The 72,089-nt window shown below is 39.6% G+C and overlaps 1 long non-coding RNA gene across 1 annotated transcript; it reads left to right on the top strand.

Moving 5' to 3' along the window:
- The first annotated feature begins 43,690 nt into the window (after nucleotides 1-43,690).
- On the top strand, nucleotides 43,691-44,712 carry LOC127527245 (uncharacterized). The gene is made up of 3 exons (XR_007934548.1): nucleotides 43,691-44,397; nucleotides 44,459-44,527; nucleotides 44,616-44,712. It is a non-coding gene; the product is annotated as an uncharacterized LOC127527245 (long non-coding RNA).
- Nucleotides 44,713-72,089: the final 27,377 nt, after the last annotated feature.

The raw sequence follows: 72,089 nt of genomic DNA, 5'->3' as shown, positions 1-72,089 counted from the left end.
ATGTCAATGTAGGCTCTGCGTTTTGCAGATGTTGATGGTGAGAAGTCGGGGAAAATACGAATAAGATTATTTTCGAATATAATCTCTTGCTTGTGTCTGAGAAGTGCCATCACATCAAGCTTACATCGTAGTCGCTCGACGCGGACAATAAAAGACCTAGGTTTAAAGGTGCTTGGTCTGTTTGTACGATAAGCCGCTGCTATCTCAATGTCGAGTTTAAAGTCATCTCCAATTATTTTAGACAGTAATTCTACTGCAAATTTCACTGGGCTTGAGCTTGAGCTTTCTCGTTTCTCAGGTATACCCTCAATTCTTATATTATTTCTTCTGCACCCATCCTCCAGGGCTGCAAGTCTGTCTCCAAGTTTTTTGCATTCAGAATTCACAGCTGTGGCTTTTTCATCGGCGTTAGACGCCAGTTGTTCCGCTGTTTCAACTCAAGCCGTGAGTCCCTGCTTAACGTCTTCCAGCTGATCTGAAACGTCATTAATCTGGTCGGTAAGCATTTTCAGTTCGGATTTAGTTTCTTCAATGTGTTCCACTAATTTCTCCAACATGCCTTTAAAGTTCACGTCAAAACGTTTAAATAGACGCGTTTCCTTATCTTTGTTATCCTTCTTAAGCTCGTTCTTGAGCTTCTTAAGATCATTCTTGTTATCTTTCTTAAGCTCATTTATGGCCGTAACCATGGCAGTGGCCAGTGTAGCGATCATCTCTTTCAGTTCGGACAGTTCGCTTCGGCTTTCGTGCTCCGCGAGTGGAAATGCAGCTCCTGTTACAGCAGGTGCTGCAGGCTCGTGATGAGTAGATGGGAGCACATCCTGCAGGGCCTTTTCTAGTCTCGAATGATCCTCAGAAATCGGCGATCCATCGCAACCTGTATCACTTGCACCTTCGCTCCCATTTTCACTCTCGACTGGAGACGATACAATGGAGCGGGGTCCCAGGAAATCTGCGCATTCGTCTGCCTGTTCCAGGTCAGTCTCCGTGAGGCCAAACCTTGCACTCAAGCCGGAAGTCTGTCCAGACTTTGATGCAGCTTTATGTTTCTTTTCCGGTTCTTTCTGACTTTTCTTCTTGTTACTCATGCTTGTATATTGTAGTGGAAGTTCCTTGGTCGGGTTAAATACAGGATACCTCTAAATAATATGAAATACATGGGAAAATAAAGCCGCTGCTAGCGGAGCTCTGCTTCAGACGTCCATCTCCTATAAACGGACGAGACCAATTAAAACTAAAAAATGACATTAAAAACTCAGAATCAATGTCTCCATGATGGGACAGTTAACTTTGTGAGCTGGAATGTTAAAGGCCTGAATCACGAATTAAAGAGAAAGAAAGTATGCTCTCACCTAACAGGCTTAAACGCTAAAATAGTATTTTTACAGGAGACCCACTTACTAACCAAGGATCAGTTCAGACTACAAAAAGACTGGACTGGCGAAATGTTCCATTCTAGCTTTATAAAGAAAACTAGAGGGGTGGGAATTCTCATACATAGAACAGTTCCATTTGTAGCATCAGATGTAGTATCGGACCCTGAAGGGAGATATGTGATGGTCATGGGCAACTTATATAACAGTAAAATGATTTTGATAAATGTTTATGCACCCAATGTTGATGATAAGGAATTCATGCAAAATCTATTTGCATCCATTCCCAATGTGAACACTCATAAAATTATAATGGCTGGGGACTTGAATTGTGTTTTAAATCCACTCTTAGATAGGACTCCTGTGACAGGGGGGACGACATCTAATACTGCAAAGATAATTACACAGTTTTTAAATGATCACAACTTATCAGACCCCTGGAGGTTTCTTAACCCAAACTCAAGAACATATTCGTTCTACTCACCAGTGCATTATAGCTACTCAAGAATTGATTATTTTTTAATAGATAATAATTTCCTGCCTGCAATTAAATCATACAAATACGACACAATTGTTATCTCTGACCATGCCCCTCTAGTCTTGGAGCTAAAATCATTAAGCCCCTCACACTCACCTCGCAGATGGCGTCTTAACCCTCTTTTATTGGCAGACGAGAACTGCACAGAATTTATATCCAAACAAATCAGCTTCTTCCTAGAGACAAACACGTCCACAGAAGTTTCTGCAGGAACACTCTGGGAAACTCTAAAGGCCTTCTTAAGAGGACAGATTATTTCATATCTTTCCCACAGAAATAAATTAGAAACCAAGAAAGTGTCAGAGCTAAGAAGTGAAATTACTAGAATAGATGAAGAACAAGCCAGGCGTCCAAATGAAGTTCTCCACAGGAAAAGGCAGGCCCTGCATACAGAACTTAACATCTTAACAACTAAAGAAACTGAACAACTTATTTATAAGTCTAGACAGCATTACTATGAACACGGAGAAAAAGCTAATAAGCTTTTAGCTCAACAAATTCACAAACAAGAAGTTCACAATGCAATACCAGTAACCACCAACAAGAATGGAGATGAAATCATTGACCATAATAATATAATGCACACATTTAGAGATTATTAAAAGTCTTTATATTCTACTGAGCCCAAAGAAGACAACACACAATCTAATGCATTTCTGGATACATCACAGATACCACAAATAGATGCTTTAAGTGCTGAGGAACTGGATGAACCTCTTAACGCTAACAGAATTACTAGATGCTATAAAGTCACTACAAAGCGGGAAATCATCAGGCCCTGATGGTTACCCCGTAGAATTTTATAAGAAATTCTCCACTCAGCTAGCTCCCCTCTTATTGGCAACATTTACAGAAGCTAGAGACAACCAAATACTACCTCAAACATTTCGACAAGCATTAATCACCGTCTTTCCTAAACAAAATAAGGACTTGTTACAATGTGCATCATACAGACCAATTTCACTCCTGAATAATGATGTTAAGATACTCTCAAAAATCCTAGCTAGAAGGATGGAGAAAGTGCTGCCCTCGGTAATATCACAAGATCAAACTGGATTTATTAAAGGCCGACACCTATCTTCAAATCTCCGACTCTTGTTTAATGTTATATATTCACCAGCAAAATCAAACACCCCAGAGATATTACTATCATTAGACGCAGAAAAAGCATTTGATATGATTGAATGGAATTACCTTTTCACTGCATTGGAGAAATTTGGGTTTGGCCCGAATATTTGTGCATGGATCAAACTACTGTATACCAATCCAGAAGCTTCAGTTTGTATTAATAACATTTGCTCAGACTACTTTAAAGTAGAACGTGGTACCAGACAAGGATGTCCCTTGTCGCCACTGTTGTTTGCAATCACTATTGAACCACTGGCGGTTCACTGCCGAAATTCTTATCAGATAAAGGGGATTGTCAGAGAAGGACTGGAACAGAAAATTTCTCTATATGCAGATGATATGGTCTTATATATATCAGACCCAGAAAACACTGTCCCTGCTGTTTTAACAGCACGAACAGAATTTCAAAAGATATCTGGTCTTAGAATATATCTGAATAAAAGTATACTCTTTCCAGTGAATTCACAAGCATATAATATTAGATTAGACACCCTACCTTTTACCATAGCAGATCAATTTAAATACCTAGGGGTAAATATCACAAGTAAACATAAAGCTCTTTATCAACAAAATTTTGGCGTCTGTATGGAAAAAATTAAGCAAGACTTGCATAGATGGTCAACCCTTCATCTCACTCTAGCCGGAAGAATTAACATTGTTAAGATGAATATCCTTCCTAAACTTCTCTTTTTATTTCAAAACATTCCAATATATATCAATAAATCGTTTTTTAAACAGTTAGATTCAACAATAACCTCATTCATTTGGAACTCAAAACACCCACGTATCTGAAGAGCGACCCTACAAAGACCTCAGGCAGAAGGTGGCATGGCTTTACCTAATTTTCAGTTTTATTACTGGGCAGCAAACATACAAGCCATAAAAACCTGGAACACAAATAAATGAACATACACAGGCTTGGTCCGCAATAGAAGTAAAATCCTGTAGTACTTCTTTATATTCCCTGCTCTGCTCTCCAATAAATGAAAGTTATCGCAAATATACTAGTAACCCAATTGTGCTTTACTCACTCAGAATATGGAACCAAATTAGAAAGCATTTTATCAGTGGCACCTCTGCAAGAGAACCACCTCTTTCAACCTTCGCAAGTATATCCAGTTTTTAATACCTGGAAAAGTTTTGGGATTAAAATGCTCAGAGATCTTTATATAGACAACATATTTACATCTTTTGAACAATTACGTTCAAAATTCAACCTCCCAGCTACACATTTCTTTTACTATCTTCAAATTAGAAATTTTGTTAAACAGAAATTGCCCAATTTCCCCCACCTTGCACCCTCCACAATGCTGGAAAAAATACTGCTCAATTTCGAGGAAATAAACACTATTTCCGCAATATATAAAATCTTATTAGAGTCCCTACCTTTCAAAGATCCAAGAGAACATTGCGAAGAAGATCTCTTAATCAATATATCAGAAAAGGAGTGGAAGGTAGCAAAGCAGAGGATTCACTCGAGTTCTATATGCGCAAAGCATAGAATTATTCAACTAAAAATTATATATCGAGCTCATCTGTCTCGCTTAAAACTGTCCAAAATGTTTCCAGGGCAGGATCCAACCTGCGAACGCTGCAACCAAGCTCCTGCCTCACTGGGTCACATGTTCCAGGCCTGCACCAAACTAACATCATTTTGGACAAAAATTTTTAAGTGCCTTTCAGACAGCCTTGGTATCACAATCCCTCCTAACCCATTAACAGCTGTGTTCAGTGTTCTTCCAGATGGACTTGAATTGGAGAAGGACAAGCAAACGTTGATTGCATTCACTACACTTTTGGCACGCAGACTTATTTTGTTAAATTGGAAGAATCCTAATTCTCCTCTTATATGTCAGTGGGAAACCGATGTTTTATATTATTTGAAATTGGAAAAAATCTAATTCTCAGTTAGAGGATCTGTACAAAATTTTTTGAAAATCTGGCAGGATTTAATCAATGTTATTTTAGAATAAGAGAAATAACTATTACCGCATTTAACTCCCTTCTCCATCTCTTATTTACATATATATTTACTTCTCCCTTTCCTTTGTTTAATGTTGCCTTATTAAAAAGCCTTAAGCAATTTTCCTTTAGCTAAGCTCTCCTTCTCAGGGGTGGGGTTTGATTTGTCTTCAATTTTGTTGGGTTATAAATTGATCTGTTTGTATGGAATGATTACAATGAAAATTAATAAAATAAAAATATCAAAAGATCCAAAAATTAAGAGTCAAAATAACAAGGGTCAAACCCAGAGAGACAGTACAAAAATGACAATGCCAATACACTGAACCAAAAGAATTATTAGACAGAAGGAACACATAGAAAATCTCAAAGCCCTTTGACAATTCACACTAATACTGGCAAAGGTTTTTTTTAAATCTATAATACAATCAGATAGTATTTTATACTGTTGCAACAGTGACATCACACTTTACGATTTCTTGTTGTCTCAAGGTAGCAACTATGCTAGCGACAGTAAACACTCAATACTAGAAAATGAGAACATGCGAAGACCTAAAAATAATTAGGTTCCTTAAAACTTTTCCACAACAATTAAGTAAACTTATATAGCAAGGAAAAAAAGAACTAAGAAATTCATATTGCATTTAACGTATTTAAATTCAAAAGTGACAAAAATCATGACACTTTTGTTTTATTGAAATATTAGTTTCTTTATTACATAATTCTGTGTTTCATTGAAGTTGAATCTTTTGATTTGATGTAATAAATCAAATTAATAAAGCCTTGAAGGGAGGGTTCTGTAGTTCTTTTGTGTTCTGGTTTTGAATTCATGACATGGTGAGACATGATTAAATTTCTGCCAACAGTTGATTTTAGCTTTTTTAGAGGGAACTGATTAATTTGGAAATACTACATCAAATGCAGAACCAGAAATTCTATACTGACCGTCCACAACTACATTATTCATTTTAATTTAGTGTTGAATAGTTAGAACTTTTGAAAGAGCATCAGCTATAATCTGTAAATCAATCTGCAAACTTTTGAGATTCTCCTTTAATTCTTTAAGTCTATCATGGTCTTCAAAGTAATTAATATTACCCAGAATCACTGACACAGAACTCAACTTCCACTGAATCTCCACAACCATTTGAAATAACACAAAAACATCATTAATTGATTTCAATCTCTTTATAATCCTTGAACATTTACATTATGCTAATTGAGACAGCTGTTGATGATCTACTCTGCCTTGCCAATTACACATTGTGGTTTTTGGTTTGGCTGAAGTATTCTGTTAAAAATTGCCTCTCATGGGCCACCAACGTTTAGATTACAGTGACATCCTAACCACAAGAGACAATCGTTATCATACTCATCCAGTTAATCGCAAGTAATAGTTAAAATTAGTACATTCTATTTACAGAAAGGTCTTATCAAGATAATGAGAAGAAGTAGATGCTATGAAATAAATATCCAAGGGAATTAATAGAGATCAATAAATAAAATCATCCTATGGGGAAAGTGACAATAAAACAAATTGTTAATACTTTAATACTGAAAACTCAGAAACAAATGTTAATTGAACTGTAGCCTAAACATTTCAACTAACCTACAAGCTAATCCAGATTGCTAAACAAGACATCCATCCATCCATCCATTATCCAACCAGCTGATCCTAACTACAGGCTCATGGGGGTCTGCTGGAGCCAATCCCAGCCAACATAGGGCGCAAGGCAGGAAACAAACCCCGGGCAGGGCACCAGCCCACCACAGGACTAAACAAGGCAATACCATGAAACATTTCAAAAACTGAAAAACCAGAGATGCAACCTCTAGAAATGCTAGCTAGAAATGTACTAGATTCTTAGAGAAGCACTACTTGTTAGGTATGGAACACTTCATCTGGCAGCCATAATTTGTGGCAAACTTGAATGAGCAGTTATAATTTGCAGTCCCACCCTTGAGGGTTAATTACTAAAACCAACTCGGGAAAATACTTAACAAATAAAAGGGAAGGAAATTACCTAAAGGAAAATGGATAGAGGTAGGGGCAGAGTTCCACTTTATTATTTCACTGCATTTGTAAATGTGTATTTTTGCATATTTCATTTTTTTTCTTATTATCATTCCATTTCATGTTGTTTATATTTTATTTTTGACTTAGTCAAATAACTTTATTTTTGTTGTTGTTGTAATTTGTTTTGTGGCATTATATGACTCAAATTGTCACGAAGATTTAGCCACAGAAGTGAAGGTATTTAAATTCAATGATCACTTCATGTATTATCCCTTGTTAGGTAAAACTTATCGTCAATTGTTCTGTATTGTAGTTGGTTGGTAAAATGACATCCAGACCTAGGGCTAGGTTTGTTTCTCTAGTTTCAATATTGCTTTGCTTCTGACTCCATCTAGCCCTTTTGTTTTGGTTCATAACTTTATCTTACTACTCGGCTTTGATCCCCTGCTTTGTCTGACTATGCCTCATTTCTTTATCAACAATCTCTTGGTTGTTTTTCATTTATTCACAATAATCCTCTGACATGTGCTGTGTCCCTACACAGCTAAAACAGGACACAAGACAATATGCTGAGCCTACACTTATTTGTTTGCGTGGTGCTGCCAGAGATGTGTGGGGAAGTGTTGGTCTGATAAGGGGTCAAAGTTGAGTATCATCCTTCAAAATACTGTCCTGCCCCTATTTTTTAACTTTTCAACTTGCACTAGTAATGCTTGCACAGGGAGACAGCAATATTGAGGGAGAATGAAATCAGAAGATTGCACAGAAATTGTCTTTTGGAAGGTATTATAACTAGGAAGATTATAATTAAATAAATAAAGCACAAGGACATGTAACCGGAATCGTGGTTAAAGAACAGAGAGGTAACTTGTAAGCCAAAAATGGGTACACATATAACCAATGCCAAAAAAATACAAAACATTGTTGTAACTAGTAAACTCAAAAGTAATACTAATAAGAGATGCTAAATTTTTTTCATTATTGAATCTAATCTTGGAAGACCTTGATGTGCCTCATGTTAACTTTCAAACTGCCATGACCATGATGTCACGTCACATTCTTGTTTGTCTCGCTGAGAAATGGCACAACATTTGTCAACAAAAACCATCCCACAATGTCAGTGCCCTTAAGCAAAATAAGACAGAGCTGAGAAAGAATGTGGATTATTTTTAATAATGTTAAAAACACATGGAAAAAAAAGAACCAATGTATTCATTGACCTTCAAAATCCCAGAAACTATTCGCAAATAATTTGTAAAGGCCAAGGAACAGTTGGAAAAAATGTAAATCAAAAGCCTGTTCATGACAGCCCCACCTGAAATCAGCACAGCTTCAGCACTCATCTGTCCAGTTCCACTGATTCTGATTTTGTTCACATATTTCAGCTCTGCAAGAAGGAGTGAAAATAGCAGCTATCTTAATTTTGAAAGTCTATTGTAATTTCTTAGCATTTATGTATCAGTACTAAATGCTGAATTGATTTTTGGTTTGAATCTGTTGCATCTTTATCTTGCATTAATGTTTAAAAATACTGTAGCGACAGGAGTTGTGCAATTTCAGGGTGGCAGAGCCAAAGGTAGTGGAGCAGCATTAAAGGCGCTACGCTCTAAAGGTATGGTAAATTGGACCAGAAAAGATGGAAAAAGGGCGCTTGGGTAGACAGCAGTTTAACAGAATAGTTTCAAGCACTGCACTGGACCTCTCCCAAGGTCAATAACACAAATTAGTCATAGCTAATAAATGGTCATTTTTGCCCCAGTCTTTCAGCCCTTCCTCCACCTCATCGTTCCAGTGTGTTGAATCTGTTTAGTCTGAGCTGAGGTTATTAATAAGCTTAATAAAGTGTTAATTAATCAAATAAAGAATCTGACTTATTTAAAAATACCAAATGTTTGTACAGAGCACTGTATTTTGTTGTTTCTGCAATGTTTATTGAGACCTAAAGTGAAAATAAAATTTCTTAGTTACAATAGCTTCAATTCAAACTAAAATATTACTGCCCCTTAGAATTTCAGATGCTTACAGATTTTTCCCTGGTGTCATCACTTTGTAGGGGCATGGTCACTGAGAAGCTAAAAAGCTTCTTAGTTGGTTTCTCTGAATGTCTTAACACTTCACATGTAGAAACAACTTTCAGAGGTAATAGTGGATGTTATTATTATTAAGTGCAGAAAGTAACTATTTATCTTTGGAAAAATACTGCATTTAATACTTCAGAGAGAATATTTTAATTCATTTTGGAATCTAGAACAAGAAAATTCAACCGCCTGATAAGACACCTTCCATACTGGGTGAGTATATCTGGATGTTATATAAGCAGAGCCTCAGTTGCCTTCAGTTCAGGTTGCCAAAGACATCACTACCCATGAGGATTAGCGGGCTTGATCTCATTTTAACCAGTTATTTGTCTGGATTTCCTGAAATATTGTAGGGAAATCCCAAGAGGCAAAGTAAGTCTTTTGGATTTTCAGGTTGCTACTATGTCTAATGCAGATTAAAACTGAAAGCCCAAAAAAACTTATGCAGATTGAGATGGGTTCAAGCATGCCTTCCTAGATGCTTTCCTCACACCAGATTACATGGTGAAGATCCATTCAACAGGTTAAGCCCCTTTGCAGATTATAAAGAATTTTGCCTCCTCATTTCATGTTCTGTCTGAAGAGGAATTAAACCTAAAGAATTAAAAAGAATGGTTTCTACGGCCAATATTTTGATTAAAGTCAGTTTATTGGTGAAATAGACTGAATTTATTAAAAAAAAAACAATTCCAGACTCTATTGGATTGCCATAAGCCCATTAACACTACAGAAATGAAGATGGGGAGAGGCAGTCATGACTTTTAGAAGTAATATGCCTTCACTGATGTACAACCCTGTTTGGGTCTGGGGGCTACCAGAAGACAATGTCCTAAATCTTTTTCTTTAATCCTTATGTTCAGAATATATTTGAGAAGGTGGGAAGGAGAAATGAGTGCCAGGAAAAAGCTCACCTTTATTCTAATAGATAGAAGAAAGCGGTGTCATAAGCATGACCATTTTCTCATTTCTATCATATAATGACCTACATCTTGCATAATTGAAGCCCTACTATACCTTTACAGCTGAGATGAAACTCTTGTGGCAACACAGCTCATATGCCTGTTCCATAATAATTCATATGGTGTGCCAGGGATCTGCTGAAGAGTGTGTGAAATCTCATTTTTGCTACTACCACACTCTCAGCACCTTCTAATAATCATAGGGGCTTCAGCAACTTTTTAGGCGCTTTACAGGTGTCTGGACCACTAATAAAGACATGACAGACATGTTGGGGCATCACAACTGGACCTCCACCAAGGCAGGCCTCCATAATAGACTACAGATGGTGATTACTGTTATCAATAAACAATTGTAGGAGATTCTTCTGACATCATTAACAAGACACTTTTGCATTCATTATTGCCGAGTAATGGGAGCATATCAGTTCTCCTAATCCACAAAATTTTGGGGTCCCTCTGGAGAGTTTTGGCTCTCTGGACCTATAAAGCAGGAATAAGAAAGTGAAGATGAAACAAACAAAAGAAAAAAAAAAACAAGTAGAAGACTGACATTCTCACACCCAAGGGACTTTTTCATTTTTAAGTAATACCATTTTGTCTATGCAATAATTAGGTATCTTTTTAGTAGCTTATGCAAAGAATCCACAGATAATTAAGAGGTATGTTTGATTTTGTTTAAAGGAATCTGAAGGGTGTATTCCATAAGATGCACCAGGCACTGTTAATATTAAATATTATAGTCAATATTAAATGTCATCAGTGTATATGCTCCGTAAGTGGGATGTGGAGGAGAAAGATTTCTGGAGTGAGTTACATGAAATGTTGGACAGTAAACCCAAAGAAGAAGAGTGGTGATTGGAACAGATCTTAATGAGCACATTGGTGAAAGGAACATTGGTGATGAGTAGGTGATAGGCAGGTATGGCATTAAGGAGAGAGATATTGAAGGGCAGATGGTGGTTGACTTTGCAAAAAGGATGGAATTGGCGGTGGTGAATACATATTTTAAGAAGAAGGAGGAACACAGGGTGACGTATAAAAGTGGAGGAAGGTGAACTATGTCCTATGTAGGAGATGCAATGTGAAAGAGATTACAGACTGTAAGGTGGTGGCAGGGGATATTTTAGCTAGACAGCATCGATTGGTGGTATGCAGGCTGAATTTCGAGGCTAAAAAGAGTGAGAATGGGACCAAGGATCAGGTGGTGGAAGCTGAATGAGAAAAACTACTGTATGAAATTGAGAGAGGCACAGGGTGGTGATGAAGACATGACAGATTGGAACACCACAGCTGAAATGGTAAGGGAGAGAACTAGGAAAGTGCTTGGGGTGACATATGGACAGAGGAAGGAAGACAGAGACTTGGTTGTCGAATGAGGAAGTAAAGGAAAGCATAAAGAGGAATAGGTTAGCAAAAAAGAATTGGGATAACCAGAGAGATGACGTAAGCAAACATGTACAAAGAGATGCAGCAAAAGATGAAGAAAGAGGTGGCGAAGGCTAAGGAAAAGGCGTATGCCAGTCTATATGAGAAGCTGGACAGAAAGGAAGGAGACAAACACTTGTACTGATTGGCCAGACAAAGGGACTGAGCAGGGAAGGACGTACTGCAGGTCAGGGTGATGAAGGATGCAAATGGGAATTTTCTGACAAGTGGGAAGATCATGTTGAAAAGGTGGAATGAGTACTTTGAAGGACTTAGGAATATAGAAAATACGAGAGAGTGTAGATTGGATGAAGTTGAGATAACAAATCAGCAAGGCTGAGGTGAGGGAAGCTATGTAGAGAATGAAATGCAGCTGGCCCAGATAATATACCAGTGGAGGCATGGAGATGTTTAGGTGAGGTAGCAGTAGTTTCTAACTAGATTGTTTAACAGAATCTTGAAAAGTGAGAAAATATCTAAGGAGTGGAGAAAAAGTATGTTAGTACCAATTTTCAAGAATAAGGCAGATCTGCAGCAACTACAGAGGTATAAAGTTGATCAGCCACACCATGAAGATATGGGAAAGAGTGATGGATGCTAGGCTGAGAGGAGAGGTAGCTATTTGTGAGCAGTAATATAGTTTTATGCCAGAAAAGAGTACTATAGATGCACTGTTTGGTTTGTAAGTGTTGATGGAGAAGTACAGAGAAGGTCAGAAGGAAATGCATTGCGTGTTTGTGGACTTAGAGAAACTGTATGACAGGGTGCCAAGGGAGGAGTTTTGATACTGTATGAGGAAGTTGGGAGTAGCAGAAAAGTATGTGAAGGTGGTACAGGACATGTATGAGGACAGTATGACTGTGGTGAGATGTATGGTAGGAATAACGGCCTTCTTCAAGGTGAGAGTGGGATTATATCAAGGATCAGCTCTGAGCTCTTTCCTGTTTACAATGGCGATGAACAGGTTGACAGTTGAGGTTAGACAGAAGTCTCTGTGGACTATGATGTTTGTGGATGACATTTATATCTGTAGTGAGAGTAGACGGCAGGTTGAGGTGAACCTGGAGAGGTTGAGATATGCACTGGAGAGAAAGAGAATGAGAGTCAGTAGTAGAAAGACAGAGTACATGTGCATAAATGACAGGGAAGGTGGTGAAAGGGTGTGACTGAAAGGGGCAGAGGTGGTGAATGTAGACAAATTTAAATGGTTGGGTTCAACAGTCCAAATAAGCAACAGAGAGTAGAGCTAGAGAGGAGAAGAAGAGAGTACAGGCAGGTGGAGCACAATGAGAAGAGTGACAGAAGTGATTTGTGATAGAAGATTAACTGCAATAGTGAAATGGAAGATATGTAAAATGATGGTTTGATGACACTGACAAAAAGACAGGAGGCAGAGCTGGAAGAGGCAGAGTTGAAGATGCTATGATTTCCACTTAGAGTACTTAAGGTAGACAGGATTAGAAATGAATATATTAGAGGTATATCACAAGTGCAACAAACAGTTTGATGACCAAGTGAAAAAGGCTAGATTGAGATGGTTTGGGCATGTGCAGAGGAGAAATGAGGGGTACATCAGGAAAAGAATGTTGAGGATGGAACCACCAGGCAAGAGGAAAGGCCAAAAAGAAGTTTTATTGATGTGGTAAAGGAAGGACATGAAGTCAGTTGGCATGATAGAAAACCATGCCAATGTAATGTAAAAGACAGGGATAGATGGAGACGGATGATCTGCTGTGATGACCCCTAAATAGAAGCAGCTGAAAGAAGAAGTAGAAAAGATAATAAATGGATGGGTAAAAAAGCAATTAAAATAATCATACAGATCACAGAAGTAATTTACCATCCATCCGTTTGTTCTGTCAGAGATCAACCCAAGACAGGATGAGGAGTAATCTTTATGTCCTAAATTTACTTTTCCCATATTGAAATGTAATATTTTATCGGTTCAATAACATTGTCTTTTCATATTATGTAACTTGACTTAAATCTGTAAAGTTATTTGTGTCTTGCTGCATTGTACTGCTAGCTGCAGCAGTACAACATAATAAGAGAAATGGATTAGAAAAGACTAAGCCATCTATCCACTTCTGAAGTGACAACTTCCCATTGGTTGTTAAGTGCTTTAAGATAAAGGGTAGATAAAATGTGTTGTACAAATTGAACTTCTTCCCAGAAAGAAAATGATCCATCCTGCTTAAGATAAGAAGTGATGAATTGAATGTAGTTACACAAGACAATAATATGGAAACCAGTGAAGCAAATAACTGGACAGAGTCAGAAGTTTTTACATTAATTTTTTCTTTAAGTATCATATTTTATAAAATACTTTGAATACATTTTGTTTCAAAGTAGATTGTTGCTTATTTATACATTAGCCCTAGTTAAGGCTTTCACACATGATTATTGAATTTCAAATGAAGAACGTTTTCTGCACTGTCATATTTATGGTAGGGGAACTGAGTGAAAATGAAGATCAAAATAATGAACCCACTGTCAGGGCAGTACAAACTACATGGAGAAGTGTTTTCATGTTAGCATGTTAAGAGTGCTTTCTGTGTGAAGTTTATAGGTTCTCTTCATGGACATGTTAGCTTGTTTAACAAACTCTGGCATGCTACTGAACTAACTGATATCTCTGGATTTATTGGTATGACTGAATGCCACTTGATGCAGTCTGTACACTGGACTAGAATCCCATGCAGTGTTTCTTTTTGTCATGTGCCCAATGTTGGCAACAGAACACATCTGGAATGGTAAATTCAATTTTAAAAAAGCATTTGTCTGTTGTCTGAACTCCATTATTCCATTATAGATGGCCTGAAGAAGGTTATTCCAACAGCATCAAGTGCAACACAAAAAAACAATCATGGCCCGAACATCACTCATGCACAAAGACAAATTAAAGTTTTACATAACTGGCATGTAGAGGTGCCACAGATAAAATATTCTCTAACTTGAAGTGCTTCCTATACTGGTTCCATATTCTGAGTGAATGAAGGAAATGTGGGTTGTTAGTGTATTGACAATGCCATTTATTTACTGGTGTACAAAGAAAGGAAAATAAAGAGTTACTACAGAATTTTGTTACTATTGCAGACCAAGATAATGTATGTTTATCTATTTGTGCCAGTGCCCAGGTTTTTTTAGCTTGTATGTTTGCTGCTTAGTAATAAAACTGAAAATTACGAAGAGCCATGCCACCCTCTGATTTAGTTCGTTGCAGGGTCGCCCTTTGGATGCATGTATATTTCGAATTCCAAATAAATGAGGTTATAATTTTGAAATAGAAACAGAAGGTTAAGGAGGATATTCATCTTGATAGTGTTAATTCTCCCTGCTAAAGTAAGACAGAGGGTAGATTATCTATGCATGTCTTGTTTAATTTTGTCCCTGCAAACAGCAAAATTTTGTTGAAAAAGAGGTTTATATTTACTTGTGATGTTTACCCCTAGATATTTAAACTGATCATGCAATGAGAAAAGGGAAGGTGTCCAATCTTACACAGTTTTTAATGTTTGGAAAACATATGGGATTAAATCATTTAGAGATTTGGATATAAATAATGTATTTACATCCTATGAACAATTACACTCTAAATTTATTTTCCCATCAACAGAATTTTTCCACTATCTTCAAATGAGAAACTTTGCTAAAACACAATCTGCCCAATTTTCCTCACCTCCCACCTATTTCTATTCCAGAAGAGATATTGATCAGCCTTCAAGACTCAGACAGCATTTCAAAAATACTTGTATATAAAACCATTTTAAAGTCCCTTCCTTTTAAAGATCCCAAAGTACAGTATTAAAAGGATCTCTTACTCAACATTTCAGAAACGGAGTGGAAGGTAGCAATGCACAGAATTCACTCGAGCTCCACATGCACAAAGCATTCAATTATTCAACTTAAAATTTTTTATAGAGCGCATCCCTCTCATTTAAAATTGTTTCAAAATGTTTCTTGGGCAAGCTCCAGCCTCACTGGACAACATGTTTTGGGCATGCACCAAATTAACATCATTCTAGACCAAAATTTTTAAATGCCTATCAGACAGCCTTGGTGTCACCCCTAACCCATTTACAACTGTGTTTGGTGTACTTCCAGATAGGCTTAAAGTAGAGAAGGACATACAAACTATAATTGCCTTTACTTCACTATTAACACATAGACTTGTCTTGCTCAGCTGGAAGAATCCTAACCCACCTCTGTTAAGTCAGTGGGTAACTGATATTATATACTATTTTAAATTGGAAAAAATAAAATTCTCTCTTAAAGGATCTGTTCAAAACTTTTTTTTAAAACATGGCAGGATCTAATCAATAATATTTAGAATAAGCACTTATATTGGGGAGAAAGAATCCTTTTAGAGAGGAGAAAGTTTTACTTTGGTTGTAGGCCTTTCTCTGTTTCTCATGGGTGGGGATTGAATTGAATTTAGTTTTGTTATGTTTGACTTGATTGCATGGAATGTTACTTGCCTTAAATAAATTCAATAAAACATTTTTTTTAAGTTTTACATAACTGTAACTAACACAGTAAGTTGATTGGCTTCACAAGTATTTATTTGCATAATTATAAATTTATGTATAATTACATAGCCCAAGTGCTGGAAATATCAGTATCTGTGAAATTAGAGTCCTTCAATAACTTCAAAACTTCCCTGTTGATGTAATGAAGGTGAAGACACTAGAATATACAAAAATCACATGCCTGTCTAACATTACTCAGTGACCTGTTACCACTAAACTTAACTTTATTATACCCATTTTCATACACAAATGATAAAATTGCTATTTATTTGTCCTACCAGTATGCTACATAAACTGTGATCTTATTTGGTTGATCAATTCAGACAACTCACCTTAATTTTGTAGTGTTTTATCATAGTTGTAGACATATTTGATTTGTTGCACACTGTAGACATATATTTTTTTTCCATGCTGACCCTTTAATTACATTAAAATGATGAAACATTTACAGATCATGTAATTTAAGTTATTTGCAAACTTTGAAGTTCCTCAGATGTTTCACGCGAGTGTATGTTTGCTTTTGTTTAAAGGTATTTATATTTCAGATTTGATTAGAATTACTGCATTTTTTGATGGATAGATAGATAGGATAGATGCACACACACACTATGGTCTGAATACATACCAGAATGACTAAAAAGGAAGACAATTGAACAGAAGAGTTTTTAGTTGGCTGTCACAGTCACAGTGAGGTATTATGCAGGTGTATTGCTTTTGGTATAAAGGGGCCCCAGTAGTGTTTCTTGACACACGTCTACTGAATGATTAATTGGCTTAAAGTACTCAGTGTTATGTGTAACAGAAAGGAGGTGCAGCATTGTTCATAATGGCACTTAGTTTTGGTTTCTCTCCTTTGCTGCTACCTCCAGGGGATCCAGAATGCTTCCCATCACTGAGCCTGTCCTTTTAATTAGTATGTTAATTCAGTGCACCTCTCTTGAAGTGATGTTACCAGCCCAGCACACCACAGTGTAGAAAATCGTACTGGCCATCAGAGTTTTTTTTAAAATGTGAAGGGTTTTGACCCAGGGCAGCCCTTTGTCACCGATTCTGTTCATAACTTTTATGGACAGAATTTCTAAGCGCAACCAGAGTGTTGAGGGAGTCCGGCTTGGTGGACTCAGGATTGGGTCACTGCTTTTTGCAGATGATGTTGCCCTGTTTGCTTCATCAGGCCATGATCTTCAGCTCTCTCTGGATCGGTTCGCAGCTGAGTGTGAAGCAGCTGGGATGGGAATCAGCACCTCCAAATCCGAGACCATGGTCCTCAGCTGGAAAAGGGTGGAGTGCCCTCTCAGGGTTGGTAGCGAGATCCTGCCCCAAGTGGAGGAGTTCAAATATCTCGGGGTCTTGTTCACGAGTGAGGGAAGAATGGAGCGTGAGATCAACAGGCGGATCGGTGCGGAGTCTGCAGTGATGCGGGCTCTGCATCGGTCTGTCGTGGTTAAAAAGGAGCTGAGCCATAAGGCAAAGCTCTCAATTTACCAGTCGATCTATGTTCCTACCCTCACCTATGGTCATGAGCTATGGGTAGTGACCAAAAGAACGAGATCGCGAATACAAGCGGCTGAAATGAGTTTTCTCCGCAGGGTGTCTGGGCTCTCCCTTAAAGATAGAGTGAAAAGCTCAGTCATCCGGGAAAGGCTCAGAGTAGAGCCGCTGCTCCTCCGCATTGAGAGGAGTCAGATGAGTTGGCTCGGGCATCTGATCAGGATGCCTCCTGGACGCCTCCCTGGTGAAGTGTTCCGGGCACGTCCAACCGGGAGGAGGCCCCGGGGAAGACCCAGGACACGCTGGAGGGACTATGTCTCCCGGCTGGCCTGGGAACGCCTCGGGATTCTCCCGGAAGAGCTAGAAGAAGTGGCCAGGGAGAGGGAAGTCTGGGCATCTCTGCTCAAGCTGCTGCCCCCGCGACCTGACCTCGGATAAGCGGAAGAGGATGGATGGATGGATGGATGTGAAGGGTTTTACTTCCTACATTAACGGAATGCAGTCTCTTAAGAAAAAAAGAGCCTGCTCTACCCTTACTTGTATGAGACCAGTCCATCCTGTTATTGATGTGGACACCCTAGGAATGGACCACCTCTTTATTCACTCCATGAATAGTGAGTGGACGTAGAGGCTCTTTGATGCAGGGAAGGTAAATAATCAGTTCCTTGGTTTTGCTGATGTTAAGTTGCAGACATCTCTTTCTATACCAAGAAACATAATCCGTAGTGTCCAGGGTATACTAAAAATGTATCTAAATATATTTTACAGTTGGAACAGAGACAGGTTATGTAACTTCATCATGGCCACATAGTAAACTAGAATTAGATCAATATCCTAATAGTGTTAGCTAAAATTCAGTGGCCTAGCAACTACTTCGAAATCAAGAGTTGATACTGTCAATTGTACTCAAGTCCTAAAATTTAAATATTTTGCTGTTTTACTGCAGTCTGTGGTGATGTTTGTAAAAAGCATTTATTCACCTTACTAGGGCCTATTATAATACAGAAACAGTTCAGTAAGGAGCAGAGTTAGGCAAACTGTTCCACCATAGAAGACTGGTATGTTGTCTTAATAGCAGCTACTTTAGATTTCATAAAAGTGATTTGTTTTTTTATAGCCTGCCCCAGCAATATGTGTAGATCCTTGTTTTTGGCCATGGTTCTTGCATTCTACTGCATGGTGATTAAAATTGTTCAGCAATCACATATGACTCATTTCAGCTCGCTTTTGTTTTCTCGCTCTTTGATTTGTTTTAGGGATTAAACCTTTTTCTCTAGTTTTGAGCCATTCTATTTTTGCTTAATGCTTGCTTTTCATGTATGTTATGTGATTTATTTATTAGTCAGTCAGTCAGTCATTATCCAACTCGCTATATCCTAACACAGGGTCATGAGGGTCTGCTGGAGCCAATCCCAGCCAACAAAGGGCGCAAGGCAGGAACAAATCCCCAGGCAGGGCGCCAGCCCACCACAGGGCACACACACCAAGTGCACACTAGGGACAAATTAAGATCGCCAATGCACCTAACCTGCATGTCTTTGGACTGTGGGAGGAAACCGGAGCACCTATTTATTAATTTATTATTATTTATTAATTTGTAATTCAAAATTACCACTCTCTACTTTGAACACCAGCTTAATGAGGAGTTGGATTGGTTTAGAAACATGAGAGTCAATGAGCTGTTTAATTGTTCCCACCCAGTTTGAAGCAAAATTCACTAATGGTTGTATATATTACTAGCGTAGCATACTTCCTAACACTTCCTGAACGACACAGTTGTCCAAATGGGGTGGGTTTGAGGATACGACTGTGAGTGAATGAAAGGATGGAACTCTGCAGAGAGCAACATACAATTGTTCGTGACTGAACACTGGTTTTGGCAGATATAGGCATATCGTTTTAAAAGTTTGTCCCTGTGCCTTATTAATTGTCATTGCAAAGGCCAATCTAACAGGAAATTGCGTGTAAAAGTAAAAGGCAAATTTGAATCTGATGGGTTCAGGGTTATCCGGGGAATAAGGACAGTTTGTGAGGTAGGAGCTGCGATAGTTTTACACTCCAGTACATTGAGGTGAATGCTGGTAACAGTCTGGCTAGTGCCATCACAGAGACTTCTTGCTGGCATGAGGTTTCTGAGAAGAATGACGACTGAACCTATTTTAATTTTGGGTTTATGCGGAGGCATGCCAGTGGGAGTAAGACTGTTAAGAAATTCTTCGGGGAATGAAACTTGATCTGCGGGATCGTCTGTGACGATGGAGGCAATGCTAGTGAAAGTTACTTCGTCAGTAGGGATAAGTTTCAGTACTTGTTCATTAAGGTGTAGCGAGTCTTCGTTGGTGACGCTTAATATAGCTTGCGTACTGAGTTGTTCCAGAGTCACAGTTGAGAAACACTTTTTTAATGAGTTTTAAGCACAGGGAAAAAAATGAACATTTGAAACATCCGTAATGTAATAAACCACCAAGAAAAGCAACATTGCAACAATGCATGCTACAAACTGATCGCTGTAAACAGAAGTGAAAACAAAATCAAGCCCAGTGCATTCTTTAACTGCCTTCTCTGCCTTATGCGTCCAGGCCCCTCTCTCTCACGCGCCTGTGTATGTGTGTGTCTCTCTCTCGCGCTCCTGTTTGTGTGTGTCTCTCTCTCGCGCGCCTGTTTGTGTGTGTCTCTCTCTTGCGCGCCTATGTGTGTGTGTCTCTCTCGCACACCTGTGTGTGTGTCTCTCTCTGTGATTTGGCGGGCGTGGCTCTGTCTTGCGTGCGTCTTGCTTACCATGTCTTGCGTGCGTCTTGCTTGCCATGGACTTAGTGAATTATATATATAGATAAGTTTCACTTCAGCGAGACTACATGATGGGCAGTCATGGAGCATGTTATGACTTCCCACCACTTGCTATTATGTAAATGAAATGTACAACTGAAAATTGCTTGAAAAGTTGCATAATGTGACCTAAGCTTTAGGCTATCTTCCTCTTTGTAAAGGATTTAATGCTAATTCTCAGGTTTCACACAGGTTAGCTAACCCAAAATCCAACACTCAAATAAGATTTGGGGGATATTAGGATATTAGATCAAACATTTTTCAGACTGGAGTCTTTTCTAACATCAACCTCTTTCAGTCACCTTTTACAACACGGTAGATGGATAGTGAGGTAAATTCAGCATACTGCAGTAATACTCAAAAGCACACATTAGTACTTTAAATCCATATATTTTCAGTCTCCATTAGCAAAGTGCAGCTTGTCTTTTTTTAAACAAGTATCCATGAGGTGATTTTATTGTCCATACTGAGTTCCTAGAGCAAGCTGTTGGCTAGAGTTCAATCTACTTGATTCTTAGCATTAGTATAACAAATTGTATTGTCCTACTTGTTCAGGAATATTTTGTACTGTTTTTAGCCCTTTTGATTGAAATGGGTCATCCTTTATTATCCTCTTGATGACCCTCCTCCATTAAGTTAGCTGTATCTAGTCTCCTACAAAAGAGGGGACAGAGCAAGATCTGAGGCTTTTTTATTTTGTCAGCCCTCTTGTCCATTTTTTCCCATGTATTCCCAAAAATGTTTATGAGAAATCTAAGCAAACTGATAATTCTCACAATTTTCCATGGCTGTTTACTGAAATGTGGATTTTCATACATTAAGACTATATATTTTACATTACAGATGTGAAGAAGCATTTACTGTAATAATACATCTCATATTGGTCATTTTACTGTATAAACACACAGTGAAAATTGATAATATAACTCAGTTTTCTCTGCAGTGGAGCATTCATAGTTTAAAATTGTCTTCAAGTAACAGGCTGTGAAAGGTTCAACAATGAACACTCTAAAGTCACTCACGAAACAATCTTTAAGGATTTTTGAAAACATTTTGATTCAACTTGTTTTACTGACATGTACTTACATCCCTTTCCCCATATAAACATGTTCAAGGAAAAAAAGCATTATAGCTGTCTGAATTGCTGCACTAAAATTTTCAAAATGTTTGAAGAGATGACCGACATATTCCTAGATTCTAAAGATAGTTGCAACAGTAATGGTATATCATGGTAGCAAGCAAAGTTGAGCTGAATCTTTAAGAGAAAAAAATTCATCATACATAACAATTTTAAAAAGAAATTGTGTTTTGCTATAAACTAGTAAAAGGTTAAAGACATGAAGGAAGTGAAGATAGTGGTCCAAATACTAAGACAGTTGACATAATTAAAACTTAGAAATACCTTTTTTATAAGCTTCTTTGATTAGATAAGTTAAATTTCAAGTAACAGAGAGGTTCATCTAAAATATATATTTTTATTCTCATACCCTGATGGGAAAAATATTGCTTTTGATAGGAAAATAATATTTAGAAATTGATTTCTGTAGCATTAGCATGGTCTTACTAATCAAAGAGATCATGAAGAAAATGGAAGTAGGATGTGTGAAAGTTTCTGAATGCTTTATTACTGTGATTTTTTACTTAGTGGAAATGTCAATTCTTATTTGTTAAATATAAATATCTTTCCATAAGGTCAAAGAAATCCTACCAAACGTGCCAAAATATAAAGTTTATCTTGAGTGAAAATATTAAAAAAAGCTATTTCCTGTATCTTTATATGTTGAACTCTTTGCCAAGGCCCTTTACAAGTAAATAAATAACTATAAGTTGCTTAGTTTTATTTTATTTTTATAATAGGACTACAGGTTTAATGACTCAATCTTTAAAATTCAGTGGTTAAGTCAAGCCGTTTGTATTCGTGATCTCATTCTTTCGGTCACTACCCATAGCTCATGACCATAGGTGAGGGTAGGAACATGGATCGACTGGTAAATTGAGAGCTTTGCCTTATGGCTCATCTCCTTTTTCACCACGACAGACCGATGCAGAGCCCGCATCACTGCGGATGCCGCACCGATCCGCCTGTCGATCTCACGCTCCATTCTTCCCTCACTTGTGAACAAGATCCCGAGATACTTGAACTCCTCCACTTGGGGCAGAATCTCGCTCCCAACCCTGAGAGGGCACTCCACACTTTTCCCGCTGAGGACCATGGTCTCGGATTTGGAGGTGCTGATTCCCATCCCAGCCGCTTCACACTCAGCTGCGAACCGATCCAGAGAGAGCTGAAAATCACGGCCTGATGAAGCAAACAGGACAATATCATCTGCAAAAAGCAGTGACCCAATCCTGAGTCCACCAAACCGGACCCCCTCAAGGCCCTGGCTGTGCCTAGAAATTCTGTCAATTAAAATTATGAACAGAATCGGTGACAAAGGGCAGCCCTGGTGGAGACCAACTCTCACTGGAAATGGGTTCGACTTACTGCCGGCAATGCGGACCAAGCTCTGACACCGATCGTACAGGGACCGAACAGCCCTTATCAGGGGGTCAGGTACCCCATACTCTCGGAGTACCCCCCACAGGATTCCCCGAGGGACACGGTCGAATGCCTTTTCCAAGTCCACAAAACACATGTAGACTGGTTGGGCAAACTCCCATGCACCCTCCAGGACCCTGCTAAAGGTGTAGAGCTGGTCCACTGTTCTGCGACCAAGACAAAAAACACATTGTTCCTCCTGAATCTGAGGTTCGACTATCCGACAGACCCTCCTCTCCAGGACCCCCGAATAGCCTTTTCCAGGGAGGCTGAGGAGTGTGATTCCCTTTGTAGTTGGAACACACCCTCCGGTCCCCCTTCTTAAAGAGGGGGACCACCACCCCGGTCTGCCAATCCAGAGGCACTGTCCCTGATGTCCATGCGATGTTGCAGAGGCATGTCAACCAAGACAGTCCTACAACATCCAGAGCCTTGAGGAACTCTGGGCGTATCTCATCCACCCCCGGGGCCCTGCCACCAAGGAGTTTTTTGACCACCTCGGTGACCTCAGTCCCAGAGATGGGGGAGCCCACCTCCGAGTCCCCAGGCTCTGCTTCCTCATTGGAAGGCATGTTAGTGGGATTGAGGAGGTCTTCAAAGTACTCCCCCCACTGACCCACAATGTCCTGAGTCTAAGTCAGCAGTGCTCCATCCCACACCATATATAGTGTTGACACTGCACTGCTTCCCCCTCCTCAGACGCCGGATGGTGGACCAGAATCTCCTCAAAGCTATCTGAAAGTCGTTCTCCATGGCCTCCCCAAATTCCCCCCACACCCGAGTTTTTGCCTCAGCAATCACCAAAGCCGCATTCCGCTTGGCCTGCCGGTACCTATCAGCTGCCTCCAGAGTCCCACAGGACAAAAGGGTCCTGTAGGACTCCTTCTTCAGCTTGACGGCATCCCTCACCACCGGTGTCCACCAACGGGTACGGGGATTGCCGCCACGACAGGTACCGACCACCTTACGGCCTCAGTTCCAGTCAGCCGCCACAACAATAGAGGCACAGAACATGGCCCATTCGGACTCAATGTCCCCCACCTCCCTCGGGATGTGGTCAAAGTTCTGACGGAGGTGGGAGTTGAAGCTACTTCTGACAGGGGACTCTGCCAGCTGTTCCCAGCAGACCCTCACAACACATTTGGGCCTACCAGGCCTGACCGGCATCCTCCCCCACCATTGAAGCCAACTCACCACCAGGTGGTGATCAGTTGACAGCTCCGCCCCTCTCTTCACCCGAGTGTCCAAGACATGTGGCCGCAGGTCCGATGACACGACTACAAAGTCGATCATCGAACTGAGGCCTAGGGTGTCCTGGTGCCAAGTGCACATATGAACACCCCTATGCATGAACATGGTGTTCATTATGGACAATCTGTGACGAGCACAGAAGTCCAATAACAAAACACCACTCGGGTTCAGATCGGGGGGGCCATTCCTTCCAATCACACCCTTCCAGGTCTCACTGTCATTGCCCACGTGAGCATTGAAGTCTCCCAGCAGAACGAGGGAGTCCCCAGAAGGTATGCCCTCTAGCACCCCCTCCAGGGACTCCAAAAAGGGTGGGTACTCCAAACTGCTGTTCGGTGCATACGCGCAAACAACAGTTAGGACCCGTCCCCCCACCTGAAGGCGAATGAGATTGCGAATACAAGCGGCTGAAATGAGTTTCCTCCGCAGGGTGTCTGGGCTTTCCCTTAAAGATAGGGTGAGAAACTCAGTCATCCGGGAGGGGCTCAGAGTAGAGCCACTGGAGTAGAGCTCCAGTGGAGTAGAGCTCCTCTGCATCGAGAGGAGTCAGATGAGGTGGCTTGGGCATCTGATCAGGATGCCTCCTGGATGCCTCCCTGGTGAGGTGTTCCAGGCACGTCTAACCGGGAGGAGGCTCTGGGGAAGACCAAGGACATGCTGGAGGGAATATGTCTCTCGGCTGGCCTGGGAACGCCTTGGAATTCCCCCTGAAGAGCTAAAAGAAGTGGCTGGGAAGAGGGAAGTCTGGGTATCTCTGCTCAAGAGGATGGATGGATGGTTAAGTCAATAAACAATAAATAAATATCCAATAAATAAATAAATGATTTTCCAACATGTTTCGATAAAATTTACTCCTAAACCATACATATTCAGGGAGGTCATCATCTTTGAAAATGGTCCAAAATTCTCTCATACCAATTTATTTTCACATCATTGCTTTTACGCAAATTTTCAAGGCATAGAGATGGAAATAATGAGCTTCTATATTTGACATTTAAATTTCCCAACAGGCAGCAATATATCTGTATTTTTCTCTCAGGCTGCAAATTCCAAAATCTTCAATACACTGTAATCTTACATGAATTTATAACTGGGTGGTAAACATTTGCTTTTATTGGAAATGCATCTCAAAATGACCTATAATGAGCAAAGCATAACCCAGACACAATAACTTGCAAAGGAAATTACTGTAACTTAACATTTGAGCTAAGATACTCCTAATGCATGTTTTTCTCCCATAGAAAACTATGTATTTGTCTCTTATAAAATTCTCAAACCAGTTTATTTCAATTCAGGGTCACAGGATACTAGTACATTTCCATGCAGCACTGAGCAAAAGCCCTGGACAGGGCTCTAATCTATTGGGCCATATCCTATAACAATAAATCTATTTCTATAAATGTTCATCTGTTATGGTCAATACCCAGAAGACCTCTTTGAAAGATAATCACATGAATTTGTCTTTGCATTGCATCATTCCCAAAAGTTAGGCAAAACCATAAAACTAAGTTCTTATTAAATTTTATTTTTATAATAGGAGTAAAGCAGGGGTGCCCACACTTTTTCGGCTTGCGAGCTACTTTTAAAATGACCAGGTCGAAATGATCTACCTACATTAAAAATTATATATATATATATATATATATATATATATATATATATATATACATACACTGAGTATACTTTATTCATAATATATATGTTGTCGTACCTTGCATAACGGAATACCCTTTATGTCATAATAAGTATTCAATACATTTATGGTCACTACAGTATTTGGATTTAATAATCTTTATGTGGGAAAAGGCTGACTCGCATAAATAAGTACAGCAGAATAATGCAGTCAAGGAGGTAGCACATTTCCTCATGTTTGGGTACTTTTCCTCTGTGAGTAAGTTCCAAAATTGTCCAAGAGCCCCAGACTTCAGCTGAATGCCATCCTGTAGTGTCAAAATCTCATCCTCCACTGTAGAGGAGTTTTAGGTGAAACAGTGTTGCAATTTTTGATGTGGGTGAATCACCCTCAACATCTTCCCTAAATGGATAGCACTTAAATGTAGCGACTGGCTCAAGTAAAGCTGAGTCTTGAAACCGTCTGTCAAAGTCTGATAGGCAATTTTCAATCTGCTCTGTGTAGCGTATGCTGTCAAGTTGCGCACACGCCTTCCATTGAGTCTCCAGCTCTGACACGAGGTTTTGGATGTTCCCCAAATCAAGGCTCTGCAGTTTTGAGGACAGATGTTGCATTTTTCATTTGAAAGCATTAACTGAGCTAATCATATTGACCATGGAGTTCTCTTTTCCTTGCAGCTGTAAGTTAAGCTCATTCAACATGTTGGTCAGATCAGAAAAAAAATGCCAAGTCTAGCGGCCATTGATCGTTATTAAGTTGCTTGTATTCTGCATGTTTAATGACAAGGAGGAACTCCTTTTTCTCCGGCCAGGGGTCTTGAAATTTCTCCCTAGCCATCTGTCTCAACGAAGGCTTCTTTTATCATCTCTCCATCTTAGAAGGACTTCTTATGCTTAATGATCGAGTGACTCACCTGGAATGATGCTTCAGTGTGTCTGCCTTTGCTTTTGAATTCAGCCGAGTGAAAAAGAATGGCTGTCCGGTTAACTGCGATTTTAGTTCCTTCTCCTTTCTCTTTCTCAGATTGCTTTTCGGAAGGAAGTCAATTTCGTAGTTTTTATGAACAGTTCAAAAGTGCCTTTCCACATTTTCCTTCTTTGGAATAGCAATGATAGATTGACAGATCAGACAAACGCACTTCGATTGTGACATTGTGAGAAAAAAAATCCTCTTCCAATTCCACATCCAGCCCAGCCCATAACCTCCCCAAACAATTTTTTTTGTTAAATCCCTTATTTAGTCAATATAAATTGGAAGGCTAACTAGATCACAGCCGGAGTTTTGCAGTAGCTCGCGCGTTTGATCGTGCGTATGGGGTGACCGATGTGTTAGAAGAAAAGAGATCTCAGACTGGCCGCCCTGTATGTCAATCAAGTGGCAAATGCCATAGGGAGGATATATGATAGACTAAAGTTTAAAAAAAATGTTTTTGAATGCAATGTGGTCTACCTGCACTACCTTTCCGATTTACCGGTCGATCGCGATTGACACATTGGGCACCCCTGGAGTAAAGGTATATTTTAGTGACTTACTCAGATGGTCAATAATAAGTAGTGCAAACTTTAATTCTTTAAAATGCAATGTTTAACTCAATAAACAATAAACAACCAGTAAATACATAAATAAATAAACGATTTTCCAACATGTTTCAATAAAATTTGCTCTTAAACCATACACTTTCAGGGAGATTAGCATCTTTCAAAATGGTCCCAGAATTCTCTCATATCAATTTATTTTTTACAAAAATACCAATTACTTGCTCAATTCAAATGTTAAAGATGCCTTTATGTGTAGACTACTGGCTCCTTAGGGCAAATCTGACCACAACCTGATTTATCTTTTTCCCAGCTACAAACCTGTTATTAGATGGCACCCTGTTAGCACCATGATAATGAGGAAGGGGAACATGGAGCCTGAAATAGTTCTAAATGACTGTTTCCAAATGACAGACTGGGAAATGATGTGTCAGTCACATGGGACAATATTAAGGGACTCAGTCACTGCATCACAGACTATATTAACTTCTGTGTCAGTACTGTAGTACCCTCAAAGATAGCATGTTTCTTTCCAAACAACAAAGCCTGGATTACTAAAGAGCTAAAAAGTCTCCTAAATGAGAAATAGAGAGCATTCAAAAATTGGCGACAAAGAGGCTCTGAAGGATGCACTTTGAATGCTTAACACTAGAATTACCAAAGCCTAAGAAAAAACTTGTAAATCTGGTCCACCTTAAATCCCTTCGCACCTCTCCATCAGCGTCTTTTGTCTTGTAAATGTGCCGATCAAGACAAGCAGCAAGCAGCCTACTATTCCATCCCCCCACAGCTGCAGAACATGCACAAAGTTCTCCCAAGCTCATGCCTTGATTATCTGGGAGTGAAGTGCTGGAGTTTTAGAGTGGAAATAATAGATCGTTATTTGGAACACATGCATTTCATGTGTATTCCATTTCTACAATAATCTGTGTAAACACATTGTTAAAACAGAAACGTTTCTCATATTTTAGTAATAAATGACAAAATGTAGGCATAAATTATATAATGTGTGAAGCCTGAAGTCCAAAGATCAAATAAACACTTTCACAAAAGGTTCAAGGTGATACAACAGCTTCCGTGGTGTAGTGGTAAGAATTGCTGACTTGTAATCAAGAGTCCCCCGGTTTGATTCTGACTGCCTCCTACATTTACCGTTTTCAGTAGTGAGCTGCTCTTATTGTTAATATTATACAGTAAACACATACATTTGGTTTGCGTCTGTAACAGCCAGTGTACATTTATACTGTAGTCATTGTAAAAGTTAGTGTTTTTTTTTCACTTTTATTCTCTCAGTCATGATCATGATACATACTTCCGCCCCATCCGGGATCTGATGCTGTTTGTTTTTTTTTTAAAAATGGGAATAACTGTAGATGTGAGTGGTGTTCTGAGACAATGGAACTGGACATTCTCTGATCTGGATGGATAAAATGACATCATGTACCAGAAGGCGTGAGCTTATTCAGTGTGAGCAGGAACACGCAGGTGACCGGTTGCTGTGTGCTATAACAAGCTTGACCTGGTGGCGATCAACACATATGTACTGTACAAAGCATGTATGGAGTCCACTGAGAAAAGAAGAGTGTTCATGGCTCACCTTGCAGAGGAACTTCGTCGTCGCATCTTACTAGAAAAGGCAATGGAAAAAGAAAAGAAGGATGCAACTTCAACATGTTTCTGTTCCAAGACAGCCACTTTCCCCAGGAAAGTAAACTGAGTAAGTGTCAGATGTCTTTTTAATGTAATAGGAACCAAAACATAGAGAGAAGTGTGTACATTGCAACAGGTACACGTAGTAAATGTAGGAAGGACAGTCCTTGGGTGTGTGTGAACTACTAAAATTTGAATTTGATGATTGCATATAGTGCTGAACTGACCTTTCTGCAACAGAGTGAAGCTGCAGACTGCAATACCTCTGACGTTAGACACGTAATGCCCTCCATATCATGGAATGCTCATACCTTCAGTCACGGAACACCCTACAGAGCACAACACATCACACACCCATGTAATGACGTGATTTATCATAACGCCCTTTCCCAGCGTCACTTACATCATGCCCTCTGCGAGACAGTATTGAAGCGCTCGTTGCACAGTATGCTGTAATTGTACAAATTACAACAGTTTTATATCTGGTCAAACATAAATGACTTCCAGTCTCATACTTATGCTATCCAATCATTCTAAGCTCTTTCACAATTCTAACACTTTGCTGATATAAAGTACAATTTTTTTTTTTTTTACTATTTTGAATGGTTGTTCATTACGTTTTCTCCTGAAGTGTTACAGTATAGTAAAAGTAACAAATCTTATTACTATCCAGTGTTTCAAACGGAATGTACCTCATGAAACTCATACCTATTGATTTTCAATCTATAAATGTATTTCATATTCCCACTAGCAAATTATACACATGTGAAACAATAATAAGCTTACATTTTTAGAAGGTTTGCAAAAACAGTGCTACATATAAAATTGGTTTTAAAACTGACAAGGAAATATCTTTAGGAAACAGTCATTTATTTATTAATTTGATCCATCAACGTTTTCATTACTAAAAGCTGCATGTGTGAAATACTGGATGTCATGTCCATATCAATTGAAAGGCATGAGACAGCCAGTAGATTTTACATAATTTTACATTTTTTAACAACTTTTCAGTTTGACACAATCGTGATTCTTCTTAAACCTTTTTCGTGCAACATTTAAGTTGATTGCAAAGACCCAACTTATACCAACATAGACTTTAAACTGTCTTTGAGTTGTCTTCTTTTTAAAATTTTGATAAATATCAAAAACTGTTACAACTACTACTACTACTAATAATAATAATAAATAGTGGGTCAGTTACAGTGTGCTTTCAGCAGGGAATTATCCCGAGGTGATCTCATCATTAAACATACAGTATTTATTGTCTTGTGCATACAGTACAATGATATTGTTACTTACTGTACATGCCTCTCCAGAACAGTGATAATATAATAAAACACAACAAATATATAGAATACAATTTACAGTATAGATATATATTCAGGTATATTTCAAATATTTATATATAATCTTTCTTAAAGTGTTTCTTATTATGATTGGCTGTTAAGTAACTCTTTAACTAAAACACTTTCTTTGAAGCCATACTTAGCGCCATTGGTTCTTTACTATTTGCCAGAAGGGAGGATTAATAAAAAAACTTGTGTAGGATGGCTGAGTGTGTAATAAGCTTAGCAGAATGTCTTTTAGATACACTGGATAGAAGGCAGCTGGGTGCCAGTAATATTTTGTAGCTTTCACCACCCTCTGCAGTGACCCAAGCATGTGTGCCCTACAAGGATGTGATGCTGCTAGTGAAGATGGACTCCAGACAGCACCTGTGAGACATCTCAGGAAGGCATTGGTGAACTTGGCAATAAACAAAACATGCTGTTCCCTCCTCAATTCATCAGTGATTGTTACTGTACGAAATTTAAATAAGCTCACCATTTCCACAGCACCCCACAAAAACAAACCACAGCTTAATCCATTCTCTGAAGTCTATGACCGGCTCATTAATGTTTGGGCATGAAAGGTCAGTTTGTCCTGTGACCACTGAGTCAGCAGATAGACCTCTTGTCTGCAAGCCATTTAATTATTGGTGGTGATCAGGCCTATGACGGTGATGTCAGCAGCATTTTTAATGAAGGAGCTGACATGGTGTCCGGACGCACAGTGCCCCATAGTGTACCTGGGTTGTGGGTGAGAGTAGAGGATATGATGCTGACAATCTGCAAAGCCGAGGTCTGCTCGCTATGAAGTCCAAAATCCAGTTCTGTTGGCACAACAGTGTTGAATGCTAAGCTATTGTCTATAAAATACCTCTGTAAGAGCAGTTTTTACATTATCCACATGTGCCAAGATGATATGGAGTATAATACTTAACTGCTGTACCAGTATGCATCATGGAGATGGGGAGCAAAGTTATGTACGAAGTTAAAATTTAGTAAGAAGTCTGAGTGAGTAGTTAGTTCTAAAATACATTATCACATACAACACACAGACTGTTATGGACATAAAATGGATGAATGAAAAGATAAGCACATTTTAAACATTATAAGAGATGTAAATCATGAAACACATATTCACTCTCTCTCATACTATATATACACACACACAAACACATAGTATATATTAATAATCCCAATTTGTAACATGGCATTGCTTCATACAGTGGTTCTCATATTCAGTCCCAGGGGCTGCAGATTTTTGTCCCAACTAATTTTTGCTTTTAATTAGACTCCCATCTTGAACTTGCAAGCCAACAGTCTAGGTCTTGAAAGTTAAAGTGATGTATCAAAACATAAAGCTCATTGTTATAACTACCACATAGGGGAGTGAAACCTGTGGGGGGGCATTTTAGCACTTAAACCCTGGACACAACCACACACATACAAGTTTCAAGTTAAATATGAATATATTTTAAATTAATAAAGCACACGATCCCAGTCAGGACACCCATCCGTGTCCTTCGTCTATCTAATCTATCTAATCTCTGGGTCTTTTGAGGTCAGAGAGCCAGTCCATCCCCTCCTTTCTTTACAGTGGAAATTTTGAAGGTTGACAAAATTAAAACAAAACATAACAATCTAACTGGTAGAACAGCAGCAACTGATGGGAATTTTTTTTTACCCCGTATCTCATCAAGATATGAGAGCATATCCTTCTTCAATATCTTCATCATCTCAACTTTGGTCTAATTTTCCAATTGTGTGTGTTCCTTCATCCTCGTCCATATCCAGAATTCTTGACCTGAGTTCTTTCCCAACAAGTCAGTCACAAGCAGTCAGGATGTTTTTGATCAATGAAGATTTTTTTGTGAAAAAGAAAATACAGAGTGTGAAGTATTTTATTAGGCATATCAACACACTAGCAAAATACCCGCGCTTCGCAGCGGCGAAGTACTGCTTTAAAATTTAAAATAATAAACTGAGGGAAAATATACCAATAATTTGTTAAGGATCTCTTTGTATACCATGTTGTCAGTTCGCCCCTCCGGTTGTAATATGACCAAGCTGTGCGCTGAGCTTACTCTTGAGCATGCAACGTATAGTTGGCCATGTGAAAAGCAAATCAAGAACGGCAAGACCGCGTCAGCTGTGGAGCTCAGCTCAGAGCGAAATGAAGTGAATGAAATGAGGTGAATGGGAAGGGAGATGATCATGTGACTCCCCCACCCCCCTTAACTCTCCATCCCTCCACAAACACACAAAGACAGTCTCTCGGATCCCACTCATTTCGCACACCGTGTCTACTAAACACTAAGAAACACTAAGTAGAAACACTAAAGGAAAAAATACTATTCAGTAAGTAGCACGTCTACTAAACAGTAAATCAGTAAAGGAGAAACGACTAAACACTAAGGAAAAAGAACGGTAAGACCGCGTCAGCTGCAGAACTCAGCTCGGAGCGAAATGAAGTGAATGAAATGAGGTGAATGGGAGTGGAGATGATCATGTGACTCCAACACCCGCCTTAACTCTCCATCCCTCCACAAACACACAACACAGTCTCTCGGATCCCAACTCTCCTTTATATATATATATATGTATATATATATTTAGGATATATATATTTTATCTATATATATATAGATAGATAGATAGATAGATAGATAGATAGATAGATAGATAGATAGATAGATAGATAGATAGATAGATAAACTCCACTTTTACTCAAACTACAGTCAAATTGGCTGTGAAATAAACCGACCAATATGACCAAAGCTCATCATAGGAATGCTTAGCTCTGTTGATTTCTTTGGCTTTTTGCCTCTACTGTACTCCCTGTATTCATGAGGTAGAGTAAAAAAAAAAAAAAAAACTCCAGTGTACAACCATAGCAGTTCATCTTCAAGAGAACGCCATGTCTAGTTGGAAACCATTCAGAAAGTGCACAAACAATTCAAAATGACTAAGTGCTCTGAAGTGAAAAAAGCATACATTTTTATTTACTAATACATTGCTGTAAGACCCATTTCAATTCAATCTGTACGCCTACAGGAATTGTACTATGGTATCTGAAAGACAAAAATAGTCCAATTACCACAATGTCGTCACTTGTGAAGGCCAAATTCATCATTTCAAATAACAGGTCATTTAATTGTTACCAATGTAGTAAGTATACTTTAAAAACTACTAAAACACTCACCTAAACATACTGCAATAGAAATGCTACATATAAAAAGTTATATGTAATTTAAAGTGTTTACCTGAATCAAACAATCACTCCTTTCTAGATTGATTGATGACTGAATGATATCGAAAAGGAAAAGAAGAATCCTTACCTTTAAGGCATTTGCTGTGTGTGAGCCGTAAGAGTCATTTCACTGCACAGTACCTGACAGGGCTGTGCCTTTGTGAGAACCAAATTTTCCATGATACAAGGCACAGCAATATAGATTATTAAATATTATGCATTTCTGCAAATCAATTCTGTAGCATTTCAATAATTTTAATACATAACAATTTGCTAACAACTACACATAACCATAAATATGCTGACCTGCAAATTCAGTTAATGCTACCTAATGCCACAGATGAAACTGATCTTTGAAAAACAAGGAAAACAGTCAAAAAGTTACAGTCCACAAAAGCAAGCCTATGAAGCCATCCATTGCCTAAATTTTAAGAACAGTAAACTAAATTTGATACTATTTTTTGTATTGGAATAAATAATTCAGTCAACATTTTCAAAAATAGATACATTTTATATAAAAGTTTGGGTATTTATAGATGAAAACACTTGACTTTCTACTGTATTCCAGTTCAATAGTCTCATACCACATTATACTTTCACAAAATATATTTTACATTATCACATATGGAGTAAGCATACACAATATCAAGCCCTTGAGAAATGTGTGAGTGAGTGAGAAAAGGAGAGAAAGGCAGCATATGCCTCAGTAATGGAAAAGAAGAAGCAGACAGAGAAAGGTCCTTGCTGTTCCTTATCTTGTCTGGAATTACTGGAAGCAGAAATAATTGCCATTTAATAAATCAGAGCACACAAACCCCCCATGTTTAAGACCACTATTCTCTGCCCCCATAATGCCATTGACAAGACACAGGGCTGAAGAAAGAGACAAGTCAGTGAAGTCCTCACTGGAGGCCTGGTTTGTGACCTGTTGGTCAAAGATTTTTGTGAAGTTCTAATTCATAAAGAGTGTCAGAATTTTTAAACTGAGAATTAGGAAGCACTACCTGTGGTACACAGAATGTCCTTCGTGTGGAAACTGAAGATGGCCGGCTTGGCTGGAAGAAAAAAAACTTCAGAAATACTGTAAGGTGACAAATTCTGATAACTGTTCTTCCCTTAAAAGAAGCTTTAAAGGTTACACACCTTTAATGCTGGCTTTCCAAAGTAAAAGAAGACACCTAAGAAATGTAAATCAGGAAATCGCAATAAATTCTATGAAAAAAAAATAGCATGCTATTTCTTTTAATCAGAACAAACATTATAATAAAAGATACAGCCAATGATGCTTTTAAACATTTATGAAAATATATTATATGTTGCCAGTCAATTGCACGTAATGTAACTCCATGTTTACGTTCCTTAAAATTAAAGTATTTGTACTATGATCTTTGTCATATCCTACTATTTTAAAAGAGAAAATCGTGTTAATAAACAGCCATGAATTAATTAAAGCAAGCTTTTCAAAAGGTGGAAAGGTACACAGTATACTATTTTGTCAAATAAAATCTTGTTGTTAAGGTGGAGATCTAGCTGCATTCATTCAATTGTGTTAAAAGTGTCAATTGATCAAAGTTTACAAGTTCTGAGAGCTGCACATCCCTCCATGGCCCACCACTGTCCTACTGTGATTTTGTAAGTGGCTGATAAGGCCTTCATAATCTGTTCTTTTATAGCAACATAGACAAGCAAACTCCTGAGCACCAAACACAACTGTAGGTTCCTCTGTGGACTTAAATATACATGTGTCTCTGGTGAATATGAAATAGATATAAAGTTCTTAAAACTGACAAATATGCACAAGGACAAACGTTTCACCTTATTTAAATTAAAAAAAAAAAACTTCTAAAGCAGTATTTTTGAAGAATGCAGGAGAGATAAGCATGAGACATTGAAGATTGTTTTAAGAGTTTAAACAAACTATACTATCATTGAAAGAATTTTACAAAATAATAATAATAAATAACTGGCTGTTCTTTTCCCCATTGTCTAGTGTGGTGACTGGCTCGGACACAGACAGGCAGACACACTCATGTCACCCAACACGTTTATTTACACTATTATTTACAATTATGGTGCCACAAACCCCAATCTTCCCCAAAGTCCAGGCCAACCACTCTGCCTCTTTCGGACCGCCTCCTCTCTTTTCTTGAACCTTGTCCTGCTTCCACCCGACTCCAGCCTCGAATGAAGGGAGGCAGCCCCTTTTATCTGTACCCGGATGTGTTCCAGGTGTACACCAACAATCCCGCGGACATGCCCCAGTGTGGCGGAAATGCCGGCTGTCCTCCCGGAAGCACTCTGTGTGTTCCCGTTCTTCTTCCCCCCAGCACTTCCTGGTGTGGCGGAAGTACTGGGGTCCAGGGTCCTTCAGGCAGGGGGACGCCCCCTGGCAGTGACCACGGGCCCCTACAGGGTTGGGCTTCCAAGCCCTGTACCCGTGGCCCCCAATACAACCAGGGCAGATGCCCCCTCGTGGTCTGGAGGAGGAATGAGCCCTCCTCCTGTCTTCCTGGGCGTCCCAGCCGGGCATGAGCCCCATCCGGGTACCACAATGCCCCATTGCCAGCGAAGACACGTTGGTCTCAGCAACACAACTTGTGAGGGCGGTTCAACCCCGAAGTGGGTCCTACTATTTGTCCAGGGTCCAATCCGGCACCCTGGAATTCATTTTTTCGGCACCCCCTCCGAGGTCTTTGCGCCCCTTTGTGCTGTGCCGCTCGCGCCTTCGCAGCCTCCGCCGGTCGCGGGGCTGCCCCATCACCAGTGAAGAGTCCTCCAGTGCAGCGGTCCGTCCCGGGAGGGCAGTTCCCCAACGAAGCAGGCCCTACTGCGTATCCGGGATTCCATTCCTGCAACCAAAACAGAAAGAGGGGGAGAAGCACTGCCTGGACACCACCACCTGACGTCCCTCTGTGCTGCACACTGGCAGCACTCTCCCCTCTTAGCGGCACCCCGCGACTTGCCTGTTCAGCACCTCCTCCGCAGGTTCCCTGCCCATCTGATTGTATCTGACGGGTCTGCTCACACTGTCCTCTCCTCCAACGGCACTGGAGCTCCCTCTGCTTCCCCAGAGGACGGCCCTTCTCTGGACGTGCACACCCAGCTGCACGTCCCTTCTTATTGGAAGAACCGGCATTCACCCCTTGATTCCTTCTATCACTCTTGGACGCCCCAATGGTCTGGGTCTGTGCATGGGAAATGCACAGATCCAAGCCCGTCTGCGTCCATACAGAACGACGGGAGACTGTCACAGGCTCGGGGCGTCGGGCGCTAGGACCCAGGGCACTCATCAGCCCCTGTCCTGCCTGCCCTCTCGATGTTGCTCCCCTCACCACGCGAACAGCCTGCACCGCCGCATCCGCTGTCGGAGATCCCCCTACTCGATACCGTTCATTCGGATCACGGCCAATTTCGGTGGGCTCTCCTTTATGCTGTATGGGGTCGGTTTCACTTACCTTCCCCGCCGTATGACTCCGGCCAAAGGATCCAGAGACGCGTCCTTCCACCGCAGCATGCAGCGTCTGTGATGACGCGCCCGCCTTCACCTCCAGCTCCTGCAGGTCTGCACGGAGCGCACCGAGCATCTGTAACAGCGGCGCTGCAGACTGAAGGAACTCCTCCTAGACACGCAGCACTACTGGCAAAGACAGGAAGTCAGCCGGCACAGAGCATACCTGTCTGTCAGCCCCTTGCTTCGACTGCTTCCTATGGGCCTCCTCCTCTGGCCCAATCGGGTCTCCCCCCGGCACGAAACTGGCATTTCTTGGTCCCGCCTGTATACAGTCATTGGCGGGAACCCAAGACACACCGGCCAATCCCGTGCCTGTCACGGGGAGGGACTTCCGGTCCGCGGCCATTTTGACTCTTCTCCTCCTAGTGCGGTGACGAGCTGGCTCTTTGGGTTGCAGCGTCTCCATTTCCGCAGCCTCTGCTGCTGCCGCTTCTTGGAAGCCCCGCAGACCAGCACGAGTCTGCCACCGACAAGGATCCGGGCAGCCCCTGCCTGCTAAAGATAGAACACACGTGGCCTCACAGGGCCGGTTGCCGACAAGCAGGGCACTCACCTCACGGGTCCCGTCTGTCCGGGGAAACGTCCCCGGCATGGCCTCTCTCAACACCGTGCTGTCCCGGGCGCCTTCTGCAACAGCACGCTCCCTGGAGCCCGCTGCACCCAGGTAAGGCCCGTCGATGTTTTGCCGCACCAGGAGAGAAACTCGTGACCGCGGTCCATTGATGATCCGTTGGGCAAAACTTTCTAGCGGGGTTGTAGGCACGCCGCTCCCGCGGCACGTGTGTGGGCGCACCTGCTGCGCCGAGCCGTCCACAAAATTTTCTGGGGTTCCCCGCCTTGGAACAGGTGGATCGTCCCATCTGGGATGCCATTGTGGTGACTGGCTCGGACACAGACAGGCAGACACACTCATGTCACCCAACACACGTTTATTTACACTATTATTTACAATTATGGTGCCACAAACCCCAATCTTCCCCAAAGTCCAGGCCAACCACTCAGCCTCTTCGGACCGCCTCCTTCTCTCTTTTCTTGAGCCTTGTCCTGCTTCCACCTGACTCCAGCCTCGAATGAAGGGAGGCGGCCCCTTTTATCTGTATCCGGATGTGTTCCAGGTGTACACCGGCAATCCCGCGGACACGCCCCAGTGTGGCGGAAATGCCAGCTGTCCTCCCGGGAGCACTCCGGGTGTTCCCTCTCTTCTTCCCCCCACCACTTTCTGGTGTGGTTCCTACTGGGAAGTCCAGGGTCCTTCAGGCAGGGGGACGCCCCCTGGCAGTAACCACGGGCCCCTACAGGGTTGGGCTTCCAAGCCCTGTACCCGTGGCCCCCAGTACAATCAGGCAGACGCCCCCTCATGGTCTGGAGGAGGAATGAGCCCTCCTCCTGTCTTCCTGGGCATGAGCCCTGTCCGGGTGCCACACTAGATTCTGATTTGAACTTTCTTGAACAGGAGGTAATTGAATATTGCTTTAACACTTAACCTTTGTTTGTAGCTACTTGTTAAAATTTTCCGTTATGTATTGTAAATATATACAGAACTATGAAAAAAGATCCAAAGTGACCTACGTGTATTCAAACTTTTGACTAGTAATATTACTATACCAAAAAAAATAGTATATCCACTATTAACTGTGTTTGTCTTAGAAACGTGTGCCCTTTTTCCACTTTTCAGTGGAAAATCACTTTATATTGGCTCAATCTCTCTTCACTGTCTTTCTGAAGTATATTTTGGTATCTAAAATGACAGGTTACAGAAAGGTTTTGCTTCTGATTAACTAGCATACGTGATATACAAGACAATTATACGGCAGGGCAATTATAAGTACTTAATTGCGATTACAGATATTTAGTTACGATCCATTACACTTAACTATGGTCAATTCTACTCAATAACGGACAATTACATATAATAATAGTTATTATAAAAAATAATCGACAGCTGAATCTGTCAATTTACTACTCCAAATTGAGTATTCTGAACAGTACTGTTGCAATATGTTACACAAACGGACCTGCTTGTTGTTTAATACTTTCTAAGAGCGCTTAGTATTGCATGGCACCTGAAAGTCGATTCAACTCACATCTTTAATACACTCTAGTATAATTCGTACCCTACCAGTAAAGTATGATATTATCTAATATTAATTAAACTTGCAACAAACTCAATGCCATCTTGATTTCAAACTCTGTCTTATTCTTCTTTCCTGAAAAAGCTTTCATAAAGATTTATTCAAAGTCCACCATTCCTTCGAGCGCCGACAAAAACAATGATTGGCATACCGAAACTGACAGCAAAGGGCATTCCGAGACTGCTGTTAGGGGTATTCCGTGATATGAAGGGCATTCCGTGTCTAACGTCATAGGTATTGCAGGCTGCAGCCAGACCCTTCTCCCTCTCTGTACTATTCTTTCCTCTGCATGTCCTGGAGTACAAAAGAAACACCACCATATAGCAACATGTGGGGACTGGAAAGATAGGGGGGAAAAAAAAAACACACGGCCACTGATTACAACCGCAAGATGTTATGCGAATGAATATGAATAATATGAATAATGTTGCATCCGTGCCACAATGTTTTTCCGAAATGCACTATACAGGTCATAAAATTAGTAATTCCAAATATAATATATATCTATGTCTCTGGTTTTTTTTGCCAGTGCGGCTTTGACGTCATGGACCATAAGGTGCATACTAATTCAGCATAAGCAGGAACACTCAATAAAACTGAATAAAATAAATCAAGTGACAGTGAGATATGAATAAGGCAGATTCACTAGCGTTTGTGTGTCAGCTTTTATCCATCCAGATCAGAGAATGTCCAGTTTCCTTTGTCTCAAAACACCACTCACATCTACAGTTATTCCAATTTAAAAAAACAAAACAAACAGCGTCAGATCCTGGATGGGGCGGTAGTATGTATTGTGATCATGACTGAGAGAATAAAAGTGAAAAAAAAAACCTGCTAACATTTACAAGTACTATAAATGTACACCGGCTGTTACAGATGCAAACCAAATGTATGTGTTTACTGTATAATATTAACAATAACACCAGCTCACTACTGAAAACGGTAAATATTTTCTGTCACTTCCGTTTCGGGGGCGCTGTTCTGCGCTTTTTGCCACTCTGCCTGCCTGCCTGCAGCGTCTGGCTTCATAGACGTGCTGGGGCATTTTTCTTTTTTATTTTCTGAATTAAATCATTAAGTTTAAAATGTCAATCACGGTTATTTCTGTTGATTAATTCATGCTTTCATTGATTATAGCTAATATTGTTATCAAGTGGTCAGTATTTTTGCCTGTTGTATACAATCTATCTAGCATCTTTCACATCTATCTCCAGTCTCACTGCCCGCTGCACGTTGATTGATATATGATTTTATGTATTTCTTTTTGACATAATTCTCCAAGTTGAAAAATACATATACAGTATATATATAAAACAAAACCAATATACAGCTAATACTGTCATCTTTCTGTCTAGTGCCTTCTCTGTCTGCCTATTATATAGTGCCTTTCCTGTTAATATCTGTTATACAGTGCCTTCTCTATCTATTTATTGTCTTTCACATCTATCTCTACTCTCACTGCCTGCTTCTTTGCTTGCAGCGTCTGATGATTAATTGCAGAGATTAAAAAAATGGATATGTGTGTGATACTGTTATCTGTCCGTTGCCTTGTCTGTCTGCTATTATACAGTGAATTCCCTGTAAGCCTATTATATAGTGCCTTCCCTATCAGTTTATCTAGAGCCTTTCACATCTGTATGTACTCTTATTGTCTGCTTGCCTTTCTGCAGCACCTGTCATACAGTACCTTTCACATCTATCTATCTATCTATCTATCTATCTATCTATCTATCTATCTATCTATCTATCTATCTATCTATCTATCTATCTATCTATCTATCTATCTATCTATCTATCTATCTATCTATCTATCTATCTATCTATCCCTTTAACTGTTTTTATTTCTCCTGACAGTTTTATATCTTCTATTATACAGTGCATTCCCAGTTTATCTATCTAGTAACTTCTCTGTCTATACATTATTCAGTGCTCTGTCTGACAGTGTATGTCTTACAGAACTTAAAAATAAGAATAGTTATAAGGACACTTATTCATGTTAATTGCAGTCTCAATTTTTAAGTATTTTAAGAAGAGCATCCCACATCTATTATTCAGTGACTTTCCTATTTATCTGTCTATCTAGTGCCTTTCAGATCTACATGTATATGTACTCTAACAGCCTTCTTGCTTTCCTGCAGCATCTGCTGAATAATGAAGAGGCTGTCTATGTAGTAATAATAGTATTAGTACTTAGTAATAGTACTTTTTGGGTTCCCTGTGTGTCTAGTATATAGTGCCTTTCCTATCTTTCTGTCTATTATATAATGCCTTTCATGTCTGTCTATCTACCTATCTAGTGGCTTCTCTGCCTGTATATTATTTACCGTATACCCAGTTTTCTCTGACAGTTTTGTATCTGCTTTACAGTGCCTTCCATATCTATCTCTCTGTCTAGTGCTTTTCACATCTACTTGTACTCTCAATGTCTGCTTGCCTTCCTAATGTATCTGTTGATTAATTAAAATGTTGTACCATTTTTCATTTAGTAGTGCTTTCTCTGTTTTTTATACAGTGAACTCCCTGTCTATCTATGTAGTAGTAACAGTAATTGTATTATTATGTAGCAGCTTCCCTGTCTGCCGATCATATAGTGACTTTCCTTCCTATCTATCTATATATCTATCCCCTTAGCTGTTGTTTTTTTTATATGTATTATACAGTGCCTTCCCTGTCATGTCTTACAGATCTTAAAAATTAACAGTTAAAAGGACACTTGTTCATGTTAATTGCAGTCTCAATTTTTAAAAATAATATTTTAAAAAGAGCATCCCACATGAAAATACAACAATCTGATTGACTGACAGTGCATACCAGTTGATAAATTTTATGTTCTTTTATGGTTAAAAAGAACTGGCAGACGTGCTGGGGCGTTTTTCTTTTTTTATTTTCTGAAGTAAATTGTGAAGTTTAAAATGTTGATCGCGCATTTATTTCTGTTGATTAATTCATGCTTTCATTATTTATAGCTAATACTGTTATCAAGTGGTCGCTATTTTTGCCTGTTGTATATAATCGACTTGATATATGATTTAATGTATTTCTTTTTGACATAATTCTCTGAGTTGAAAAATACATATACAGTATATATAAAACAAAACTACTATATAGCTAATACTGTTATCTATATACCTAGTGCCTTCTCTGTCTGCCTAGAATTCCCTGTCTGCCTATTATATAGTGCCTTCCCTATCTATCAGTTCATCTAGTGCCTTTCACATCTGTATGTACTCTCACTGCCTGCTTGCCTTTCTGCAGTGCCTGTCATATAGTGCCTTTCACATCTATCTATCTATCTATCTATCTATCTATCTATCTATCTATCTATCTATCTATCTATCTATCTATCTATCTATCTATCTATCTATCTATCTATCTATCTATCTATCTATCATTTACATTTATGGAAAGAAAGAAGTTTTGATAATTCTGTTTTTTTTTCAGTGTTTGTAGAATAAAAAGATGTCTTGATCAATCTCCGTGAAGCACGTTTTCTACTATATAGTTTGTCATTATCATTTAGTTAGCTATTTCACACAAGTAAGTCCCCGCTAAGCTTTTTCTTTATTTAATTCTTTATCCAGTTTTCTTGGTTAAAAGTGCCCACAGGCATGTATAGTTAGTTAGTGTGCTATATCCTCTTTAATAAAATCCCTGTGTGCGTCCAGGTGTCTGTGTGTGTGTGTCTTCTGGTGAAGTGTGCATGCGCGGGGCACGGTGCGATGCGCGATATTACTGTCAGAGAATGTTACAGGCGTTTTACGGAAATACAAACCAGTATTACTGCGAGAGGAAATTAAAGGTACACAATACAGTGACTCATATTACAGCCACATACAAGCCAGTATTACTGTCAGAGGAGATTAAAGGCATATTACCGACACGCACGCCTGTATTACCGACGCGCACCCTGTATTATCGCCAGAGAAAATTAAAGGTATATTACGGACATACAAGCCAGCAGACGCACAAGACAGTATTACTGTCACAGAAAATTAAAGACACACAATACATGCCGGCAGCCCACAAAGAATGGTCAGCCCAGCAAGTAAACATCAACAAAAGAAAGGCTGAAAGAAAGAAAAATACGACCAACAAAAAGAATGAGGTCAAAGTCCCTTGCCATTTAATATAGACTGTTCCTACTAATGTTTATGCACTACTGTTCTAGCACCCGTTATTGTAACTGGCTAAATGACTAGTACATTTATAATAAACCTATAAATAGTATGTATGTGTATGTGTGCAATATCTATACAAATGTGAATGTATGTATGTATGTGTAGATTCATTTGAATCATTATTTGTATAGTGCCTACTTGACGGTTTTCATTTTTCCATGAGAGCAAAAACTTCTGTCTTTACTTCATACCTCAATATATAAGCAACAGTCCAGTTAATTCCACAGAAGTTTAATAGACCACAGTGTGGCATCTGCAGTATTGCTTCTTTGTCTTCAATGCTTAAGCTTTAGAAACTCTGGGAATCTCAGGACGTTTATATTTACTAGACTTTCTTGTGCTTTCTCCCCTTACGTCAAAATTTAGAGAAGGCCAACAGTATTTTTTCCAGAGCGTGTGAAAGTGACTTTTCGTAAAGGACCATTAGGCTTTTTTGCACCAAGACCCATCTAATGAAGCAAAAATACTAAAAGACAACCCAAGGTTGAGGGACAAGTCTGCCCCACTGAAGTAAGAGACTGTCAGAAAAAATGCCATCAGGATTGTCTTGGAAAGGGGGGGTGATGCCACTGACAAAGTGGAGGTACTTGGGGAATATGTTCTCCAGTTTGGAAAGTATAAAGGCAAGTCTTTTAGGTGGCTTCTTGAAAATGATGTAGGATATGCAGTCTACATCATTCAAAATATCCAGAAGGAAAGAGGCACGGGAGTCTTTTTTGAAGGTGGAAACAGCTAGGACAGTCTTTTGTCATTTGAGGAATATGCACTCTGATTTCAGGAGATAAAGTCTCTTCTGGATTATGAAGTAGACTGACCAACTCTTCTAGCATCTTCAGAAGATGAAAACCTTGTTGGTTTTGGTGTGAGAGGGAAGAGCACCTGTAAGGAAATCTGGGAGGGCAGGGCAGATGGTTATGCAGCTTTAATCATGGCACAAAAATGTACAGAAGGTACAAAAATGCACCGTTTACAAAAGTACCTGTTGAGGAAAAGCCAGGCTGTGGTCACACCATCTTCAACTACTCAGTCTACTGAATCTTTGCCATCCAATCCAAGTGAACTGTCTGGTGGGTATCCTAAATAATGCTAAAATAAAGTCTATTTATTTATTTATGTATTTAATCTAAGGAATGGATGATGATGAAGAATTGGAGAAGGCAATGCTGAACATACCACCTTCATTATTCCAGACCCAATGTGATAAGTATAGCACTACAAGTATTAGATGTTTTCAGTCTTTTTTTTTTGGTGTCCACTAACCACTTCCCACCATTTTGATTTTTAGAAGCTGAACCACAACTCCTGGGGCTACCAACATCAGTAGAAACAGGTTTTTCTGCATAAATTCAGATCTGAAGACCAAAAGATGAATTTATCCATTCAATAGTTTCAAATGTTCTGACCATGTTCAACTAATAAAGTTCTTTTGTTCATGTTCCACTAACAATATCAAAAGAACAAAATCATTAATTTCAAACTGTGAGGAGGGTAAGTGTCATTTCATTGTTTTGCATGTTCAAGTGTTCTAGTGCTTTATCTGCTCAAGCAAGCTGTGGACATCCACAAGATGTGTTGTAATGAGGGTATAGCATGCTGGGTTTTCTTGTCACATTTAATTGAGCAGACAACACATGAGGCAGCTTACATCGACAATTTTCAAACATTTTTTTCAACTGTGATAACTGCTCTTTCTTTTTTTTGGTTTCCTCCCAGATGATTCCACTCCATGTGCTACTGTGTCTAAACCACCTAATGAAGTACCTAGCTCTGTGCATTCAGTATTGTTAGATGGAAAACTTGATTCTGTTTTTTTGGTAATTATAACAAAAATAAAAGCCTACACATTATTTTAAGAAAATCAAATGTGGTTTTGATTTTGCATCTACACAGATCCGGTTGTAAAGCAACCAGTGCCCATTCCTCCAGAGCTGTTGTGTCTTGTTCAGGAGCCAGCTGCAGCTCAGCTTGAAGTGTTGTCAACATGTAGGTCACTAGTTCACTACAATTTACAATTTTGTCATATTCTGCTTGTCTATTGTTGTAATTTACTTGGATTCTTCCCTGTAATGTACTTCACTTGTTTTCTACTCTGTACAGCAAGGAAAATACATTCTACAACTGCCACTGTGTCTAGGACTCCATTAAGGCACAAGTCCAAAACAACTGGTAAGTATGAACTCTAAATAAAACAGGCTTTGAAATGTTACCATTTCCTATAGAATTCCATAGTCAATCTACATGCACTTAAAACCTTCTGTTGAATTTCTTCTCAGTATCTTCAGTGTCCCAACAGTCTTCACCTCTCCTGCAAACAACAGGACAAGCTGCATCACAACAGGCGATACCCAGGACTCAGAGTATGTTCACAAGGATTTTGTCCCTTTCTTCTTTTTGTATCTCCACTTACCAGTATACTGTCATGCTTGGGTCACAGATTTGCACAGAAACACAGGAGGTTGTAGAAAACAGGAACTTTATTCAAACACTGCAAACATTTGTTCCTTTTTCAAAAGTTTAAATGTGCTCCATGACAAGTCAGAGATGACAGTTCTGCCAGGAGCAGAGAATGTCAGAGGGAGAGAGAGAGAGAAAAAAAAAGCAAACAACAATTCCAAAACTGACAGGTTCCCGTACAGGCTTTTAAGTAAGCGGAGTACCGCGCGAGAGGCTTATCACGCGACAGAGCCGCGTAAGGTAAGGAGCAATGTGAAGGTAGTCTGTCAACGTTTTTCAGGGGTTTTCCCAGGAACGTCTGTATTCTCTGAGGGTGCGATCAGCCCCCCAGCTCACAATACACATAACACCACTTAACAATGAAAAAAATATATATTTATGTTTGGGATTACAGGTGCATCTGCCCCTCTGCAGTATCATGGGTACGATCATAATATTAGCCAGTGGAACTGCTCCCAGCAACAGAAGGTCTGGATGAAAACAGAGCTGGAATCGATGGGGCTGTGGCCCGGCTCCCTCCCTGTTCGCCACCCAATGAAGATGGTGTCTTTGTGGCGTTTCCCACCTCAGCCTGAGTTGATAGACTGCACTTTTGAGCTCCCATCGCCCAAGTACTTTCAGCTTCACCCCTTCTTCATCTGGAAGCCTGAAAATTACAACTTGATGGGCAGGCTGAGGAACAACTATGTTCTGCCATTTCTTCAGGGTTGTTCACAACCACATATTGTATCAGCAGGTGTGGGCAGGCCTCGTGTGGTTGCTGGCATTAATGGACAATACTACCTTATGCATCAAGACTCTCCTGCAGGACATGTAAAAAACGCTGGTATGCTGACAATCCACAGTGGTTAGAAAAACTTCCACAGAAATTCACTAACATTTTGCCTGCCATCATAACATATAAGAAGGCCATCTGCAAAACTGTGATGGATGAACTAAGGAGAACAGGAAAGTCACTTAATTATATGGCTAACCAGATAATGGAAAAGATGCACCTTAAGTACGAGCAGGCTCACCTGGCCTACCTCCTTAGCAGTCAGAATATCAAGGATGCTGAGAAAGGCCTGTATAGTCAGAGAACCATCAGTGAGTTTCACAAAGGGAACAAAAAACCAGCTCCTTTTGGTGGATATGGGGACTCTGATGGTTGGTGTGGAGTATCAGACTTTTCCTATTACCTAACAAACTGCCTTTTACATGAATACAAAAGGCTACAGCCTGCCATAAAAAAGCTCCTCCAAGGCACCTTTGGCAAGCGTTATGCTCAGGCCACACCAGGAAAGTCGCCAGAACGGTCACATTCACATCCGGAGCCATGTCCTCTTACGCAGTGATGAACGAGAACTGGATGATCCTCTCCTGGATAATGCTACAGTATGAGACAGATAAGTCTTTTCAGCCCATGTACCAGGGTTTGGCTAACCAGTACAGAATTGCTGAGGTTGACAAGGCTAACTTCCAGTGGGTAGACAGGTGAGGGGCAGTAGCCATTGTTTTCTATTTATCTACTGAATGTGTCATTTTGAATTAAAGTAATTTGAATCAATGAATGAGTCATGTAATATGCAGACCATAGAGTGTGGGTTTAGACGTGTATAGACTAATAAAGAGTGGCTGTTCAGCATTCAGGGTTGCAGAATCGCTGCAAGTGGAGGATCTTGACTGGAATGCCTGGAAAACAAGTGATTCTGTTGTAGCCCAAGCCATGCATGCCTATCTACTGAACAGATGTGCATCAAGAACAATGTACAACAGAAACATTACCATGGCCGAACCAGTAGACTCTTGATTACAAGTCAGCAATTCTTACCGCTACGCCACGAAAGCTGTTGTATTACAGTGAACCTTTTGTGAAAGTGTTTATTTGATCTTTGGACTTCAGGCTTCACACATTATAAAGTTTATGCCTACATTTTTTCATATATTACTAAAATATGAAAAACGTTTCTGTTTTAACAATGTGTTTACACAGATTATTGTAGAAACAGAACACACATGAAATGCATGTGTTCCAAATAACAATCTATTATTTCCTCTCTAAAACTCCAACACTTCACTCCCAGATAATCAAGGCATGAGATGGGAGAACTTTGTGCACGTTCTGTGGCGGTGGGGGGATGGAATAGTAGGCTGCTTGCTGCTTGTCTTGATCGGCACATTTACAAGACAAAAGACGCTGATGGAGAGGTGCAAAGGGATTTACGAGTTTTTTCATAGGCTTTGGTAATTCTAGTGTTAAGAAAAAGGAAGCATGCTTATAAAGCTAAAATTGAAAACACATTCACTCTTTATAACATGAAAGATGTCTGGAATGGACAGGGCATAATTAATGGACTCAAGCAATCCAGGGCTCAGGTGCTAGAAGGGGATGTAAAAAAAGCTAATGCCAGTTTAATAGATTTTCCTTCCCTCTACCACCTTCTTCCAATGACCAGTCTTCCTACACCATTTCTACTACATCAACAACTCCTACCACTTTAATTGGAATGGCCAGTGATTAGTCCACCTCCGATCATCAGTAATGTGTGTCCATAACTAAAGACCAAGTAAGGAGATAACTGAGGAAGCTACACCCAGAGAAAGTTGTGGGATCAGATGGAGGCAGTTCTCTAATTTTTTTAATCAATTTTGTGGTTTCCTCTGTCACCTGTTCAGTCTGTCCCTAAGGCTCCAGAAAGTGTTGCTGCTGTGGAAAACACCCTCCATTGTTCCTGTTCAAAAGAAGACAGGTGCTTCTTCACCTAATGACTACAGACCAGTGGCACTTACGTCTCACATAATGAAGACCTTTGAGAGACTGGTCCTGGACTATATGAGTTCCCTTGTGGCAGAGCACAGTTTGTGAGACTCAAGGACTGTGTTTCACATACTGATGTGAGCAACACTGGAGTACCACAAGGACCAGTCCTGTCTCCTTTTCACTTCACTCTGTACAACTCCGACTATAAATATGTCATGTCAGGTCAACAAGTCATGTCACTTGCAGAAATTCTCATTCTCTCTATGAAGGTGTATTGATAATAATGATGAGACAGAGTATATGAGTCAGCAAAACCAAACTCTGTTCAGTCACTATTCAAGGAGTTAATGTAGAGGTGGTGAACTCCTATAGATATCTGGGGGTCCATATTAATGACAGGTTGGACTGGTCTCAGAACACATAAGAACTATATAAGAAAGGGCAGAGCAGGCTCTTTTTCTTTAGAAGACTGTTTTCCATTAATCTGGGAAGTGATATCCTTCACATCTTCTGCAACTGTCTGAAGGTCAGTGCAATTTTCTACACTGAGGTGTGCTAAGCTGGTAACATCACTTCAAGAGATGCCCACCAAATCAACAAGCTAATTAACACTAGAATTACCAGAGCCTACGAAAAAACTCGTAAATCTGTCCCACCTTATATTCCTTCGCACCTCTCCGTCAGCCTCTTTTATCTTGTAAATGTGTCGATATGCCCAAGTAGCAAGCAGCCTGCTATACCATCCCCCCCACCGCCTCAGAACGGGCAAGAAGTTCACCCAGTTCCTGCCTTGATTATCTGGGAGTCAGCTACCTAGAGTTGTAAGGTGAAATAATTTCATGTGTGTTCTGTGTCTACAACAATCTATGTAAACACATTGTTAAAACAGAAACATTTTCATGTTTTAGTAATAAATGACAAAATGTAGACATGAACTGTATAATGTGTGAAGGCTGATGGCCAAATATCAAATAAACACTTTCACAAAAGATACAAGTGCAATATGAAGGCTTCTGTGGTGTAATGGTTAGAACTGCTGACTTATAATCTGGAGGTCGTGAGTTTGAAACCAGCTTCCCCCACATATTTACCATTTTGAGTTGTGAGCTACTCTTATTGTTAATATTATACAATAAAAACATACATTTGCTAAATTTATAGTACTTGTGTAAATTTATAGTGCTTGTAAAAGTTAGCAAAGGGATTTAAGGTGGGATGGATTTACGAGTCTTTTTGTAGGCTCTGGTAATTTTAGTGTTAAAAGGGTAGGCTCAGTGATAGGATGCACTGAGGACCCCATGGAGGTTGTGGCAAAGGTGAGAATTGAAACAACACTGAAGTGCCATTATGAACAATGCTGCACATCCTCTCTCTGACACACTAACACTGAGTACTTTCAGCCAACGAATTAATCAGCAGAAATGTGGTAAGAAACACCACTGGGGATCCTTTATACCAAGAGCATTATGCCCGCATAATACATCACTGCAACTGTGACTGCCTTTTTCTTTCCTTTCTTATTAAAATTTTCTTCCTTTTTAGTCATTCTGGTGCATGTTCAGACCATAGTGTGTGTGTGCACATATTTATTTATGTATTATTTTATTTAAAAAGCTTCTGTAAAAAGCCAGATTCTCCCCAGAGGACAAATAAAATTCATTCTATCTGTCTTCACATAATTTTCTAATTTTTCCCCAAACTGCTAATTTTACTCACATGCAAAACTACCTACATTTAGGCAATAGGGCATCAAGTATACATTTAATACATCATGATATGTTACTTTAGATTTAACACCTTTGTTTTAAGGACAGTAAGAATTCTCAAATTTTCAGAATCTGTATTACTGCTAAGATTTTGCCTTTGAATATTGGGAGCAAGCTCTGCTTGAAAATTCTGACCATCACTTAATCTGTAACATATACTTCTGAATTCTGTAAAGGCTTAATACCCACAAGACATAGAACAATAATCCTAAAACTGGCTTCTGACAGTTTTGTACTTTCTCCAGGGACACCTCAATAATACATTAATGCAGTATTATTTTAGGTTACATATTTCCTCCCCCCTAAAAAACAAAAAAATATGTTGGACTTTTTCTGATAACAGTTTACAGTGTTCAGCTTTAGAAACTGATTTTGTCTGACTCTTAAAAGAGCACACATTTCAGTTTAACAAATCCTTGCCATGCAAGCAACAACTCTAGCTATATACACTGAACTTCCATCCATCCACTCTCTAACCCGCTGAATCTGAACACAGGGTCACCGGGGTCTGCTGGAGCCAATCCCAGCCAACACAGGGCAGGAAACAATCCTGGGCAGGGTGCCAACCCACCGCAGGACACACACAAACACACCCACACACCAAGCACACACTAGGGCCAATTTAGAATCGCCAATCCACCTAACCTTGCATGTCTTTGGACTGTGGGAGGAAACCGGAGCGCCCGGAGGAAACCCACGCAGACACGGGGAGAACATGCAAACTCCACGCAGGGAGGACCTGGGATGTGAACCCAGGTCTCCTAACTGCGAGGCAGCAGCGCTACCACTGCGCCACCGTGCCACCCCTGAACTTATACAAAAAAAGTGAAATTAAATAAGTGATAACTCATTCACTTAAATGCCTCATTTTAATGTCAAGAGGGTCAAACTAATGACAATGACAAAAATGCCAAGTATCATTGATGAACAAAGAGCAGACAAAGTGAATGGGAAATATGACAGTTGCTATTTAGATTACAATGCAATCGGAATTGACTTGCCAGCATCACTTATAAGAGAATACTAGGCAAAAATAATCTTCATACTTAATTTAAATGCTGAAACCAATGGTGCATCTTGAACATTGGCAGTCAGTTAATTTCATAGTATGAGGAGAGTAGCTTATTACTGATTTCTGAGAAAAACATAGATAGATAGATAGATAGATAGATAGATAGATAGATAGATAGATAGATAGATAGATAGATAGATAGATAGATAGATAGATAGATAGATAGATAGATAGATAGATAGATAGATAGATAGATAGATAGATAGATACTTTATTAATCCCAATGGGAAATTCACATTCTTCAGCAGCAGCATACTGATACAATAAATAATATTAAATTAAAGAATGATAATAATACAGGTGAAAAAAAACAGACAATAACTATGTATAATGTTAAATATTGACGTTTACCCCCCCTGGTGGAATTAAAGAGTCGCATAGTTTGGGGGAGGAACGATCTCCTCAATCTGTCTGTGGAGCAGGACAGTGACAGCAGTCTGTCGCTGAAGCTGCTCTTCTGTCTGGAGATGATACTATTAAGTGGATGCAGTGGATTCTCCATAATTGATAGGAGCCTTCTGAGCGCCCTTCGCTCTGCAACAGATGTTAAACTGTCCAGCTCCATGCCAACAATAGAGCCTGCCTTCCTCACCAGTTTGTCCAGGCGTGAGGCGTCTTTCCTCTTAATGCTGCCTCCCCAGCACACCACTGCGTAGAAGAGGGCGCTCGCCACAACTGTTTAATAGAACATCTGCAGCATCTTATTGTTTATTTTGGTACATCAGTGGAGATTTAGCTTTTTGCCTACATCAGTTAATGCTATCCTGTGCTAACAAAAAATAACATTTCAGTAACAGATGAAATTTGTAAAACTAGTTAAAGGAGGGAAATAAATAAATACATAAATAAATAAACATTATTTTAAGTACATTATTAGAGAAGGAGCTGTTACATTTAAAAATTATATTTCCCACTCAGCCATATGCATGACAGTGGTTTCACACTTCAGTCCAGCACTACATGATGATAGTTCACAATATGTATTTCAGTATTTAAAAAAGGGTGTAAAGTAAGTAAAACAAATAACCTTCTATGTTCTCTCACTTAACAATTACATTAAGTGAATATCATAAAGGAAGTAAGCTATTGATTAGACAAGCTGCAGTTAGTACTGACTAAGAAATCCTGCAAGTCAGAATTACACATGATAGCACTCATATGGTGAATAAGCATAACGGTCATTATTTACAAATATATAGTGTGTATCTAGTTTATAATAAGCTGCAACACTTTACTATAGGTTCAATTCTGCTATCAACAAAAAGGCTGATATGATCATGTGTTTGAGCACTCCTACTTTTGGCAAAAGATTGACTAACATTCAGTGTAGCACTTTAATATTAACCATCAACAAAACACTCAAAAAGTGTATTCATTATACTGTATATATTCTTCAGCAGTGTCACTAGACCCTTAAAAATAAACATTGGGTGTTTAAACTTAATTTGTTTTTATATACAGAATGCAGGTAGCAGTGATGCAGGAGTAGTGCTGCTGCTTTGCAAAATGGAAGCCAGGTTGGTGCCCCGGGTGCTCCAGGCATGTAGTTTGCATAATTAGGTGAATGTGTTACTAAACTGGCATGAGTAAGGTTGTGATTGGTGTCCTATCCAGTTATTGTTCCTGCCTTACACTTAGTGACTGCTGGAATAGGCCCCAGCTGTCCCACTACCCTGCATTGGATAAGCACAATAGGAAAATGGATGAATAAAGAAGGCAACAATTTCTTGTTACATTCTTATAGTGATGTTGATTGTTAATTTGTCACACATGGACTATTTTTAAATTGATAAATTGATGAATTGATTTCTCACTATCCCATTTATTTTGGTACTGAAAATATTAATCATTACTAATTTAATTCACAGCTGGCAAATTCATCTATTGATTGATTATTATTTAGTAGACTTTTTTTAGCTCTTTAGTAATCCAGAACTTGTGTTTTTAGAAAGCTGCACATTGTTTTAGAAGGTAAACAGTGTTGACACAGAAGGTACTATTGTGTGTGATGCAGTGATCTGACTGTCACATTATTTACCAGCACAAGGACTTCTTCTCAGTCTCCACAGTTCATTTTCTTACTCTTCTTGTGGCAACAGATGGCTGTCTAATAACAGGTTTACAGGTAGGAGTAAGATGCATTGGATTGCCAAATGGTGGCACAGGTTTACATTGAAACTCATTGTTAACACTTAAATAAACGATGATGTCAACAAATATTATAACTGCAAGGTCAGAATGCTTCATCATTAGAGATCTGATAACAGAATAAATAATTTCTATTGCAATTTCCTCATTTTCAGATGGAGGAATAAAATATTGGTAAGAAAGATGTAACGTATCTCCGTGGACAGATTTCTACAGCCAGTATAGTCTGTATTACAATTTTAGCTTTAATTGTAATATGCTCCTGTAGCACCATTGCCATTCACATAGATATCCAGTCCCCCTCCTGCCTTTTTTCCCATGCTGTACTAGGTGTTTGTTCACTTGAATCAGATAAAATCCATTCAGCATTTAAAGAATATCAAGCATATCGGGTTTAACACTAGAATTACCAGAGCCTACGAGAAAACTTGTAAATCCGGCCCCCTTAAATCCGTTCGCACCTCTCCATCAGCGTCTTTTGTCCTGTAAATGTGCCGATTAAGACAAGCAGCAAGCAGACAGCTATTCATCCCCCACCATTGCAGAACGTTCACTAAGTTCTCCCAGATCATGCCTTGTTTGATTATCTGGGAGTGAGTGAACTGCTGGAGTTTTAGAGTGGAAATAATAGATCGTTATTTGGACATTTCATGACAGAAGCTGTTGTATCATCCTTGAATCTTTTGTGAAAGTGTTTATTTGATCTTTGGACTTCAGGCTTCACACATTCTATAGTTTATGCCTACATTTTGTAACATTTATTACTAAAATATGAAAAAGTTTCTGTTTTAACAATGTGTTTACACAGATTACTGTAGAAACGGAACACGCATGGAATGCATGTGTTCCAAATAATCTATTATTTCCACTCTAAAACTCCAGCAGTTCACTTATTCCCAAGGCATGAGCTGGGAGAACTTAGTGAACATTCTGCGACGGTGCGGGATGGAATAGCCGGCTACTTGCTGCTTGTCTTAATCGGCACATTTACAGGAGCAAAAGACGTTAATAGAGAGTTGCGAACGAATTTAAGGTGGGCCGGATTTACGAGTTTTCTCGTAGGCTCTGGTAATTCTAGTATTAAGCCATTCTCCATGTATCCAACGGGGGGCACTAGCTCCCTTGTTGGAATAAGTTCTTTTGTAATTGCGGCATGTTATATAACCTGAAACTATATAGATATAATATAAAAAGGCGATACCCCTCCCTTAGTGATATGGTGGTAAGAAATCACATAGGATAAATAACAGCTTTCTTTAATGACGGTTTATGCGGCATAACAGATGAAGAAAGCCATGACAAGACCGTCGGGAGTGGGGGCCTGATGTGTAGAGTCTGCCATTTTCGTTGTTGCGTTGGAAGGATTTTCTAGATTGGATGATGGTATCTCCCATCTGTCCGTTGGCTTCAAAGGTGTGCTGGGAAATGTTCCAAGGCTTTATACTCTTTCTTCATGTGCAGGCCCCCACTTAGGCGAATCATTCCATTCTAAACAAGGAAAAGAAGATATAGTTTCGTGCTGACTTGATACACAAAAATAGTATTCAATGCCCATTTCGAAGTTGTCCCTGTCTTGTCTTCTAATGCTTGCCTAGCAGTTCTAAATGATGAGCCCCTGTGGTAAATCTGGCTTTTTATTAGTTGTGAATGTGAGTAGAAAGAAAAGTAGATTTATAAAATATTTGTACAGAGCACAGTGACATATTAAACATATACACTTATTACATTCTGTAATACACAAAATGCCACACTACCTGAATGTGCTATGAGAGCTGATAAATCATCCATCTTATTTGAAAGATATCAAACATTCCTCATTATAGTTAATGTCAAGTGTGTTATGAATCCTTTCTGGTTTGCTTTTATTCTTGCTCTAGCTCTTCACACTCTTTATCTTCAGATGAACAGTTCCTGTTGTAGAGTGAAATGTAGCCACACAGGCATGGATTACAGAATATTTAGTAAACTCCACTTTTAGTTACTCATTGTGTCATGCTTTCACATGTTGCAGATGTAAGGTAGTCTTCAGAACCTCTTCACTCTCTTAAAACTCTAGGTCAGTCTGTCTTGTGTTATGCTACTATGCATCTCCTTCAGCAGGGTGCAAGCTGTAATCTTGCCCTGTTATTGCTGTTTGTCACACAATTAGCCTCTTGGTGCATTGTAGAAAGCATATACCACAGCGCAGTCTTTCTTGCATGCCCAGTGGCTCTGATTCTTCATCTGCAGATTAACCACAGTTTAATAGATAGAACAGACTGTTTAACTGCAGATTGATAACTTTGGCACTTTCCATTAATAATCTACAGGTAATCAGTTCACTAAAATTAGTCTTATATATGCTTAGAAAATTGATTCCTTACCACATTCATTTCCAGAGAACTGTTTTTTTTTTTTGTTCTTTTATGGTTAACTTACCTAAAGCAGCAGGAGAACAGTGCTGCTGTATGGGTTACATGCACACCCCCTTTTTCCCTTGAGTTATATAGTGGCTGCCAGAAGAGTAAAAGAGAAAATATACAAAACATGCCAGTCAGTGTAACAACTGTAAAAGTAAAATTTAAATGATAAACTAATCTAACTGAAGTTGCACAGTATGTTTTCCTGTTTTAAGATAGACAAGTTCTCAGATTTGCCAATGCTTTTTAATAACAGATTTTGAATTTTCAAAACTTCATACATAATGATCTGTTCAAGAAATCGTAACAAAAAATTTAACTTTCTGAACAAAATTTCTTTGAAAAACAAGTGCCAAATTTCAAAATAATCTGTCCACAGGGGCCCTAATTGTTTCAAGGGGACAGACAGACATGGCTATCACAATAGGTGCTTCTCACTTCATATACAAAAATACCTTAAAAAAGGGTTTAATTAACAAGGTTATTCAGTCAACAGGCCTTAGTTCATAGATAATATAAGTTGTGACTTGTTTCACTATAGAATACAAAATCAGACAGAGATTCCAATTCACACCAATGCTTTTTGTTATTTGTATTGAATCCCTGTCTCTCCCACTTTGCAAACAGTCATTAATTCAGGATAATATTTTTATACTCCTACCATTATTATCCCTTTTCTGTAGTCTGCTGGTGACATATCACTTACTCAAAATATATTACTGCCATACAATCTTTGTCCACAAAACTCAAAAAAGGCTTCAATCTCAAGAGCAGGTGTTAAAACACCAAATAGACCTTACAATGTAAAGTAGGCCTGACCTTGAAACTTAAGCAGGTTTGGTCAATAACATGAAAAAGGCCTAAGAAGCTCAAGAAGGGAAATCTCTTATTTTTTTAAGTTTGTTAAAAGGCCAACTGCAGAAAGTTGCCTCACAAAGAAGCAATTCAAAAACTAACCTAAACCAAAGCCAGAATCCAAATAACAAAAACTTACAAACCAGAAATAAAGACAGAGGAGTCAAAGAAAATAAGCAAAAGACAATGCCTCAGAAAAGCGCATATCCGGTATACAAATTCACACCATTCGACTAGTCTCTGCCAACATTTGCACACCTCCCTTATTTGATCAGGGGAAGACAACAGACTATTGAAAATTTGACTCTGGGGATACCTTTTTTTTTCTTTTTATTACAGTTTGAATGATGGTGCCACCTGGTGACTTAGAGCATGTCAAACACCAGAACAGACAGAACCCAGGCTAGCAAACAAACAGGCCAGAACTTAAAATTACTTACCTCTGCAATGCTGGGTGCTATGTCTAGTGATTTCTAAACATGAGAATACTCATTAAAGAATAATGAAAGACAAAAAGAAAAGAAACACAAATATTCACTAAAATAAAATACAAAAGAGTTCAGAAATAAGAAAATAAAAAAACAAGCAAGGAGCCCTGGCTAAACCATGACAACTACCAAAGAAGGAAACACTTTAAGGAGAAGTTGCTATTAGTTCCTGTGAATGATAATTCTAAAATCCATCCTTGTTAGTTTATCTTATAAAATATTTAATTCACTTGGATTACAAGAGGTTTAGAGACCTCTATATTGACAATGTGTTTGCATCCTTTGAATAAATATGACTCAGATATAATCTGCCAGCAATAAACTGCTTTTATTATGTGCATGGTAAAGGTTATGTCAGAAGAAATCTGCCCAGCATTCTGCAACATTTATAAGTATCTGTAGTTGAATGTGGACTATCGAGTGATGATAAGATTTTACACCATTTGCAGAGCCTGCTCGTTTCTTTGAAACAGTGCATGCCTACATGATCTACAGTAATGTCGACAGTGGAAGATTTCAGCTAAAAATGCCAGGTAATTAATGAAATTCAACAGTCAACACAATATACTCTTTTGAGCAAAGCATAATGAAAATCAGGGTATTACTGGAATACATGTTTCTTGATTAAAATTACCCAATATATACTAGGGACAAGATTACAAATGCAACACCAAACAACTGTTTGGCTTTGAGTTTTGGGATTATGTTGGGAAGCCATTTCTGTTTCTCTGTCAGGTACTGTATATACTCATGTATAAGTCGGGTCTTGAAACCTGAAAAATCAATCATAAAATCAGACCCCGACTTATACGCCCATTCAAAAATGCAACACTTATTTTTTTTTTTTTACATCTTATTGCCTCCTCCAATCTCGCATCAGTTTCTCAGACGCACAGAATTTTGTTACAGCAGCACAATTACCAATTTCTTTCACAACTTCAATGATGTTTAATTTAAAAACAGCTTCATATTTTCTTCTGATTGAATGCTCCATCGTGCATAAGGGATGCTCTTATGATAAAGGTGTATGAGGGTGTGAGATACAAAAAACACAAATCAATGCAAGCATTGGTTCAGAATAGTTTGGGTATTACCGTATGGTCGCGCAGGCGCCATACATAGAAAAAAAAAGGCAGTGTGCTCGATGGTTACTCTCTCAGGAGGGTGTTTAGCATATAATAATCTGTTGGACCAATAGCGTGAGTTTTTTGCATTCGACTTATACAACAGACATTATAAAATACCAAAAATTATACGGTAAAATCAAATCCCGACTTATCTGCGAGTATATACGGCATTAGGATTTACAATTACTCTTCATTGTCTGGTAGCAATATATGGGGTAACACCAGATGGAACAATAGCAAGCCATAAAAATATGTTGTGATATTCTACATTGCATGTCCATTGTCTAAACTTTTTTGAGATGGAAGACTCAGAACTGACCCTCCATAATTCAATAGAATTATAATGTCTTATTTTACCTAAAAGCTGAAACAAAAAATAGTACAAGTTGAAAACAATCAAAGTCTAGTTGGAACATATTAATGCCCCATTTAACCTTTATGATAATTTAATATGTATATAAGGGACTACTTCATATTAGGCTAACTGATCAAATCCTGTACTTCTTTAAACTTAGTGGGGGAGGGGTATTTAAGTAAGTATTTTATAGTAGATTTTTGGACACAGGAGCACACATGCATATTGAACCCAATTAGAGATACCATTCTATACAAATCTATACAATTCATGGCATTGCAATATGGGGAATTCCAAACTAACCATATATAACTACACAAATGGCAAGATAAAAATGTAAACTCTACACATACAGCAACTCAGTCTGGCATTTAAACTCCATTCTATGAAGCTGTAAAGAAATTGCACAAACCACCGCACCACATTGCCACCATTGATCATTGAGTCCATTTAGCAAAACACACTCAAAGATTACATGGAGAATTATGGGAAGATATATTTATGTGTCCATCTGAATCTGCAAAGTCATGCAGTTGAAGCAAATGTAGCCTGCAAAATATATTAACATGCCCAGTCTTGAAGACCACAGAAACATGATGCATTCCGAGTGAAGGTCAGTGAATGTGGACAGGAAGCACAATATACATACCCCAAATTTTATTTATTTATTTTTTTAACATTCTGTATTCAGTGTGATTTAGTTTTATCCCATTTTACAAACAAAAGATAGTTATAAAACATATTTAAAATAATTAAAATACAATACAATACACACATTGGAAGACATATTTAACCTCCACAGCATTATGTTTACCCCAGGAAAGCAACTCAAAAATGTTGAATTTTTTTAACACAAGAAAACATGTTATTAATGTGACAGAAACATATAAACTCTAAAATGTCAAAATAGAAACAGTAGGAACTGACATCTAGTGTCCACTGCTGTACTGATGCAGATTTAGTACATGTCCTTTCAGTGATATGTTTTGAAACGGTAACCAGCACACATTCGGATGCTGCAATCAGGGCAGCAGAAGCATGTTTCTTTGTACACTTTTTTTTTTGTCGCTTGAGCAAGATAGATTAGAATATATGTGCATGAACTGCACAATGCATGCCGCGCATTGTGTTACTGTATGCTTCCCCAGTGCAAGGCTTTATGACTTCCACATTTCCCCTAGCATGAATGATAGTTGCTGCATTGTAAACAGAGCTTGGGGGGTCTAATGTCTTTCTTGTCTTTCTACTTGATCACAAACATGTTGCCTTTTTATCACACACTACTTGCACCCATGTCAGCCTTCAGGTGACCAAAATCACCAGACATATTACAGCAAATCCTGTCATGTTGTGACATATGCACCAGTTTCACTATCTGCATCAATGTCTGATGGCCAAGTTTCTTTGTCATCACTATTGCTTCATTCAACTAATAGTTCAGTTTCAGTTTGTTCTAAAACTGCCTTTACAGTTTCTCGTTTACATACTATTGTGTTTTGGTTGAAGGCTCCACCCCTCTCATGAGTATTGATTAGATTAGAGTGGTAAAACACATAGAAAAATGAATTCTGTTTTTGCAGCATGATGTTTTTTTATCCACTGGATGGTAGCAGAATACTTTCCCAAGAGTTACTCAGGCTTAACACTGTAAAGTGGATCATTACATGTCACTAAGTCTTACTTGGGCTTAAACATAATTACATAGAATGCTGAGTCTGAATCACACTCGGGAGTAATGGCAACTAGGTTATTTGATTATATTTTGAAAAACTTTGAAATATTAACATACAAATATGGTTATGAATACACAAAACAAGATACTGTCACAACAAACTACTACAAAGTCATTAAAGCTTGACTGAATAGTCTCTTATTTAAAAAATGTCTTATGCTCATATGTTTATGTAATATACAGACATTTAAGCTGGCACAAACAACTTTAAAGCATGAAAGGGTGCAAAGAATGTTACTTTCAATGTTGCTTTCCCGTTCTTATAATTCTGTATTTTTCTTTCAATAAGATATATTGTAACTAAGCAAGTCTGCTATGACACAGTTCTACACTACAGAATAAAATAAAGCTGGGCATCACACTGACTCCGTGCAGAAAAAAATGAATACAAATGCATATTATTCATTACAGAAATGTTCTTGTCAGGATCAGTCAGTTTTTATTTGCACAACTGTAAATCAGCGAGGTGATTTCTTTTTTAACCAAAACAATGAACGTTGTGCTTTCCTGTATGCTGGATATTTATGGTAAATAAATTAGACTTGCCATTTTATGTATGGTAGACTAGAAGTGATGAATTGCTCCCAGTGGTGTTTCTTTACTGCACAACAGATTTTTCCTTCACCTCGCCTCATGTGGTCACTTTATAAATGGTAACAGAAGAAAGTTTCACATCAATAATGAATTAAGAATGAACAGATGGAAGGTTGGAAGTTTAGAGAGAAGTGCAAGGAAAATTAAAAATGCCTGCTGCATTTGTAGTCTTGGTACAATATTTGCAGTAGTACCTAATTTTCTAACTCTTTAACAGTATTTATGATTTTTTTTTACATTGACTTGTATACTTTTCCCAATAAATAACAAAATAGTAACATTTTATACAGCATATTTTGTAGCTAATGTTTAATTAAGGTCATTCAAATATTACAAAGAAATAATGTATCACTGGAAGCAAACTTTTCTTAATATATGTAAGAGAGACTGTATAGAGAGAAAGGTTTTAAAAAATTAACAGAATGTCAGCTTTTGATTACTGTAGATAACAGCTGGTTCTTCATACTGGATTTAAGTTTTGACAGCAAATGAGGTTCACATAAAGAAAAGTGTGGACACAAATTACATAAGTTTTTCGTTTATAACCAAAGCATGCATGTGATAATGAAGTGCACTGCACACAAACAGTGAAAAGCTGGGATTTGAACCCAGTCTCTTTTGGAGATGTGAGAGAACAGCACAAACCCCTGTCCTACTGTGTATTAAATATTTAAAATGAATTAGATTTACATAAAAGTTCATTAAATAAAAAGAAATCCTACTTTTATATAAGACAGTTGCATTTTTTGGATTGTGCACTATTGTTAAGTACTCACTGTGGACTATTTGGCCATTGATAAAATACATGGCCAGTCTGAGCTCCATTTGTTATAAAAAATAAATAAAAAATGGTGCTAAAGCTCTACATAATAACAATACTCTAGGATGTGTTTGCTAAAGAAGGGTAACCATATGTGTGGTACATTTCATCTTACTTCCATTTTCTGTTGGATACTGTGCACACTGCCAGTTTTCCTGCAGGGACCACTGTTAGCGAGAAGTGAACCCAGAGAAGAGAGGAACATGACTATCAAAGAAACAAAAATATAATACAAACAAGTGTCTTTTTAGCAGCTTCATAAGAATCTAATGAAATGCAATATGATAGTGATCTTTGTAGGTTAGTTCTTTTTATAGTTTATTTCATATATAACATCAATGAACATATTATCCATCCATCCATTTTCCAACCCACTGAATCCAAACACAAGGTCACGGGGGTCTGCTGGAGCCAATCCCAGCCAACACAGGGCACAAGGCAGGAACCAATCCCGGGCAGGGTGCCAACCCACCGCAGGACACACACAAACACACCCACACACCAAGCACACACTAGGGCCAATTTAGAATCGCCAATCCACCTAACCTGCATGTCTTTGGACTATGGGAGGAAACCCACGCAGACATGGGGAGAACATGCGAACTCCATGCACTGAGGACCCGGGAAGCGAACCCAGGTCTCCTGACTGCAAGGCAGCAGTGCTACCATTGCGCCACCGTGCCGCCCCATGAACATATTATGATTACTGTTATTATATAATCGTTTACCAAAAACTGCCAAATGAATATACTCCAAATGGTAATGAAGATTGTGTTGTAATGTATGTTTTGAGATTTTGCAGATAAAGAAAACTGAAGTTTCAAGTTAAAATTGTTATACTGATCAACCATATTGCCGGAGAGTTAATTTGCATATGCAAGTAAGAATTACATTGTACTCTGTACATGCAACAGTATTGACCCTATAAACAATCATATTTTCCATTGTCTAATTAATACAATATGTTACAATTTGCCATGCTCCTGTACAAGTTTGCCCTGAGCCCTTCAACATATCAGTTGTCCCATGCAATGCATGAGATTTTTGAAAGTGCTTTTGACATGGAGTTCCTGAAAGACCACACTAATGCACACATTCCCATCCCATGGCAATTTACAGTCAAATATTCTAATATACTATTCTTATATATTCTTAAAGTCACAAAGGAACAGAGAGAATATAGAAACTTCACACAGACCATGACCATGATGGAAACAAAATCCACACCCAGGCAGCCACACTAACTACTGCACTAGACAGTTTTTTTTTTGTTTTTTTTACCAAATCATCTGTAGCTGAGTTCTTTTGTCTTAAATGATATGTTTTAATAATAAATATTGTAACAAGTTCATACCATTGCTATTGTAACTGCTCAGTCAACCATAAGAGGCAAAGCAAAGGGAAAAAGTAAACACTATTATTTAGCATCTACAGTACAATATATAAGAAAATCATCCCATGCAGAATCTGTAATCACTTTCATTCATTGACATTTTTGCACTTACCAGCCATAGATTAAGATTGACACTCTTTGCTGAATAATGCAGCACATGAAGGAAAATAGATCCCTTAGCAATAGATTCACTGAGGTTTGCCCTTAATAAAGTTTAGCTTTGTAAGGGTTATTTTTTCATGTCTGCTAATGGATCAGGACGGCACACGTTCAATCCATCAACAAAGAGCAGAAGGACAATTTCTCCTTGAATTATCTTCTTGACAGTATTGTTAACACTTTAGTAAAACTCGACTCTGATTCTGTCACTGTCTGTGGATAATTCAAGTCAAAACAACAGAGGTAAAATGACTTAAAACGCATTTACCTCCTTTGAGCTTGAAATGTACACTATTTTAATAATGAACAATTATATTTAAAACCCTGTGCTTGTATGTGTTGTACACCTAATAACTTGAGATTTAATTCTTTGAATTTCAAATATTTTTTGTGCCTGATTTCAGTCAGCAACTCTTACTTATTTTAAATGAATTGGTTATTATTTTTGGAGTAACATGGTGGCATAGTGCATTATATTATTATATTAATATTATAGTGCATAGTGCATTAGCATTGCTGCCTAATTTAAAGTTTAGTTTCCTCTGCTTATAGTTCTATTGAGGTGAAGGGAACTGTCATTAATAAGTCTAAAATATTTAGCCTGATCTGGCAAATGAATCATGAGATGGATGAAAAATGTTTTTTTTATAAATATATAACATACTCTGAGCCCATTAACAAGAATTAAAATACACACAGATTAATTGAATTTGTCTTAAGAGCAATCAAGAATCCACTTTTATGGGTATAAACAAAAAAATATATATCAGAGGAACAACAAATGGAGCAGAGTCTCACCTATCTACTTGAGCACCACCCTGAAAATTAAAGCCACTTTTCACTGTTGACATAAAAAGGGGTCCTGTCTGATGACCAAAAAAGAAAGGAAATACAATAAAGAAAAAATGATAGAGAGCATGTAGAGTACTTGAGATCAGTCAAGGGGGATGCTAAGTTCTTCTCATTACAGATAGCATTTATTGGAAAAAAAATAAACAAGATTGTGGGTGGTACACTAAAACGTCTTCCCTTATATTTGTTTTTTTTTTCTCTGAAGTCTTACACACTAACATAGCCAGCAGTTTCCGGTCCAGTGTTTTGAAGCACACTAATGGGAAATGTACAAAGACAGGTCAAAGACGAGGTACATTAATTGTTTGTAGCTACATTTGCAGGTACATTCAAGAATCTGAAGAAGTTATTTTTTTAAATAATGCTGTGGTGGCACAGTTAATTTTGAATTCAAAACAAAATTAAAAAATAATAGTAAGGCAGTAGGAAAGGATACAAATACAAAAAAATATTAAAAGGGATGAGGCATAGCTTCAGTTCTGACACTGTCCTGTGCTGAAACAGCTTTGAATAAGCAGACAAAGGAGAAACACATTTTTTTCATGTTAGTATAGGAATCTGTGAAACACTCAACATCCATAATTTGTATATAGTTGTATTATATTTATTTTTGATGGTTTCATTTTTTAATTTAAATTTATATAGGCTGAGAAACACTGTTGTATAGGGGGCACTTGTGTGGAAATCTGGGCAGATAAAGAAAAGGGGTGAACACTTAAGCCATATTTTTAAGGTCCGTTTTAAAACACCATAATGAAGCTGACAACCATAAACCTAATTCACACAACATCGGCACTGATCCTAGGATAGCAGCAAAAGAAAGACCCTATCATATCCTCCAGTATAACAAAGGAAAGTCATAGCCCATTATGTAATCCCATTGTTTTACTACATAAACCCACTGGTTTATATTGTGAAATTTTTGAGCTCTTTTGAGACCCTCCCCAACTGTGCTGTACTGTATGCCAGAAACATGGTTGACATGTTTGTCAAGGGTTGTTTGTTCATCGACAAGGCAACCACAGGTTTACAGCCTCCCTAGTTAACAGATATGTTGGCCAATGGTTGATGCGGGGAAAATTCTAACCCAGGCACTGACCTGGCCCTGACACTGTTTGCTGTGTTTGTGTTTATTTAAGTGGTCATGCATTACCAAATTTAAGTTAAAGAACCCTTAAGCACTATTTATAAGGTTAAAAGTATGGCAGCATAAAGGAAGTCCTCTTACCACTTGTGTGTTGAAGACACTACCGCGAGAATGCGGGGCCATCTAGCGGGTGAGCGCTGTGAGGTGCGGTGTGGCTGGGCACACATGGAGCCGGTATAATGGCCAGTACGGGTTCCTCTGCAAGTGTTCAGGTGTACACGCTGGTGTCCTCGCAGTCTGCCCAGCGCAGGCGGTTTAAGCTGCGGCGTGATTGTAAGAAAAAGCCGTCATTTGCTTATGTATACAGGGTTGAGTCAGAGATGGGGATCCCGTATTGTAAATAACTGAATTTACTTACTCATGTGTCAGCAACTGGTGTGCTTGAGCTCAGCATAACCGTTGCCTGTCCTGGTTGGGGGGAGGAGCTTACGTGCGCGACCGACAGGGGTTCAAGTTTAAATACAAAGTTGCTTGGGGCATGTCATGGCATTTGGCTTGAACGTGCCAGCGTCTACCAAGATAGGCACGTAGGGTAGATGGGGTGGCAGATTTGCTGGACAATCTTGACGGTTATATTTAAGGAGTTGCCAGCCAACAGGGATTGTCAGTGGACCTACAGGCGAGGAAGGATTAAGCATTGCTGAGCAATTGGAGGAGCAGCAGTTGTGATTTTGGCGGATTTGTATATATATATACAGTGGAACCTCGGGTCATGACCGTAATTCATTCCAAAACTCTGGTTGTAACCCGATATGGTCACGACCCGAAGTAATTTCCCCAATAGGATTGTATGTAAATACAATTAATCCATTCCGCACCGTACCAGCTGTATGTAAATATATGTTTTTTAAAGATTTTTAATCACAAAAATAGTTACATATACCATAGAATACACAGTGTAATAGTAAACTAAATGTAAAAACATTGAATAACATTGAGAAAACCTTGAACAGTGAAAACTAACATCGCAAGAGTTCACGCTACAGCCTTACAAACCGATCGCTGTAAACACTTTTTTTTAATGAGTTTTAAGCACAGGGAAAAAAATGAACATTTAAAAAATCCGTAATTTATACAAAAACTAACCATAAACAACCAAGAAAACTAACCTTGCATGAGTCGAGTTCTGACATGAAGGAAGTGAGGAGGAACTGGGTGGAGAGGAGATTACACTTTTGAGGTAAAGTCCCTCTGCGCGATGCACGTCTGACCGAGAACAATGTACTGTACAGGGAGAGACTCAACACGTGCGTAAATCACCGGCGCGTACAAACCGGAAGGGAAATGAAATAGAGCACAAAGAGTTCACAGCGAATGCACAGGGAGAGACTGAACACGTGAGGAAATCATCGGTGTGTACAAACCGGAAGGGAAACTGGCTTGTTCGTCACCCAAGTGTGTGGTCGAGAACAGATGCAAAACTTTGGTCCACTGTATATATATATATATATATATATATATATATATATATATATATATATTGTGATAGATTGAGGTCTCCGTGACCCCTTGAACCCTCAGACCAGACGTCAGACACCAGATAAAAGTCCAAATAATGGTTTATTATTAGTAATAATAATAATAAATGTGCACAAAGCACCCTCCACTCCACAATACTCAATAATAATAATAACAACAATAATCAATAACCAATCCTCCACTCCCAGACGTGTTGCCACCCTTCCACCCAGCTCAGCTCAACGTCTGGGATTTCCCATAGTCCTTTTATAGTCCTGATCCGGAAGTGTTTCGCCCTCTCTGTCCACGTGACTAGGAACACTTCCGGGTCATATAAAAAACTCTTCTTTACCCCGGAGGCACGTCGTTTCTTCCTGTCATGTGATCATGACGCACCTCCGGGTTATAGGGCACATAAGAGTCCGACAACCTCCCTACAGCGACTCCTGGAGGCCCCCATGGTATCCAGCAGGGCTGTGCATATAAACTACAAAGTCCATGATGCCCTGCTGGAATTTGGGGCACGTTCATGCTGTTGGGAGAGCTCCTCCTGGCGGCCTGGGGGTGAGGGCCAGAGTAGAAAGCCGGCAATCCTTCACAATACCCCCCCTTAGCGAAGCCAACTGGGGCGAAGCGACCAGCCCCATGAGGGACGTCCTCCTCCAGGAGAACGCGTCAGCCGGGCTTCGGCCATGTTGTCTAGGTCCCCCAGAGAACCTAGGGGGAACGGTGTAGCGGTTAATCCTCCATTCCCCTGTCCTCCGGGGACAACTTTGCCAAACGTGGCCCGGTTGCTGACAGTTGTAGCACCGCCGTCGTCCTCCTGGTTGCCTCTCTTCCCGAGACCTGAAACATCTCGGGAATTCTGTTAGCTCCACCCTTTCCTCCACCAAGGGAGGTTTTACGGCTGCTTTGCTGCTCTCCGCCCTTTTCTTTACCTTGTCAGGAGACTCGCGTTTTATTTCGGGGATGTCCTGCTTTCTCTGGGGCTTGTGCACAGCGTGAGGCTCTCTATGGAGAAGAGAGAGCCTCTTTGCTGTTTGCACGCCCGTTGTCCTATGTATTATAGAAGGCGGCGTCATTAGCACCACATCGCTCCGGGTAACAGCACTTTCCAGCTGCCCTGGTTTGATTGGCACTTCCTCCTCCCCTCCAGTAACTAATGACAACTCCCTCATCACTTTATCAGGAGACTCCGGTTTCTCTTTTAGGATCTCCTTTTTAATCTGGGGCTTTTCCACAGTTTGGGTCTCTCTATTAGTAAAAGAGAACCCTTTTTCTGTCTGAACGCCCTTTGATTTTAAATTAACCCGAGGCGGCGTCTTCAGCCCCGCATCGTTCCAAGAGCCAGCACTTTTCAGCTGCCCCAGTTCGACCGGTGCTTCCACCGCCCCTTCCGTCATTGTACCACAATCTTTTGTAGCGCACGCAGTGCTTTGGCACCCGGTACTTATTAAACACGGGCCCGTTTCACACTGCGTCCCTATATTATTATATACGGTACCGTCTTTACTAACCTGTACCGCCAAATCATATAAGACGGGACGCTCACGTCCTAGTCGCCGTAGGTAGTCATCCACCTTCTTTACCGGAGCTTCGGCCGTCGCTCCCAGGTCTCCGACGATCCTCTTGATCTCATTCAGCACCTGAAAAATACTTCGTACGGGTTCGATTAATTTTTCGAGTTCCCGCACGTCTATAAAGTTATTTATTTCGGCCGGTGGCAAGCTCACTTCCTTGTTAGCCTTACCAGCCGGTCGGGAGCCAATGAGCACGTCCGCTGTCGGCACGTGCTCTGACGGGTCTCGCGGAGGCTTCTGGGAATTGGAGTCTTTTTTGTCTGAGGGCCGGGTTGCCTTCTTTGGCGAACTGCCATCTGTCTTTATTAATTTATCGACACACGGATCAGCCAATTCCCGGCCCTCCTTACCTTTTTGCGGGGTGAGCGGTGCTTCACTCGCCTCCCCCTTCTCTTTTGGAAAGTCCAAGTCTGTTTTTTCTTCGGAGAAGGAGCAAACAGCGGGACGTGGACCACCTCCTTCCCAGAAAGCTTCGGGTTGGGTCACGTGACCCTTGTCGGCTGCCGACCTGCGGAAGTCAGTCATCTCTCTCACCGGCTCGAACGAGAGATTGCCACCGTTTACAGGAGTCTTGTCTGCATCCCGCAGAGCCTCCGGATGATTCTTCCCGAGGTATGTGCAAGGTACAAAGTGAGTTAATTCAAAATTATTTTCAATTATTTCCCCGGCACATACCTCGATGCAGTCTTCCTCCGTAGGCTTATCCCGCTTCGCATGGTCGCTCCTACGCTCCTCCTGAGCGTCGGCCATTATGAGAAGAGCTTCTCCGCTGGCGCTGCCACTCTGCTTACCTCTCTTCTTCCCCATAACGGACCTGGTAAAGGTAGGTTCAGGCGATGTTGCTGCGTGTCTGGACGTTGTCCTCTTAGGGTTCTGTCCACAGTAAAATTTTTTAAATACAGGTCCTCTGCCAAAATCGACGGCCAGAGAATCCTGCCGAGACTACGCCAACTGTGATAGACAGAGGGTCTCTGTGACCCCTTGAACCCTCAGACCAGACATCAGACACCAGATAAAAGTCCAAATAATGGTTTATTATTAGTAATAATAATAATAAATGTGCACAAAGCACCCTCCACTCCACAATACTCAATAATAATAATAACAACAACAAAAATCAATAACCAATCCTCCACTCCCAGATGCGTTGCCACCCTTCCACCCAGCTCAGCTCAACGTCTGGGATTTCCCATAGTCCTTTTATAGTCCTGATCCGGAAGTGTTTCGCCCTCTCTGTCCACGTGACTAGGAACACTTCCGGGTCATATAAAAACTCTTCTTTACCCCGGAGGTACGTCGTTTCTTCCTGTCATGTGATCATGACGCACCTCCGGGTTATAGGGCACATAAGTTCGCTTCCCGGTTCCTCTCTGTGTGGATAGCGCTTTGAGTACTGAGAAAAGCGCTATATAAATGTAATAAATTGTTATTGTTAATAAGAGTCCGACAACCTCCCTACAGCGACTCCTGGAGGCCCCCATGGTATCCAGCAGGGCTGTGCATATAAACTACAGAGTCCATGATGCCCTGCTGGAATTCGGGGCACGTTCATGCTGTCGGGAGAGCTCCTCCTGGCGGCCTGGGGGTGAGGGCCGGAGTAGAAAGCCGGCAATCCTTCACAATATATATATACACAGTGCATCCAGAAAATATTCACAGTGCATCACTTTTTCCACCTTTTGTTATGTTACAGCCTTATTCCAAAATGGATTAAATTCATTTTTTTCCTCAGAATTCTACACACAACACCCCATAATGACAACGTGAAAAAAGTTTACTTGAGGTTTTTGCAAATTTATTAAAAATAAAAAAATTGAGAAATCACATGTACATAAGTATTCACAGCCTTTGCTCAATACTTTGTCGATGCACCTGTGGCAGCAATTACAGCCACAAGTCTTTTTGAATATGATGCCACAAGCTTGGCACACCTATCCTTGGCCAGTTTCGCTCATTCCTCTTTGCAGCACCTCTCAAGCTCCATCAGGTTGGATGGGAAGTGTTGGTGCACAGCCATTTTAAGATCTCTCCAGAGATGTTCAATCGGATTCAAGTTTAGGCTGTGGCTGAGCCAAACAAGGACATTCACAGAGTTGTCCTGAAGCCACTCCTTTGATATCTTGGCTGTGTGCTTAGGGTCGTTGTCCTGCTGAAAGATGAAGCGTCACCCCAGTCTGAGGTCAAGAGCGCTGTGGAGCAGGTTTTCATCCAGGATGTCTCTGTACATTGCTGCAGTCATCTTTCACTTTATCCTGACTAGTCTCCCAGTCCCTGCCGCTGAAAAACATCCCCACAGCATGATGCTGCCACCATAATGCTTCACTGTGGGGATAGTATTGGCCTGGTGATGAGCGGTGCCTGGTTTCCTCCAAACGTGACGCCTTTGTCTTTGTCTCATCAGACCAGAGAATTTTCTTTCTCATGGTCTGAGAGTCCTTCAGGTGCCTTTTGGCAAACTCCAGGTGGGCTGCCATGTGCCTTTTACTAAGGAGTGGCTTCCGTCTGGCCACTCTACCATTCAGGCCTGATTGGTGGATTGCTGCAGAGATGGTTGTCCTTCTGGAAGGTTCTCCTCTCTCCACAGAGGACCTCTGGAGCTCTGACAGAGTGACCATTGGGTTCTTGGTCACCTCCCTAACTAAGACCCTTCTCCCCCGATCGCTCAGTTTAGATGGCCGGCCAGCTCTAGGAAGAGTCCTGGTGGTTTCGAACTTCTTCCACTTAACGGATGGTGGAGGCCACTGTGCTCATTGGGACCTTCAAAGCAGCAGAAATTTTTCTGTAACCTTCTCCAGACTTGTGCCTCGAGACAATCCTGTCTCGGAGGTCTGCAGACAATTCCTTTGACTTCGTGCTTGGTTTGTGCTCTGACATGAACTGTCAACTGTGGGACCTTACTGTATATAGACAGGTGTGTGCCTTTCCAAATCATGTCCAATCCACTGAATTTACCACAGGTGGACTCCAATTAAGCTGCAGAAACATCTCAAGGATGATCAGAGGAAACAGGATGCACCTGAGCTCAATTTTTAGCTTCATGGCAAAGGCTGTGAATACTTATGTACATGTGCTTTCTCAATTTTTTTATTTTTAATAAATTTGCAAAAATCTCAAGTAAACGTTTTTCACGTTGTCATTATGGGGTGTTGTGTGTAGAATTCTGAGGAAAAAAATGAATTTAATCCATTTTGGAATAAGGCTGTAACATAACAAAATGTGGAAAAAGTGATGCGCTGTGAATACTTTCCGGATGCACTGTATCATAAAATTATAATATCATGACAAAGTTGATTTATTTCAATAATTCCATTCAAAAAGTGAAACTTGTATATTAGATTCATTCATTACACACAGACTGATATATTTCAAATGTTTATTTCTTTTAATGTTGATGATTATAACTGACAACTAATGAAAGTCCCAAATTCAGTATCTCGGAAAATTAGAATATCAATTAAGACCAATGCAAAAAAAGGATTTTTAGAAATGTTGGCCAACTGAAAGGTATGAACATGAAAAGTATGAGCATGTACAGCACTCAATATTTAGTTGGGGCTCCTTTGGCCTGGTTTACTGCAGCAATGTGGCGTGGCATGGAGTCGATCAGTCTGTGGCACTGC

The sequence above is a fragment of the Erpetoichthys calabaricus genome, chromosome 3, assembly GCF_900747795.2.
Source record: "Erpetoichthys calabaricus chromosome 3, fErpCal1.3, whole genome shotgun sequence".
In the NCBI taxonomy this organism is placed as follows: domain Eukaryota; kingdom Metazoa; phylum Chordata; class Cladistia; order Polypteriformes; family Polypteridae; genus Erpetoichthys; species Erpetoichthys calabaricus.
Note: the sequence above shows the minus strand (reverse complement) of the source record. Positions and strands in the feature narration are given on the sequence as shown.